This window comes from Gastrolobium bilobum, unplaced genomic scaffold (genome assembly GCF_033153095.1).
Source record: "Gastrolobium bilobum isolate Gb01-03AN ecotype WA unplaced genomic scaffold, APGP_CSIRO_Gbil_v1 utg6929, whole genome shotgun sequence".
Classification (NCBI taxonomy): Eukaryota; Viridiplantae; Streptophyta; class Magnoliopsida; order Fabales; family Fabaceae; genus Gastrolobium; species Gastrolobium bilobum.
Window position 1 is genome coordinate 82549 of NW_026896652.1, and position 72089 is coordinate 154637.

Genomic DNA, 72089 nt, shown 5'->3' on the forward strand with positions numbered 1-72089 from the left:
TTTTTACATGACCAAAAAGGGATATAAAAAATTAATTTAACCCAAAATAAGGTCTTAGATGATGACTTTTTTAATAGTTTATAGTATTCTCTAATATACCTCTCACATAAGAGCTCTTTAGGCTTGAAGCGTGAATATTCACAGGTCCATTTTTTTGATTTTACCTTGTGCTTATTTAATTTCACTTAAAAATGGGACAGTGAGAATCGAACTCATGGCTTTGTGGTCACAGTTCTGATACCATGTAAAGAACCAATTCAATCCAAAATTTTAAAGTAAGACACAATAAACCAGAAATAAATAAAAAATATAGAAGATAATTTTTACGTCACAAAATACTCTACCATTATTTTATTTTTTTTGTTGTAAACTAACTCTGTTGGTTTAGACTAACTTAAATTTAAAAGTTGACTAAAATTAATTAAGTTAATCGACTTAATTTATATATCAGGTCCAAATCAAACTAAACTAAATTAGTGAAATCCAATCATTTATCATTCGAATTTCAGAGCTTCGTGATTTGAAAGTATTTTATGAACCCAAGTGTGGTGGCTCAGTTGGTAGCATGGAGACTAAGTGGTAGGAGAAGACCTCGATTCGAATTCCACCAATACTATTTGGAGAGAGGCATAAGTACCGTAATTTTTGGACTCGCACCCGAACTCTGGATTAGTCCCATAGGCGATTCAAAGAGTCGAACCCGTAAGGATACCGAGGGATTCTGATTCGCCTCAAAGAGGTAATTAGGATCAGTTACAAAAAAAAAAAAAAGTATTTTATGTGATTAGGGACATTATGTAGAATTAATCCAAAAATTATATGAAATTTATAACATCAATAATTAAATATACATATTTGTGTTTGCCGTAAGTGGAAGAATAAGAAAATATCAAAGGCACTGGACACATAGATCATGTTAAACAAAGTCTTCTCCTATTACTTCTCAGATTCAGACAGGCAAATATCAATGGGGCAATCTCAGAATGACAAAGTCTCAAAAAAGTTGTTTTAAACCTAATAGGACTTCCTTAGTGGAAGGTGACCTAACAACAAATATAATTATTTACATAATAACCCTCTCATTATGAGTTATTAAGTAATGGCCTACACTTTTCCTATAGTCACATTTTATAGAAAAAATTAATGCTCACACCCTGAATAAATACTTTGATCACATCCAACAATGAAATAAATTGTGCTTTTCTCTTAGAAATTAAATGATCATATCATCAGCTTACTTTTATAAAAACAAAATTAACAATTAATGATAACCCACAAAAGAAAATTTCTAACACGTTCCTCTAAACTTTCAAGTTCAGTCTAACAAAATTTCATTGTTGAATTTGTCGAAGTAGATAAAAAAAACAAAAAAACTTGTCTATTCTCTCTCCTTCATTTCTCTCTCACAGTTGTAGCTTTTCTTCTTTATTTTGTTGTTGTTGCTCTCTCCTAACAAATCTCCCCCCCTCTATACCCATGAAAGAGAAATCATGACCTGACATGATGAACCCAAGGGTCTCAATCTCGAAATTGTCATGGAAACATGCCTCTGAACAATAGTAACGCGCACGAGATGAGGTCCTATATTTTTGCTTTCTAAGATCGTTTCAATGGCTTTTTAGGGATATTTTTATCTTGGTGGTAGATTTTGTAATTTATAACTACTTATTTTATTTTGTTAGTTGTTGATTTTCTAAACATTTTAATGTTTTTTCAAGAATTAGGGTGTTATGATCCCAAGGTATGGCGGGAGAAATTAGTTTAAAGAATAATTGCTTTGAACCAAAAAACAAGTAACAATTATAATACATGCTTATCCAATGCTTAGCATTGGCAACGTTAACAGGTATGGAATACAGTTAAATGAACATGATATAAATTTTCCGGGGAATTTTATCTTAGATATTCTCTGTTCTGATACACATCTGAATCCTAATGTTGAATATGCAATAATGGCAATGACCATACCCAATGGCTCCGAGTAAACCCACTATAAACGTAGGGCTCTAAGACTCTCGAGTATCCTCCAGTCCTATGAAATGAACACCATTTTTCACATTAAGTTCCACAAATCAGTAAGGAACAAACAAGAAAATTAGGTTCTCAAAAGGACGTCGAGGGTTAGGGGAGGCAGGGAGTGGACACTAATTTGACACATCAAATACAAGAATTTATACACTTACCACACATTGATCTCTAATGGGATAGGTATTATACAAGTATCAGCGGGTCCTAGGTTAACTTCAATAAATAATTATTACCAAACTACAATAATTGCCATCCTACATCATGCCTAATGCACAAAAACCATGCTGTCATAATACAAGAGAAGTAATGCTCTCCCATAATGCCTCTGCTCATTGTACAAAGTAGCAGAGATCCTCCCATCATTCCCGATCCATTGATTGAGCATGTGAGAAATGGTGTCCAGCTCCATCTGTATAAACAACAAAAACTTCAAGGTGAGTTGAGAACTGATAGCACTTTTATATTAGCAGTGTGGTAAATTGCATTTTCATGTTTTATTGACATTACTTCTTTTATTTCTTTTACATCGCCATCCTTTAGTAACACTATTTCTTTTGATGTGCCTATTTGGTTACTTAGGCTAATATGAATGACGATTTTTTTATTGAAACTTTGTTTATTGTTCATCTGTTTATGGTACAAAATTTTAAAACTATTAGGATTATTAATTGTGTTTTTGCACACTTTTTATGTATTTTCATTCTAGCTTCTGTTTTTAGTGGAGCAGCCACTCCGCAATTTGCTATACCTCTAGCATTTATGGGGTTGACCACTCCACAACACTAGCTGCATTTATGGGGTTTAGAAGACTATCTATGTAAAGACAAAGCCCAGAATACTGCAATAAGGTATGAAAACCAAGAATTACCACTTTCACCATCAGAAAGATCACCAATTCTTGCAATTGCATCAATAAGAGCCTGCTCATGATCCTGCATTGAATTACATATAGATCAGGTATATATACAAAATTTGCAAGAAAATCAAATAAGTTATTAGTTAGAAGTACATTTAATGGCAAAGGAAATATAACTGTCCCCTTACCTTCAATACTTTCTTGGCTTTCTCAACTTCAAGGGGATCAGGATGATTTGCACTGAATACCCTCTCCACCTGTCGGTTCCGCCAGAAAATTAAATATTTGGAAACAAAAAATCAATTAATCTCAATCAAACAATGTTCTGATTGAACTGTTTTCAGTTACCTCCTTGATTAGTGTGTCTGTGTGAAGTATTTGTATATCATCTGGAGCCTTCTTTCCTACGCCATTCTGTGATGACAAAAAATCTTTTCTGGATTGCCCCTGTTTAGCTCCTCTACCTCTTCCAGCCCCTGGAGCACTATCACGTCCTACAGACCTATTCATCCCATGAGCAGAGCCCCCAAAACCCCCACGATGATTGATTCCTGGATCCTCACCAACCCACTGAATATCTTCAGGAGATATCTGCAGTTAAAATACTGCATCTGAATTAGCAAAAACAATATATCATTAACAAGTACTTAACGTATCAACAGCAAGAGAATCATTTTTAAAACAATCCCAAAAATGAACTCAAGTGAGAAAGGGCTGAAAATATTCAGCGCTTGAGGTTACTGACTTATTCAACAGCAACCATATCCTTATCTAACTCACTAAATGAAAATTCCCTTTACGACATTCCCATTCATTATATTAATTGTTCAAAATTTAAAACGAAAATCATTTCAAAGATTGCAAATTCATTGCTTAATTTGTCTTCATCATAACTTAAGCACTGAATAGGTGCTGGCATTTTCTGTTCTACCAAAAATATCTGAACTAATTTGAAAATGGAAGCAAAAGTCTTAGCAACCAAAAACAAAACACCATAAAGAAGCAGAGTTGTCAATGGTGGCTGCTATAGCACTGGAGTGGGGTAGGTTAGAGCTCCTTGACACCCAGTTGGCTGTCACATGCCATTTCAGTGTGGCGGTCATCTCAGTAAAGGATAGCAGCCAATGCAGCTGCATTAGTGAATGAGTAGGTGAAAACCCTAATTTTGTTTTTGGGTGTAAGGAATTCCCTAAATTACCCCCACTAAAGCACACCAGCCAGCCCAAAATTAGGTATTCTAAGTCTCACAGGATTTTTACAAGTATTCTTCAATCCAGTACAGACAACCTCTAATTCTGCTCTGTTTGGGGATTTTGTTAAGTTTTCAACCCAGCGCAGCCAACCACCATTTTGCACTCCGTTTAGACTTTTAATCTCTCCTCTACACACAACCAGCCTCATCCATGACCAATCCACCATTTTTGCACTAGCCAGCCTATGTTTCACACACGGTAGTGAATGCCAGAATGCATTGTCGCGAGAGGTCAGCCTTAAAAACACTAGTAGTTGCGGCCGCAATAGCGAAGATTAAAAATACTTAGAAAAATGTTTAAATTTAAAAACAATAAAATTTTATACATAAACAAATAAATAAAAAAAAAACTTTAATACTCAATTTAAGAAGAATTCATCATTTAACTTTGCCTAAGTGTTATAAAAAACTTAAAAGTACCAATATCAAGGGCAAAAAGAATAGATAAAAGGAGATTTATGGGGAAAACAGGAAAATTTCATTGATAAGGAAAATAGAGTGCAAACAACAACTGTTGTTCACGATTTTGAGAGCCTGGTCTCTCCCCACAACTCAAATCTAATATCACAGTGCCTCCCTCTCTGCCCTTTGTTTCCTTTTATCCTAATGCTGACCTTAGAGGAGTATCCTCCCAAATCTTGAAATCCTAACTGCTGTGTCTAATAATATCCTCTAAAATCAAGTTACTCTATCTACTATATCTAACCATATCAATTAATATCAATCATATCAATTAGTAACAAGTAACCCTATCTGATACACCTAACAATATAAATAATATCCGGTAACTATAAGTAATATATCTAACAATATCAATTAAATATAATCACCATTGCTTTTTTTACAAAGTTATTTTTCTAGCTTCCGAGAAAAGCATTTAAACAACTTTTTTTCCAAGTTTTTCCTTTCTATTTTGAAAAAATTATCAAAACTATTATAAAAAATTTTAAACATTTTTATGGAAAAAAAAAACCCTGAATATCAATTTTTAATTTGTTATGATTGCAAACTTAGAGACAAAATGAGTATTCTGCTAACACATACATAGGTAAACACTTTTAGGGTTCAAGAGGAGACGTCTAGAAATAAAATCCAAAAGGGATTAATGCAATGGAACACTATCAACACCTTTTTTTGGAAGGGAGAGAGCGAAAAAGTCAAAGGATGTTTGTCAGTTCTCTTACTGCCTGATTTCAATTTCAAGGTTGTTAAAAACCAATTCCGAGAATTTTTTACAGCGATAATTCAGTAAGGATAAATTAGTGCGAAAAAAGTGTAGATTATAAGAAAAATATGCAAGAATTTCACTACAGGAAACAGGATAAAGCATCAGATATACCTCTGATAGATTAACCCATTCCCATGTTTCATTTGCACTCCCCATGTCATAGACCAGATTATGCCGTCCCTGAAAAGTTATGAACAAAAGTAAACATTTTAGCTTCATATTAATTTATAACAAATTCCCAGGTATTTCAGGGCTGTAATTACATCAGCTGGATTGTAGTCAGTGATAACAGCTTCATAGAAGTTATTGTCATCAGGCCATCTTGTTCGTACCCTCCTACCAATCAACGAATCAAATGATGCTCCCTCGGCGTGCTCACCCATGACAGCTCTATTAGGTACTTGATTCCTTCCACCTGGTCCTGATGAAGAATACTGCTTCATTGTAGACACACCAGGTAAAATTTGACCCTGCAAATAAAAGAACAAAAGAAACACAATAATGTTGCCAAACCCAAGCTAGTGAAGCTATACAAAGAAAAAGAGCACTAATATATTGCCTACTTACAGGTTTGTGCTTCTTTCCCTTCGATCCAGGAACAGATCCACGTTTTGCTGCTGAGGAAGACGGCTGGTGGGATGCGGTCACTGTTTGGGGATGAAATGAAGGAGTAGGCCCAGCAAAAGATCGTGATGGTACAGATGGTGTAATCTTCTGCTTTTTCCGAGATGCAGACACTGTTGGACTGGGAATTGAATCATGAAGAGCTTGACTGGTACTCAGCATGCCAGGCTGATGGCCGCCTGCCTGTCTCCACTCCCTAATGTCATTACCAACAAAGAATTGATTAACAAAACAGTGCAAATATTGCAATTTATGACAATCCCACTTCTTCTAAAGCACAGATAGACCAACAAGAAACCTTGTTTCACAATTTTATCACACCTTATCCTCCGTATCACATCATCTGCATTGACCCGACCTAGAAGTTCTCTGTGTTCCTCATTTGATAATCTCAGTTCTTTTCTCAGCTCTGTAATCAAACTTTCTTTCTCCTGAAAAAAATGCATGTCATATAGAAGTCATTTAAACCAGATCGAACAAATTCAAAAAATATTACACTTGAAGACTATGATGCACAGACACTTCAAAAAATCTGATGTATCATATCCGACACTTCCCAACACTCCAACATGTGTTGTAGAGACTCAAAAAATAGTTCAAAGATTGCGTTGAGTTGTATTTTTAGTTCAAACTATTAGATTCGTTGGATTACGATTACCATTTTATTGAGTTTAAAATAAATATTTGAGATATTTTATGTTACTTTGCAAAATTGATGGGTAAAATAAGTTTAGCTTCATTTTTTTGTTAAATTATTGAATATTAAATATAATATATTAAAAATATTATTTAATATCAAATGTGTCCTAGCATATCAAAATCTAACATTTTTTACATTTAAAGTATCGAGTGGTCGTGTCGTGTCTCATGTAGGTGGAACATAGCTTGAAGAAACAAAACAATAAAATGTACCCAAGTAATTGCATCAGCTTGAGCTTTAAAGGCTCGTAGAACTGAACTATATGCTTCCTGCTCAAGTTGGTGAATTTGTGTTTCCATATCAATTTCACCATACATCCTGGGGTATGGAATTGAACCCACAGCAGATCTTCCATTCCCAGCAAGACGTCCTCCCCTGGGAATTCTATTTTGATGTGTTGGAGGAAGATCATCATCAGTTCCTGTCAAACATTACAACGGAGTTGAAAAATTAACCATGTTTTTTCAATGCTGGTTAAAAAAATTAATCACATGCACAAGAAATGCATTGCAACTAATACACTTTTGTGCATAAAGAATTGAATTATGAACTATATAACATTACGACACAATCAACAAACAACTAAACAATCAACTAGATGCTACTGTTTTGGGGGGGTTTGGGGGAATTCATATACGAAATCACCGAATTCTCGCCATGGAATGGATGGAGTCGTCTCTTTATAAGATTAAGAAATTCAAAATAAAAATTTATAATTTCCCCATAAAATTAAAAACTAAAAGATTGAAGCAAAGAAAAGAAAACGAAAGAGAAACCCTAACCCTAACCCTAACGATAGGAAGAGGTAGTTGAAAGTGAATAAAGGAAGGAACTTTAGGGGAAAGTTCAGCTCACCGCTACTGTCGTAGGGCTCGTAGTCCATAGCCAGTTTGCAACCTCACAGATCCACACAAAGAGGTAGAATCAGGTGAGGGCGGGTGCAACCACGAACAATGGTCTTTTCTTAGCGTCGTTTATGAGAACCCAAGAAGATGAAGGAAAAAGAACAAGAAGATGAAGAAAAAGAACAAGAAGACGAGAATAAGGGTTTGGTTTGTGTTTCGTTGCGGTGTTTTGTCGGAGAGAATTTGAGTATGAGATCGCGGCGGGTCAACTCGGACTCCGACTCGGACACTCAGACAGCGTTAGAAAAGAATTTGAGAAATCTAAGTTCGAAGGGAATTCAAAATTTCAATTCATAATTCGTTTTCAGTTCCGCTGTCTCTCACTTATATTATTTAAAAAAAAAAATATTAAGGGTGGGCGAAAATTTATTACAATATTTTATTTTTTCCAAAAGAAAAGAAAAAAACTTATTTCGTTCTTCAAAAAGATTTATTAATTTAGCTTCTAAAACATTTGTTCTTTTTAATTACCTGAATGGTGGTCTGTGTATGCTTCTCCAGTTTCGTATGATGATGAAGGACGATTCCTTTTTGCCATGATAGGTACTTGCAAATCCTTGGATGCTCGAGTGAAGTAGTTAAGTCTGCATGAAGAAAGCAATTAGGACATAGTAATATATAAGGGTAAAGACCTTGTATTTATGTTATCAAAAAAAAAAAAAAAAAAAGACCTTATATTTATATTAGAATTAGGAGGCAATCCGCAATCATCTATTGCTATGATTGTGGGATTTGTGAAATCCATTTAGAAGATATTCAATTGATTTAAAAAAAAAAAAAAAACTGAGATAGTATCGATCTAAAACAATATTAATTTTATTGATTTAATTTTTAAAAATTTAGACTTTTAATACCGGTAAAAGATTTTGAATTGATTTAGTCGGATAACGGTAAATAATCATTCTCAAGAAGATTGAAATAGGATTTAGGGAATTGGTGAGCCTAATCTATATCTTACTCTATAGAAAGGAGAACTAAACTTTCAAAACTTTGCTAACGTGTTGCGTTCTCCTTCATTCTCAGCTTTCTGTTCACACTGAAGGATAGTTTGAAAACTTGTTTCTTTTGGAAATAATTTTTTTACCGTAAAACAAAAATTCAAAAAAAAATAAATAATCTTACAATTATTACTTATTGGTGGCAGACAATTGTATTAATGAGCTTCTCAATTCTCCATTCAACAGTTTGGATTAAATGAATTTTATCAATATCCGAATCTTATTCTCTCTTTTTTTATGTCAACAGTTTGTCGAATTAATTGATTGAATAGGGATGGGTGATTCCTAAATCAGTGGATCATTCTTACTTATTGTTGATTTTTTCTCTCTCTTAATTCATATATATTTTTCTTTATGGTTGTCTTTCGTTTAATTAGGGAATTTTTTTGAATATATATGATGCAAATGTATCCACTTGGCTTGGGTACATATTTTTATCGAATGGAGAATTTTTTTTCTATTTTTATCCTTGTTTTTTTTTATTTCCTTTCATATCTCAAAATTTTTCTTTTTTTGACGAGGATGTACATACATCCGCTGCACAGAAGATTTTCTCTTGGTTTGACATTCAGATCTTTTATTTAATTTAATTTTTGTGTCAATAAATAATTTGTCAAATTAATAGATTGAATTAGGATGAATGATTCCTAAATTAGTGGATCATTCTGCTTATTGAATATTGAATTTTTTTACTTTCAATCAATTGATATCTTTTTTACTTTCATGTATTTTATTTGATTTTATTTTGTGTAGCAAATTCAGATCTTTTATTTAATATAATTTTTCTGTCAATAAATAATTTGTCAAATTAATAGATTGAATTAGGATGAATGATTCCTAAATTAGTGGATCATTCTGCTTATTGAATATTGAATTTTTTTACTTTCAATCAATTGATATCTTTTTTACTTTCATGTATTTTATTTGATTTTATTTTGTGTAGCAAATTCAGATCTTTTATTTAATATAATTTTTCATTCAATAAATAATTTGTCAAATTAATAGATTGAATTAGGATGAATGAAAATAAAAAATCAAATATTCAATAAGCAGAATGATCCACTAATTTAGGAATCATTCATCCTAATTCAATCTATTAATTTGACAAATTATATATTGACGCAAAAATTAAATTAAATAAAAGATCTGAATGTTAAACCAAGAGAAAATCTTCTGTGCAGCGGATGTATGTACATCCTCGTCAAAAAAAGTAAAACTTTGAGATATGAAAGGAAATAAAAAAAACAAGGACAAAAATAGAAAAAAAATTCTCCATTCGATAAAAATATGTACCCAAGCCAAGTGGATACATTTGCATCATATATATTCAAAAAAATTCCCTAATTAAACGAAAGACAACCATAAAGAAAAATATATATGAATTAAGAGAGAGAAAAAATCAACAATAAGTAAGAATGATCCACTGATTTAGGAATCACCCATCCCTATTCAATCAATTAATTCGACAAACTGTTGACAGAAAAAAAAAAAAAAAAAGTGAATGAGATTTGGATATTGATAAAATTCATTTAATACAAACTGTTGACAAACTGTTGAAAGAAGAATTGAGAAGCTCATTAATACAATTGTCTGCCACCAATAAGTAATAATTGTAAGATTATTTATTTTCTTTTGAATTTTTGTTTTACGGTAAAAAAGTTATTTCCAAAAGAAGCAAGTTTTCAAACTATCCTCCAGTGTGAACAGAAAGCTGAGAATGAAGGAGAACGCAACACGTTAGCAAAGTTTTGAAAGTTTAGTTCTCCTTTCTATATAGTAAGATTAATAGATTGAATTAGGATGAATGATTCCTAAATTAGTGGATCATTCTGCTTATTGAATATTGAATTTTTTTACTTTCAAACAATTGATATCTTTTTTACTTTCATGTATTTTATTTAATTTTATTTTGTGTATCAAATTCAGATCTTTTATTAAATATAATTTTTCTGTCAATAAATAATTTGTCAAATTAATAGATTGAATTAGGATGAATGATTCCTAAATTAGTGGATCATTCTGCTTATTGAATATTGAATTTTTTTACTTTCAATCAATTGATATCTTTTTTATTTTCATGTATATTTATGAAAATAAAATACATGAAAATAAAAAATTCAATATTCAATAAGCAGAATGATCCACTAATTTAGGAATCATTCATCCTAATTCAATCTATTAATTTGACAAATTATTTATTGACACAAAAATTAAATTAAATAAAAGATCTGAATGTTAAACCAAGAGAAAATCTTTTGTGCAGCGGATGTATGTACATCCTCGTCAAAAAAGTAAAATTTTGAGATATGAAAGGAAATAAAAAAAAAACAAGGATAAAAATAGAAAAAAAAAATCTCCATTCGATAAAAATATGTACCCAAGCCAAGTGGATACATTTGCATCATATATATATTCAAAAAAATTCCCTAATTAAACGAAAGACAACCATAAAGAAAAATATATATGAATTAAGAGAGAGAAAAAATCAACAATAAGTAACCACCTGAAACGTGTCTTCCTTAGGCCTAATATATATGAATTAAACAGACGTGTTCAGACACGTACCTAGTACAGACGTGTTCAGATTTGTCAGAAACGCGCATGTGTCAGTTGCGCGACTAAACGCGTAACCACCTGAAACGTGTCTTCCTGCATTAGTCCGGTAAAACGTTTGGTCAACGAACTAAACATGTGGATTTTTTTGAAATTTGCATTTTTTTGGTCAAAAACCCTAATATATTAGGTCATATCTAACTTGATATCAAAATAAATCATTTCAACTTTCATGTTAATTTTTTTTTTTTGACATAGACCAGACCACAAATCCCTGACTTATTTACATTTCTAATTATGCCGCTAAACGTAGGATTCCACATGCACAAGTATTGCTTGGCCCTTGGCAAATTCAATATGATAGAAACTTAGTTATCACCATATAAATGACACATTATAGAGAGATATTGGCCTGAATTAAGACACACATTCAATACCCTCCACCTTAGCAGTCAAAGGGATAAGTGTCTGATTCACCTCCCTTATCTTGCTAACAAAATTGCAAATGGAATTGTAAAATGTATCCGATTAGCTTTTAAGTATATTTGCATGGAGGCCAAGCAACCCAAGGGGCCTTAAAGTTCTTAATGCCAAACAAAGTGATTGATTTCCTCCTCCATCATTCCACTTTTAAATAGCATAAAGCTCAAAGACTCTAAGGGGACGTTTGGTAGAGGAGAAAATTTTGTTAACTAGGTAAATACAATTACCAGAGAAATAATGGGTAAAGAAATTTACTGGTAAAGTTAAAAAGTTATTTGGCAGGACGAAATATTACCGGATAAATTAAGTAAGTTTTCAAAATCTATGTTTGGTAAAAAGTAAAATATTGATGGGATAATTTGTTAAATTACCAAAGTGTCATTTTGAACGAAATCATCACTGACATTGAACAGTAAACAAGGGTCATTTTGAACAATACTTTGGCGCTCTTTTTTTTCTTTCCAGTAAACCACCAATTACCTCCAAAAAAGTGGGTATTAAGAACAGTGTCAGCATCTCATTTTTACACATGATTCATGTTGCCTGGGTATGGCATTTTGCTAGCATATTTTTTGGGAGCCTTCTACCAAACGTTGACAAGCTCAATTCCCTATCTAATTTGCCTAGCCATTTATTACAAAGACAGCTACCGAACGCCCCCTAAGGGGGGGTTTGGTACAGGAGAAATGTTTTTTAATACGGGAAATAATTATTACTGGAATATAATGGGAAATATATTTTACTGGAATGTTACTAAAAAGCTGTTTGGTATGCCAAAATTTATCCGGGAATATTTGGTGAATTTTACTGATGCTATGTTTGGTTGATGATAAAATATTGATGAGAATATTATGTAAATGACAAAATTACCCTTATTTTTTTGAATATTGAAATGACAAAAATTTAGTCATTAGAAACTTCATCGTCTTCCTCTCATGACTTCGTTTCTTTCTTTCCCAAGTCTTCTGCTCACCTCTCTTTTTTCCAGTAGTAAGTGAAATTAGTAAGTGAAATGGTAAGAAAATCAACCATGTTCATGCAGAAAATAAGTAATTCATTGAATCTGTCATTATGAACTCCATTCATTCACTGTTCGTACAAAAAGTGAGGGTTACTTTGGTCCACAAAATTTCGTTCCTTTTTCACTTCCTCCGGCAAAAAAACATCCCACCTAATCTATGGACTTTCTAACATTTGATCTGTACACAACTTTACACATAACAAAAAATACCGAGAAAAATTTATACTCTGGAAATTTTTTTATTTTTGGTTACCAAACGTAATATTATAAGTTTCCCTACAATGTTTTCCCAAGTATTCTAATATAATCCGCGTACCAAACACGCTCTAGAAACTTCATCGTCTTCCTCTCATGACTTCGTTTCTTTCTTCCCCAAGTCTTCTGCTCACCTCTCTTTTTTCCATTAGTAAGTGAAATTAGAAAGTGAAATGCTATGAAAATCAGCCATGTTCATGCAGAAAATATGCAATTCATTGAATCTGTCATTATTGTGCAACCAATGCACTCTACGTAAAGGTTATAAAGGTTCAACGATTTGGATGATAACAAACAAGCATGAAAGGAAAGCTTCAAGTTGCAACAATAAAAAAGAAACAAACATCCAACATGAAGTCCTTCAAGAGAAGAATCTAAGTCCAAGAATTATCAAGTAATATATTTTAGGACTTAGAATCAATTGTAAGGGTAACTGACTTTCTTGCATGAATAAGCTCAAACGTATTTTTATTTAAATACATGCATTAAACTATCTCTTGATCATACAGAGGATTTATAACATTACACTTTCATGTAAACCTATTTGAATACATTTCAGAATATTTTTAAAAAGCATTTCCAACCATTTTAAAAGGTTGGGAATCGATTCCCTATAACAAGGAATCGATTCCTACCCATATGGAAGGTTGGGAATCAATTCCCACTCATAGGGAATCGATTCCTTCTGCACCAGAGGACGAAAATAACGGTCACAAACGGCTAGTTTTACGAAAATGAGTGTGCAAAGGGACATGGGAGACCACTATAAATAGTTCCCACTGTTCCCATTGATGGGACACACCTCTTGATCATAATCCTTGCTTTATTTCACATCATTTACTTACTTTCTATCATCTTGGTCGTAAATCATTCTTGAGCTTTATTCTTGTGAGAGTGTCAATACTCATAGTTCTTCATCTTGTATTATTTGTACTTTGAGAGTACTTAGTCATTGCTTAAACACCTTCATTTGATTTCTTGAATAGTTAGAGGAGTGAACTCTATACTAGAAAGGTCAGCAAATTTCTAAGGAAATTTGGAGTGAAAAAGTGTAAGGCATCAAGAGCCCGAAGTCTTGAAAGGTTTTAGTGGTTTGTCAAGCACCCTCAAGCTTGATAGTTTGTGAAAACAATTGATCGAGCGGCTTCAGTCTAGACGTAGGTCACAGTGGTGGTGACCGAACCAGGATACATCTAGTTTGCAATTTCTCTAACCTTTACCTCTTTACTTTATTATTGAAATTGCATCTTTAGATTGTCTTTATCCATTCGCTTGCTTACTTTGTTGATCTCTACACTTGATCTCACACTTAGATTTTTCCTCATTAAATCACTTTATTGAAGAAATAGTCTTTAAAATATCAAAGGAGGCACTTTGCGAAAAGATTTTGTAAAACTCAATTCACCCCCCCCTTGAGTATTGAAGACACTTGTCCAACAATTATGAACTCCATTCATTCATTGTTCGTACAAAAAGTGAGGGTTACTTTGGCCCCACAAAATTTCGTTCCTTTTTCACTTCCTCCAGCAAAAAAACATCCCACCTAATCTATGGACTTTCTAACATTTGATTCGTACACAACTTTACATATAACAAAAAATACCGAGAAAAATTTATACTCTGGAAAAAATTTTATTTTTTGTTACCAAACGTAATATTATAAGTTTCCCTACAATGTTTTCCCAAGTATTCTAATATAAACCGCTTACCAAACACGCTCTAGAAACTTCATCGTCTTCCTCTCATGACTTCGTTTCTTTCTTCCCCAAGTCTTCTGCTCACCTCTCTTTTTTCCATTAGTAAGTGAAATTAGTAAGTGAAATGCTAAGGAAATCAGCCCTGTTCATGCAGAAAATATGTAATTCATTGAATCTGTCATTATGAACTCCATTCATTCATTGTTCGTACAAAAAGTGAGGGTTAATTTGGTCCACAAAATCTCGTTCCTTTTTCACTTCCTTCGGCAAAAAAACATCCCACCTAATCTATAGACTTTCTAACATTTGATCCGTACACAAATTTACACATAACAAAAAATACCGAGAAAAATTTATACTTTGGAAATTTTTTTATTTTTTGTTACCAAACGTAATATTATAAGTTTCCCTACAATGTTTTCCCAAGTATTCTAATATAATCCGCGTACCAAACACGCTCTAAGGGTGGGGGATGAATTCTCCGTCTGAAGGGTCCTCTAGTGATGGTTCTCCTTATAGAGATTCTAATTAAAAGACAAAACCATTTGTTTTAAGCAGTCTTCACGGTAGATCCAATGACTTTCCTTGTTTCTTTGCATGCATATAAAGGTGACTTGGTAATAGTTTTGGTATTTTTATCTGCAAGTGTCAACCATTTACTCCTTGACAGGTATTGTGCTCGTCAGACTTGTCAGAAACACGCACCTGGTATAGACGTGTTCAGACACGTACCTGGTACAGATGTGTTCAGATTTGTCAGAAACGCGAATGTGTCAGTTGCGCGACTAAATGCGTAACCACCTGAAACGTGTCTTCATGCATTAGTCCGGTAAAACGTTTGGTCAACGAACTAAACATGTGGATTTTTTTTGAAATTTGCATTTTTTTTGGTCAAAAACCCTAATATATTAGGTCATATCTAATTTGATATCAAAATAAATCATTTCAATTTTCATTTTAAATTTTTTTTTTTGACATAGAGCAGACCATAAATCCCTGACTTATTTACATTTCTAATCAAGCCGCTAAACATAGGATTCCACATGCACAAGTATTGCTTGGCCCTTGGCAAATTAAATATGACAGAAACTTAGTTATCACCATATAAATGACACATTATAGAGGGATATTGGCCTGAATTAAGATACACATTCAATACCATCCACCTTAGGAGTCAAAGGGATGAGTGTCTGATTCACCTCCCTTATCTTGCTAACAAAATTGCAAATGGAAGAGTAAAATGTATCCGATTAGCTTTTAAGTATTTTTGCATGCAGGCCAAGCAACCCAAGGGGCCTTAAAGTTCTTAATGCCAAACAAAGTGATTGATTTCCTCCTCTATCATTCCACTTTTAAATAGCATAAAGCTCAAAGACTCTAAGGGGACGTTTGGTAGAGGAGAAAATTTTGTTAACTAGGTAAATACAACCAGAGAAATAATGGGTAAAGAAATTTACTGGTAAAGTTAAAAAGTTATTTGGTAGGACGAAATATTACCGGATAAATTAAGTAAGTTTTCAAAATCTATGTTTGGTAAAAAGTAAAATATTGATGGGATAATTTGTTGAATTACCAAAGTGTCATTTTGGACGAAATCATCACTGACATTGAACAGTAAACAAGGGTCATTTTGAACAATACTTTGGCGCTCGTTTTTTTCTTTCCGGTAAAACCACCTATTACCTCCAAAAAAGTGGATATTAAGAACAGTGTTAGCATCTCATTTTTACACATGATTCATGTTGCCTGGGTATGGCATTTTGCTAGCATATTTTTTGGGAGCCTTCTACCAAACGTTGACAAACTCAATTCCCTATCTAATTTGCCTAGCCATTTATTACAAAGACAGCTACCGAACGCCCCCTAAGGGGGGTTTAGTACAGGAGAAATGTTTTTTAATACGGGAAATAATTATTACTGGAATATAATGAGAAACATATTTTACTATAATGATACTAAAAAGTTGTTTGGTAGGCCAAAATTTATCAGGGAATTTTTGGTGAATTTTACTGATGTTATGTTTGGTTGATGATAAAATATTGATGAGAATATTATGTAAATGACAAAATTAACCTTATTTTTTTGAATATTGAAATGACAAAAATTTAGTCATTAGAATATTAATCGTCTTCCTCTCATGACTTCGTTTCTTTCTTCCCCAAGTCTTCTGCTCACCTATCTTTTTTCCAGTAGTAAGTGAAATGCTAAGAAAATCAACTCTGTTCATGCAGAAAATAAGTAATTCATTGAATTTGTCATTATGAACTCCATTCATTCACTGTTCGTACAAAAAGTGAGGGTTACTTTGGTCCACAAAATTTCGTTCCTTTTTCACTTGCTCCGGCAAAAAAACAACCCACCTAATATATGGACTTTCTAACATTTGATCCGTACACAACTTTACACATGACAAAAAATACCGAGAAAAATTTACACTCTGGAAATTTTTTTATTTTCTGTTACCAAACGTAATATTATAAGTTTCCCTACAATGTTTTCCCAAGTATTCTAATATAATCCGCGTACCAAACACGCTCTAAGGGTGGGGGATGAATTCTCCATCTGAAGGATCCTCTAGTGATGGTTCTCCTTATAGAGATTCTAATTAAAAGACAAAACCATCTGTTTTAAGTAGTCTTCACGGTAGATCCAATGACTTTCCTTGTTTCTTTGCTTGCATATAAAGGTGACTTGGTAATAGTTTTGGTATTTTTATCTGCAAGTGTCAACCATTTACTCCTTGACAGGTATACTGAAGTATTTGTTCATATTCATCCCAAATGGAGGTGTGGATATTGTTCCCTGTCATCAACTATATAAAAGAAAACAATTGAGGTTAAATGTATTTTCCTAGTAGCTTAGGGATGCAAATGGGTTGGGTTGAACTAGACTTTGATTTAAATAAGTTATATTTATGCAAAATATTTTGAGTTTGATATGTCTTATTAGCCTAGTGTAGGCTATATTATAAGTTTGACCTAACCTATATTTAAAAATTAACAGGTCCAACTTAGACTTTGTTTTAGTCTATTAAACATTCAATAAAATTAAATATATATATATATATATAATATTTTTATTATTTAAAATAATATAAATAATTATTTTATTTATTATAATTAAAATAATTATAGGATATAGACTGATCTATAGAGTTGTAGGTCAAGCTTTGTAAAAGTAGACCTACAACATGTTTTTCTAAAACTCAAGTCTATTTTTTTTTTTTATAAATTACATGTATCTTTCACGGGAAGCAATTATGTTTGGGGCGGATTCAGGATTAAGGCTTTAAATACAAGTTTATTTTATTTTACTAAATATATTATGTCAAACCCATTTATTTTCCTAGTATCAATCACCACTGAAAATGATTAAGTAGCCATTCCCATTAATTATGTATTGTTAATTGTCCTTCACATTAATTCTTGCAAATTTCAAAAAAAAAACTTTCACTTTCAAACCAATCTCTCGTAGAATTATTTTATACTTTCAGTTCAGAGTAATTGGGATCTTAGTAGATTGGGGATGATGGTGCTTTGATGAGGTTTAGTGAAGAAATTTAGTTAGGGACCAAAATCAATTTCTTAGAAGTTATAGAGTAGAGATGAGAAACATATAATATTGTTTATTATTTCTAATACCAGGTTGAGCCTGATTTACTAATTATATGCAAAATAATAATAATAATAATAATAATAATAATAATAATAATAATAGGGGAGAATTATGTTTACAAATTTTATATTTACAAACTCTTACAAAATATGTTATATACTCCCGAAAGTACATTTTCAGGTGAGTGTACCACTGGGAGTACATAATATATTTTATAAAAGTTTGTAAACAAAATTTTTGTAAATATAACATATCCCATAATATATCCCATAATAATAATAAGAAAACTTATTCTGTTAGCAAACAAACCACATGATAGCTATGTGAAATTAACCAGTCAAAATCATGACAAATGATACTTAAAATCGTGGCTAATTTCGACACGGTTGAGCCCGTGTGTGATTCTGTGTCTTGTTCCCCTAAGCCCCCTCTCCTTTTCAAGAAGGCAAAATGAAAAGTTTTTTTATCTGGGTAACAATCAGAGGAATTATGTTTCAATCTGCTTGACATGGAAGTTTACATTTTTCTCTTTTGAGTTTCTCTCTCTGTGCTTGAATTGAGATTTGAAGTGGAATGGAAATGATGCATATAGTAAAAGATTTGAGCATGAAGAATATAAATTGGGAGTAACTCTGTATTTGAAGTTTTAAAGCAAATTGGGGGAGTTACTGTATTTACTTCTAGCAGACTAAACTAACAACTATGAAATGCTGCTCAACCAAATTTATTAGTCATCAATCAATCGATGTGACTTGAGACCAAATAATGGTAAGTCAATTGGCGCATAAAAACTGAGCAGATAAAAGTAAAAACATGTGTTCAATCCTCCGAGAGCATGTGTTCAATCTTCTGAGAGCATGTGTTCAATCTTCCCTAATATCATCTTTAGAAGGAATTCAAAGTCTTAATCCAGGATTCGCACGGAACAAAATTACCTCTCGTAAAACATAATGTGATTTATCAAAAAGGAAAAAAATCAACGTGACTTGAGTGCGAATAGCCGAATAGTGTAAGTCTGCCGATGGATGCTTGAAGCCCAAGAAATCTGTGGGCTCTTCAAGCAGCTATTTGGTAGTAGACTTTGTTTTAAATAGCTAGGCAAATCAGATAATGATTTGAAGATGACACCTTTAGTAGAAGATTAAAAAAAATAGATAGAAAAATTAGTTGCGTACACAACATAATTTATGTGAAAAATTGCAATCAACATACTGTGCTAGATGACCATATTATACATGGTATTTCCTATTTGCCCAGTAAAGAAAAAAAATTATGTTGAAAACTTAATTAATTTTTTCGGCAATATTTCATCTTACCAAACAACTTTTTTTCAACTTTACCAGTAAATTTACTTTCGTACCATTTCCCCAATAATTGTATTTACTAGGTTAAATTTTTTCTCCTCTACCAAACGCCCCCAAAACACTCCCAAACCAGCTTGTCACTGATCTCCAAAAATTCAAATTTTGTGAGTAGCTAACTTAGCTTGTCTTATATATCCTAGTATATAAGCCAAAAGGCATAAAACATAATTGCTAGCCTTTGTTTAGTAAAAACCATATGCATATAACTCAACCCCCAAGAAATATAAATAAAACAATTTATTATATATCCTCGTCAATAATTAATGCTAAAAGAAAAGTATATGGTTGCTGGACTTTGCACTGCAAAACAAAAGCTACTCAAGCACTCCCTTCCTAAAAAACAAACTTGCTTAACATTATGTATAACCAATAATGATATCAAAACTCTCTTGAGCACTTTCTTGCTTGGGAAAAAGACCCTCAACAGCCATGTGTAGTATTCCCTCGGCAAAACTTTGTAATGGGATATGAAAACATCATAAAGCTGCACAAGCATCACGTTAGTTGAATGGCAGACACACAAGTGACGAGCCGGTACTTGTAATTGTGAACTTACCTATAAAGAGAAATCAGGAAAAGAAAAACAAAGTTAGCACTTGGGAAATCACATGAACCGCAGCAATTAGCCCCTCATTTAAAATAAGAATTTGAGACAAATAAGGCCATCATTTTGGAGTACTAATTGAAGCTCAGAGTTTGTTTTCATTCATGGTAAAACTAGATACATTTTATTATTCTACTGTAATTATCCCAATCTTAGTCAACTTCATAAGGTGAGCACTGAGAACATTACAGGTCAATTTACAACAAAAATATTTGAACAGTAATACCAGTTAGCATTGCTTAAGAGTATTTTTACCATGTCAATACATTAAGGAGGTGTTTTACCATGACAATTATACATCTTACCAATAGTAATACTAATACCACATACACATGAAATCATCTGAAGAACAAGTATTCATTCCCTCCCACCCCTTACCCCGCTTTCCCTTTTCAATTTATTTGGGGACGAAACAGGGCATTGCAATCCAAACAAGACAGGTTAAACTGTAATGGGCATTGCATATGCCTAAAACACATTTCAAAACAAAACAAAACATTTTGAAATAATTTGATATAAGTTGAAATGCTTCAAGACACTGAAAATGACTCTTAGCTTAGACTTTGGTACCTTCTACAATTAAAATATATCTAATATTTATATACTTTTATAAGTATTTTAAAAAAATTATTCAATAAACCCCACCATACTGGCATTGTATACTGTTTTTTTTCCTAATATTCTTCCTGCCATATCCCTGCATTGTATTGTCTTGGGTATGACACACCATCACCATCCTTTCTAGGTGATATCTGTTTCTGCAATATGATAGCACATAATCTAAGCACCTTTGGATTAGAGCTTTTCAACCTCCCAGTATTTCTTCCTCTATCTAGGCAGAAGAAATGGCTCTTACCTGATAAACTTGATCTACTTTCAAGTTTAACGGAATGCTACCTCTAATAAGGCATATAAGCAGCAACAAATGTTACCAATTTTTATAAATTTCTAAGCAAAATTTTAAAATATAAAAACTTACATAAGAGGAATGGAAGAAGGACCAGATACAGCAGCAGCTCTCTGTGCCCGATGTGTTTCACACTTATAAAGCCCTTTCATTTCTTTTTTAACACGACGTGCCTCACGCCGTTCCTCCTTCACCGCAGTCTATAAAACAGCAGAAGCATTGATGTCAGTGTTAGCAGATGTATAAAAGCTAAACAAAAACATGGGTATTATTCTTAGGGAAACAACAGCTGGTAACTTCTCATAAAGAAGTAGATTATGACTACATGCATAAATGAAGTATCATAGACCCCAGAAGTGGTATAGGCAGAGCAGGTAATATAGATACCTTCCTTTCTTTCTTCTCCTCCTTTGACTCTAGGCCATGTTGTTTTCTCTTATACTGTTCACTTTTTGCAGTGCTCGGGCCTTCAACCTTTTCAAAAGCAGGTTTTCTGCCACTAGGCAAGAAGTCTATCGGGAGTTTCTCTTTTCCTCTAAGGGATATTATTTGACTAGAGGAACTCAAGGCTGCTGACACAGCTTCAGCCAATTTCTTTTTCCTAGTTACTTCAGGTGCTTCAATCTTTCCAGGGTGGTTATCTAAATTTGTGTACGTTGAAACAATAGTCTCACAATCCCAAACTTCTGATTCATCGCTACTTTCCTGAACAAGTACAACATCCTTGTCTTTATCTTCAACTTCATACACCTCAGCATATTCCTTGCAACGACTAATCACATCAGCAGCAGAGTCATCTGCAGGAGCCTTGTAATTGCTCTGATCAGTTTCTTGGTCATCCATGTCATGGTTGTTAAGAAAGGGTTTGAGCTTCTCAGCAAGGGATTCATCTTCTCCAGCTTGATAATTTTCATAACAATCACCATCATCATCATCATTGTTAACATTAGTTCCAAATTCTTGGCGTAAAAGCTATAACAGAAAATATACTGAGAATTAGAATCTTAAAAAAGTGCAGAGGTAGTCCATAGAGATTACTATGTACTTGCAATGAAAATAAAGGATGGAATTTGGCAAAGACATCCTCGGATAACAGAAACAAAGAGATTCAACATGCTTTATTAAATAATATAATTCGTAAGGAGAAAGCATCAGAGAACCAGAAAATAGAATGTGAATAAAATAGATTATGAATAGCTGAACTCACTAAATCAAATTCCTCATCCAACAGACGAAGAGCTCCTGACTTCTCAACAGAACAGCCCTCTCCTGTTACACCATTTGCCCCATCAAAATATACACAATCATCTGTAACTCTGGAATGTGCAGAAACTTGCATTACTAGAGCATTGTTTTTGTTTCTCTTTATCAAAGATTCCTCAGCGAAGTCCGTAACACTGCATATATGTGCATTCTCTTCTTCACCAGCTTCTTCTTCATGGAGGTTAGCCTGGACAACAAAGTCTTCCTCCAAATCTTCAAGGTCGGAGCCAAACCGCGACAAATCACTATCATCAAGCAACGCAGCTACATCAGGATCAACTGCTTTCTGAACCCTTACGCTGGCAGTCTTAGATGCAACATTGTAGATAGAGTTTTCTACAGGCTCTTCATCAGCCTCCGAAATTCGCAATCTTGAAGCATCGTATGCCTAAACTCACCAGCAGTAAATGCAATTAATCAACTACTACTTCAACACACGACCAAGTTTTTATTTTTAATTTATTTTTTTTAAATGGAATCAAAATATTCCTTTCATGATCAATCCGGACCAAGAAGAAATTAATATAGAACTCACAGTAACTCACATCAACAACATTGGCCTCACAATTCAGACACCAAAACAGTTTCCAACCCACCTGACCTCAAGGTAACAAAAAACACTAAGGGCATGTTTGGATGAATGATTTGGAGGGTTTGGATAATTTTTTCATTAGCAAATAGAGAAAATATATATAATTTTTTTTATAAAAAAAGAAACAACAAGAGATGATTGGAAAAAAGGTCACATCTTATTCCTTAAGAATATTTTACTTAAAATGAAATAAATAAAATCCCTTCCTTCCATTCCCTTCCCTTCCCTTCCTCCACCCAAACATACCCTAAACAGATATAGTGGTGGTAAAAAAAAAAACATGCAAGCTCATTAAAAATTAAAAGAAGAAGAAGAAGAACCTTAACATCATGAGGAACGTGCTGAGCCTTGAACTTGGGATTGTGATAGAAAGCAGAACCACTACCAGCATTCTTAATTTCCCTCAAATGACTCAAGTAGTTATACCCATCATCAGGAAACCCTAGTTCCAGAATCTCCCTCCTAACCTCCTCCGACAACTGACCACCGCCGCCACCACCACCCCCCCTGCTAACCCGGTCATCGTCATCGCCATCGTCGTCGAAGTCATCAGGGGCATCTTCAAAGATCGAATTGGGATCGCCGTCGCCGGAGGGGACTTCGTCGGCGACGGAGAAAGGGTTGTTGTCAACGCGGACAAAGACGCGGTCGGAGTCGGAGAATAATGGGTCGGAGGAATCACGAGCGATTAATTGGAAAGTTGCGGACTTTTTCTTGTCGATGAACTTCTTCTTCGTCTTCCCCATTATCGCTTATGGCTATGCCTTTGATCCTTCTAAGGATATTTTTCGTGGCTGCTGGGAAAGTAAAAGGGAGCGCCTTATAATTATGGATATATAAAACCCTAGTGTTATTATGGCATAAGAATTTTAATTTAAATTATGTGTCAGATAAACACAACGGTTATTTATGTTATTTTTTAGAGTTCATTTAATCTTATGTTACATGAGAGATCTTCTCTCATGTTGTAAAGATACATATGGTGGGGTCCGTTATTTAAAGAAAAAGAAAAAAAATGAGTGTCATAGTTTTCGACGAGTGTGTAAGAGATAAAACTACTATTATGTTGCGTAAAAGTAGTTTTTCCCTATTTTTTATTCCATTTTACATTAATTTGATATACGAAATAAAACAATAGAATGACATGAAAATATATTTTATTTTTTATTGCTACTAAGAATTTTATTTCATTTTAACTCATTTTAATTCCATGAGATTATTATGGTATAACGTGACATAAGATTTGAGATTTTTTATTCTTAAGGGATTATTTTAGCATTAATATCCAGTATCCACCATCTAGATTAAGGAATAGGTTTTTTTTTTTTTTTTTAACTTTTGCTTACTATTCTCCGGTATCATTAGATTAGAATCTAAAAAGAAGAGAGAAAGATAAATGTTAATTAAGATTCCAATATAACGATATTAAAAAATGATAGACAAAGAATAAAAAAAAAAAAAAAAGTAAAATAACATATCACATGTATTAACGGTGAAACATTCTATTGGTTATTAAGTAGATAATCGAGGAGTACTCAAAATTTGGCGTTTCCTCTCTTACAAAATTAATTTTTTTTCTTTCCTTCATTCATGTTATTTTTCTTCTTTTTATTTTTATCCTTCTATTCAAGCCTAAAGAGGTTAAAAAGGAGCAACATAAACATTGGTGTGCAAGGCATAGAGCAAAAAGGAGAAATCCAATCATATAATAATAATTCAGTTAGTCTCAGAGAATTAAGTAGATAAAAGTAGGGGTGTCAAAACGGGTTGACACGACATGAATACATCAACACTAACACGAGACATGAATTTTTATTCGTGTCAAAATCTTCAACACTGACACGACGCAAATTTTTTGCGGGTTGACACGACATGACACGAATAACACGCAAAATAGGGGTCAAAACGGTAATTGACAAAAAAATTTAAAAAAAATGGATCGAAATTAAAAAAATTAAAAAATAATAATAAAAAATTAAAAATAAAATAATTTTAAAAAAATACGGGTCGACACGAACACGAATACATCAACACGAACACGATACGAATTTTTTACGTGTCATTTTTCCCAATACGAACACGACACGAATTTTTTTGCGGGTCGACCCGCGTGTCAAAACCTATATTGACACTCCTAGGTAAAAGTAAGAATATGTATTTGATCTTTTCTAAATATCATTTTAAAGTCATAATTTTAAAAACCGTTATGAATGGAATTAGTCACTTGAAAAAGAGAAGAGACACTGGATTGTATATACAGCCACAACATAATGTTGGGAAAACTCGGTTCCCTCATATCGGCTCAGGGGCCTTTGTGCGGAAGTCAATCAACAAAATCCTGATCTCGGATCTCGGCAATACCTCGGCCTGAACTTCACCAGGTCAGGCAGCGCAGCGGAACAATCAAAAACGAAAAACAGGAGAGAGAGAGAGAGAGAGAGAGAGAGAGAGAGAAGAAGAAGAAGAAGAAGAACACAACCAGATTTAACGTGGGAAAACCTTCTCCAATGAAGAAGTAAAAACCCACGGGACCTAGTCCAGATCAGAAATCCACTATGAAAATAATGGTTACAAATAATCAAATACACCAATGTGGTGGTTAACTCAACCTCTCCAACAATGGTGATAATCAAACTACCCTAGAGATGTTTCACTCAAACTCTCTCTAGAGATCTTTCAAATGCAAAGCATAAAGCCTTGCTCAAACAATCAAATAATTCTCTCAAATTTGTTCTCTCAAATCTGACCTCTCAAATCTAACCTAGCCTCCACCCACAACAATTAGTATATATAGAGGAGATGGAAATTAGGGTTAGGGTTTTTAGGAAACCCCTCAAATGGGCTTGGGCTTAGCATTGAAGGAGGAAGCCCAACAAATCTCCCCCTCCGACTTCAATGCATCGGCCTCAGCATCAATCCGGCTCCTTCACAGCAGTCTTCAATTTTTCTTGCTGGAACCGGCTTCGTCATCATGTCGGACCAATTTTGGTCAGTGTGCATCTTGACGAGTTCGAGCTCACCACCTTCCACCACATCCCGGATCCAGTGATACCTCACATCAATATGCTTAGTGCGGGAGTGATAGGTTGAATTCTTCGTAAGATGGATTGCGCTTTGATTGTCACAACTCAGCTCGTACTTGTCTTGATCATGGCCGAGTTCCATGAGGAACTTCTTCATCCACAGCATCTCTTTGCTTGCCTCAGTAGCGGCAATGTACTCAGCCTCAGTTGTAGATAGTGCAACACATTTCTGAAGTCTTGATTGCCAAGAGACAGCTCCTCCGGCAAATCTCATCAAATATCCTGTAGTCGACTTCCTCGAATCAACGTCTCCCCCTAAATCAGAATCCGAGTAGCCTTGCAACTCGGCTTTTCCTTCTCCAAATCGGAGACATAAGTCGGTCGTACCTCGAAGGTACTTGAAGATCCACTTCACTGCTTCCCAGTGCTCTTTGCCGGGGTTTGACAAATACCGGCTTACCATTCCAACAGCATACGCCAAGTCGGGTCTAGTGCAAACCATTGCATACATCAAGCTTCCGACGGCGGATTGATAAGGGACCTTCATCATTTCATCTTTGTCTTCATCAGATCTCGGACATTGCTTTATGTGTCCGGCTAGGGGGGTGCTCACTGTTTTGGCTTTGTCCATGCTGAATCTCTTCAATATCTTCTCAATGTACTTCTCTTGACTTAGCCACAGTAGCTTCTTCTGTCTATCTCGGATGATCTTGATTCCGAGAATCTGCTTTGCAGGGCCGAGGTCCTTCATTGCGAAGGACGAGCTCAACGCCTTTTTCAGGGCGACTATCCTCGATTTGTCTTTCCCTACAATAAGCATGTCGTCAACATATAACAACAAAATCAAAAAATCTCCTGCCTCATACCTCTTCACAAATACGCAGTGGTCGGCTTCAGTCTTCTCAAACTTATGATCAGTCATGAATGATTCAAACTTCTTGTACCACTGCCGAGGTGCTTGCTTCAAGCCATAGAGGCTCTTCTTCAACCGACATACCAAGTCTTCTTGGTCTGGAGCTTGGAATCCTTCTGGTTGCTCCATATATATTTCTTCTTCTAAGTCACCGTGAAGAAATGCCGTCTTCACGTCCATTTGTTCTACCTCGAGGTCCATTGAAGCTGCCATGGCTAACACGGTTCGGACCGAGGTCATTTTCACCACAGGAGAAAAAATCTCCTCAAAATCAACTCCTTTCTTCTGATTGCAGCCTTTCACTACAATCCGGGCTTTGTATCTCGGCTTTTGCCCGTTCTCTTCATTCTTAATCTTGTAAACCCATTTATTTTTCAAAACTCTTCTTCCTTTTGGCAACTCGGTCAGCTCATAAGTCTGATTCTCGTGCTAAGACTTCATCTCGTCCTGCATTGCCTTTTTCCATTCTTCTTTCTCTGAGCTCGTTACAGCCTCATCATAACTCTGAGGCTCACCGTCTTCAGCAACAACGGTGTATTCATCGGATGGGTATCTTGTAGAGGGTCTTCTTTCTCGAGTTGGATATCTCGGCTGTTCTTCAGCTTGAGAACCCGGTTCATCAATTTCATCCTGGATCTCATCTTCAACTCGGACCTCAGTGTCTTGGTCATCTTCAGCTTGTTGCTGATCATCAATTTCTTCGTTTTCTTGATTTTCTCCCCCTGCTTCAGCTCGGACATGAGGGATGGGTTCTTCACGTCTGACAGTAACCCGGACTTTGGGCTTCGAGATATCATGAATGTTCTCATGCTCATGAAAGATCACATCTCGGCTTCTCACGATCTTCTTATTGATTGGATCCCAAAGTCGGAACCCGAACTCACATCTCGGCGAACCAAGATAAATGCATTCTTTGGTCTTTGCATCAAGTTTTGCCCTTTCATCTTTAGGGATATGCACGAAAGCTCGGCATCCAAACACTTTCAATTGATTATAGGCCGCTTTCCGACCTGTCCAGACTTTTTCTGGAATTTCTCCTTCAAGTGGCCGTGATGGTGAGAGGTTGATTAAATCAACAGCTGTTTTGACGGCTTCTCCCCAGAATGATTTCGGAAATCCGGCATTGGATAACATGCTTCAGACCTTTTCTTCAATAGTTCTGTTCATCCGCTTAGCCAGTCCATTCAGCTGAGGTATCTTGGGGGGCGTCTTCTCTAGTCGAATCCCGGCCGCTCTGCAGTATGCATCAAATGGGCCGCAATACTCACCACCATTATCAGATCGGACCACCTTCAATTTCTTGCCAGTCTCCCTTTCAACCATCGCATGAAATTCTTTAAATGATTGGAGTACCTGGTCTTTAGTTTTCAACAAATATACCCACACTTTGCGGGAATGGTCATCTATAAATGAAACAAAGTACTGAGCTCCTACAAGGGATCTTTCCGACATGGAGCAGACATCAGTATGGACGAGGTCAAGAATATACCTGCGTCGTCTAGGTTGATCCGGTCTCACAAAAGAAACCCGGTGCGGCTTTCCAGCTAGGCAGTGCGTGCAACTCTCCAACGCTTGGCCTTTCAACCCGATCAGTAATCATTTCTTGTTCAGGATCTGTAGCCCTTTCTCGCTCATGTGGCCGAGGCGCTTGTGCCATAGCTCCAAGCTAGGTTCATCTCGAACAGAATTGGCTTCTCCGCCATTGATCTTTCCTTGCATCACGTACAAGGAGCCTTCCTTCTTACCTCGGGCCACGACCAAGTTTCCCTTGGCCAGCTTCCATCTCACACTACCGAAGTAGTTCACTAACCCGGCATCATCAAGTTTGCCTACCGAGATTAGGTTCAAATGCATGTCAGGAACATGCCTTACATCCTTCAACACAAGTCGGCATCCGACATCTGTGGTCAGAGTTACATCACCGACACCAACAATCTTGCTGGTCACCTGATTTCCCATCTTCGACTCCAAAGTCACCACCTCGATAAGAGGAGAAAAAACCTTTGTGTGGAGTAACGTGGAAGGAGGCACCAGAGTCAACAATCCAGGTGCAGTCATCATATGCAACATTCAAATAATTATCCTCACCAAGGAGGAATATATCGGCATCTGGGTTGGCAGCCACCGCAGTGGTGCTTTTGTCTTCCCTCTTCTTGGGAATAATCTGATCCGGCTTCACAGAGCCGTTCTTCTCATCATTCTGCAGGGTCCAGCAGTCTGGCTTCTTATGGCCTGTCTTTCCACAGTAAAAGCACTTCAACTCATATTTCGGCTTTGACCGACCTCTGGACTTGTCTCGTCTGTCACGACCTCTACCTCGACTTTTGCTTCTACCACGGGAGTCAGATTTCCCTTTGTTCTCAGCAACGTTGGCCTCAGACGTACTCGAAGTACCTCGTTCTCTTCTCCTGGATTCTTTGCCCAGGAGGCTGTCTGTCACGACATCCATCTTCAATTTTCCATCTGGAGTCGAGTTATTCAGGGTCACCACCAGAGTATCCCAGCTTTCTGGCAGCGAGCTCAACAGCAGCAATGCCTGCAGTTCTTCATCAATTTTCATATCAGCATTTGACAGCTGATTCACAATACCTTTGTATGTGTTCAGGTGTTCAATCATGCTCATACCGTCCTTGTATTCAAGCTTAACAAGTTGGCGAACCAGGTGTGCTTTGTTCCTGGGAGTCTTCTTCTGAATCATGGACTCTAATTTCGTCCACAACTCATACGCGTTCGTGAATTCGGACACGTGCTCAAAGAGGCTTTTATCAATATATTTCCTGATCGTGGCTACCGCCTTCCGACTCAGGATCTCCCACTCCTTATCTGTCTTGCCTTCCGGTCTTTCATCAAGGATAATGGGCTCATGCAAATCTTTGCAGTAGAGATGATCTTCCACCATCGGTCTCCAATATGTGAAATTATCTGCGGTCAACTTGAACATATCTCCATCATGAGTTATGCCACTGGTCTCCATCTCGTCTCCTTCAGAACCCGTCGAACTCGGGCTCTGATACCACTGTTGGGAAAACTCGGTTCCCTCAGATCGGCTCAGGGGCCTTTGTGCGGAAGTCAATCAACAAGATCCTGATCTCGGATCTCGGCAATACCTCGGCCTGAACTTCACCAGGTCAGGCAGCGCAGCGGAACAATCAAAAACGAAAAACAGGAGAGAGAGAAGAAGAAGAACACAACCAGATTTAATGTGGGAAAACCTTCTCCAATGAAGAAGTAAAAACCCACGGGACCTAGTCCAGATCAGAAATCCACTATGAAAATAATGGTTACAAATAATCAAATACACCAATGTGGTGGTTAACTCAACCTCTCCAACAATGGTGATAATCAAACTATCCTAGAGATGTTTCACTCAAACTCTCTCTCTAGAGATCTTTCAAATGCAAAGCATAAAGCCTTGCTCAAACAATCAAATAATTCTCTCAAATCTGACCTCTCAAATCTAACCTAGCCTCCACCCACAACAATGAGTATATATAGAGGAGGTGGAAATTAGGGTTAGGGTTTTTAGGAAACCCCTCAAATGAACTTGGACTTAGCATTGAAGGAGGAAGCCCAACACATAACCAATTTCCTAGAAGGCCAGAACTCAAAAAAATATTGTCAATACCAAAAAGCCGCACCTCTATAAAAGCACAACCAAATCAAAACATAAAAGATAGAAATTGGGCATATTAGCATCTAGGAAATTTAATATAACAAAATAGGGGCAGCATTCTGCCAAACAATACTCTAAGGCAATTATAACAGTAAACTTGCAAGAGTTAATCAAATAAGCCTTTGTAACTTAAAGCAGATATATACTCTTTGGCATAATTTTGTAAGTTGAAAGTTACTTTTAAATTAAAAATAAATAAAAAGTTTAAATAAAATTAAAAATTATTTGATAATTATATAAAATTGTTAGAATTTTGAAGGGAGAGAAATAAAATAATTTGTTCTTAGAATAAATTATTAGAATAAATAATAAAAATTTTACCAAAAAAAGAGAGTAAATAATAAAATTTATAAATAAAAGTTTAGAATATAGGTAAAATTAAAAAATAAATATGAAAATCTGAAAAAGGTGACATCCATCTTAAAAATTTCCTCCCGTTTTTTTTTATTATAAAAAAAAACTCTTTTTGCAATAAAAGCTTTTATAAAATTATATTTTATTCAGTTTCTACTTCTAAGAAAAAGAGAAACTAAAAATAAAACCTTCCAAAGTTGCATGTAATATACATGACTGGTCTAAACTACAAAATACAGAACACTCATCAGAATACAAATATAGTTTGAAAAGCAAAACATGTAGTAGTTTTTACAAGAGAACATGAAAACTAACCATATCCTACACAATTTAATGTCACACCAGACCACAGATCACTTCAAAAAAAAAAAAATGGTCATAAAGTGACTTCATCTTAGCTAGTTTAAGGTTATTGCATATAAAGATTTAATTAATTTGCTGTTAACTTTCATAACTGCAAATTATTTTTTGGAATGAATTTGACCATCCTTTTATGAGCCAAGGACAATATACTCAAGGGTAAGCATCACATGGCCTACGTATATAAAATAAGGATGTGTATAAAAATGTTTTGATAAAAAAAAATTGGGAAAAATAATTTTCCTGTAACACGAGATAAAATTATCTCTTACAATTCTAAAATAATGTTGTTTTAGGATTTAGAAAAAATGCAACCTATTTTAAAAAATTGATTTTTAACATAAAATTTACTAAAATATAATATTTTTTTAACTCCAAAACAATATTGCTTTGGGATTACAAAAGATAAATTTTTTTTTTTGGAGTTACCCGACCCTAATTACCTCTTTGAGGCGAGTTGGCTCCCTCCGGTATCCCCACAAGCTTCAACTCTTTGAGTAGGCTACGAGATTAATCCGGAGTGCTTTACTAAAATATAATATTTTTTTAACTCCAAAACAATATTGCTTTGGGAATACAAAAGATAATTTTTTTTTTTTTGGAGTTACCCGACCCTAATTATCTCTTTGAGGCGAGTTGGCTCCCTCCGGTATCCCTATAAGCTTCAACTCTTTGAGTAGGCTATGAGATTAATCCGGAGTGCTTTACTAAAATATAATATTTTTTTAACTCCAAAACAATATTGCTTTGGGATTACAAAAGATAATTTTTTTTTTTTGGAGTTACCCGACCCTAATTACCTCTTTGAGGCGAGTTAGCTCCCTCCGGTATCCCCACAAACTTCAACTCTTTGAGTAGGCTATGAGATTATTCCGGAGTGCGGGGTCAGTGATGGCTAAAGGTTCAGCCCCCTCCCCAAGAATTCATTCAGCGGGAGTCGAACACATGTCCAACTCCACTAACTCAGTGCCAAGGAACCAACTGAGCTACACCCATTGGGTACAAAAGATAACTTTATGTCCATTAATTCTTTTTTTTTTAATAGAAATTAATAAAACCAAATTTTTTTTCAATGAATAAATTAATTACCTGAGAACACAAATGGAAAGAAATAAAAAAATAATTTTTTGGTTGCTTTCATATTCCCTCACACATTATTTAATAAATATGAAAATCGTAAAAAGCGTGTTATCAGCATTGAACAGTGAACACATATTATTTATCAAATACACTTTTTTATTTAGATATAGAAATAAATTGGGTTATTGAACATTTTTCAGAAATAAAAACATTTATTTCTTTCTAGTAAGAGTATCATAGACCAAAGTTGTTGCTGTGTGTATCTAAATAAATAAATAAATTAAAATTAAAATATCAGTAAAACCTATTTTATGCAATTAAACATGAAAATGTTCAAAAGTTCGAACCTTTAGGTGGTGTTTGATTGAGAGTTTTTCAGCGGATATCTATCTTTCTCAAGTATGGCTTTTAGAAACACCATGTTTGTTTCAACGTTTTTCACCAAAAACTCATCTATCCAATTTGTCTGGATTTACGAGAAACATAGATATCCGCACTGTTTAGAAACCCAACTTGAAGGTGAGATTTTTCGAAAAATCGGTTATCTGGCTTTTAATGCACTGTTGATTTCATAAAGCTACCTAATTTTCTCAGTAAAGTTTTTTCCCACCAAACAACTTTTTTTACATTTTTTTACCTATCTCACTTTATCTATCTTTCCAATCATTTCTCTGTCTATCTCATTTATCTACTATTCCCAGTAAAGTGTCCACTATGATGGCGTGAATCGAGGTTTTCAGTTCCATAGGTGGTTTCCCGTGACGGAAAATGGGTTGGAGAGTTTTACCAGTTCCAGGAGGCCCACGAAGAAGTACACCTTTTGGACAATAAATTCCTTTGTCTTGAAACTCCTCATATTCCTTAAAATTCGGACAATCTCTTAGGGGGCGTTTGGTACAGGAGAAATTTTTTTGTGTCCGGGAATCATGAATACTGGAAATGTGTTAGGAATGTAAATTTTCTGGGAATGTGACCAAAAAGTTGTTTGGTAGGCAAAAATATTACCGAGAATATTGGTTAAAAATTACTGATTCTATGTTTGGTTAATTGTTAAATATTACTGTGAATCTAACATGATTTTACAAAATTACCCTTTATTTTCTTACACATCAAACCCAGAAATGGAAATCAAGATTTTTCAGTCCTAATCGAAATGGAAAGAGACGAGTACCTCTGATGAAAAGAACTGAAAAAAGAAGCGCCCCTTATTTCACGAATCGAGAATGTGATATTTAGATCTGGTGGAGATGATTTTGAGAAGAGACTGCAATGTATTTCTAAATGAAGCTTCAGTTGTGAGTAAAATGAGCAAGAGATCGTCGTTATGGAGGCGAACTTCTCAGCAAAATTTATTAAATTTCTATTATGTTTTCATTGTTATAATCATCCTCATGATAGCTAAAAATATCCGAAAGGAAAAGGAAAGACTTCAACTTTATCTCCTTGTTACGAAACAAAACTGAAAAGAGAAATAATAATAGGGACAGATGCCCGGAGAAAGAAAGCATCTAACAAAGGGTATTATTGTCCCAAAAATAATATCAACTTTTTTCAATATCAGGATTCTATGAATACCAACTTATTTGTGGTATTTTTTGGTTGGATTTTGCTACCACTTTTACATTACAAATGAAAATCTGGGAAACTAAGTTTCATTGGATAATTTTAATTTTTATGCTACCAAACGTTGCATTTTAAGAAAGCCAACCTCTTTTTCCTGGGCATTTAAAAATAATCCCTGTACCAAACAGGCCCTTATATCCCTCTTTAAATATTCCAGCCCAGCAAAATTATCAAATGTAACACAGTTCTTTCTTCTACATATATACATTTATCTTGAGGGGAAATCATAACAATTAGATTCCAGTGTAAAGAGATTGGTTGTTACAATCTTTTTCTTTTCTTTTTATTTGAAGAAGTTGAACTTAAAATTTTCCAACTATATTCAACATACAACCAGTTATCATGAACCAATCACCACAAAACTAGATTTCTTATAATGTAGAAAACCAGAATAGAATAATATTTATAGCTTTATAAACAAGAAAGTTCCATAAGAGAGATTGAAAGTGTGGATCACAAAATCAAAGCCAAAAAATAAAATAAAAATATTGAGAAGATAGAAACTATGAAATCCTAACCAAGAAGCAAATCTAGAATGGAATCAAGCATTTTGGAATCAATAGGCGTTGAGATAATCGGAGTAATTTCCCCAGTTTCAATTTGCATCCTCTCCACATCCTCTTCCTCCGTCGACGCCGCGATCTGCATAGCGGCGAATCTACATGTAAGTAACAAAAAATTGTATGACATGTAAAGAGCTTGGAATAGCGCTTAGTGAGTATGACACGTAGATCCCTAGCATCCCCTTCGAAGAGGCAGATCAAAACAACAGCTTTATTAGGTCTGAATATTTCTAGGTTTTGAGCAATTGGGGTTGCTGATTCAGGAAAACCCCCTTGGGAAACAACTTTGCCACCACTTTCTTCAATGCTCTGCCCTACAATATCTTAAGGGAAAGGTGGGGGTTTGTACATGCGAAGGTGTCGTGCCAAGGCTAGAAGCCTTTGAGATCCTCCATTGTTAGCCTTGGAAGAAGAATCCATGAATTTGGAGATAGATGCATTGGGTAATAAGGTTTTTATTATTGATAACGTTCTTAGAATTGAAACTATATATATTTGTTACTTAGTATTACCCTCCCCTACCTAGAGTGGTGTGATATTTTTCCACCGTGTGGGAATCTAAAAATATCACTCATCTAGTGGTATTTTAAGTTGAAATTTTTCTACATAAAAAAGGATCCCGGAAATCTGGCTTTCCCTGAAAATTTTTCGCAATTCGTATATCAAACATGGGTAAATAGGATTCCCAATATCAGTTTCCCAAGAATCTAAATAAATCCCCCTACCAAACGCCCCCCAAAACGCTTATTCTTGATTTTTTGACCATTGTACCCCCTGATTAAAATAAATATGACCACTATGTCCCCATTTTAAAAATATTTAAAAAATGTAACCTTGTATTAAAACATAACATCAATCTGCCTATGTTTGATCATTGACTGAACCTCTTACTCGAGTAAGTTTCGTGGGATAAGGTACATGTCATGGCTTTCTACTCGAGTATGTCACCATGGTACTGAGTAAGTTGCGAGGGGCTCTAGTTACTGGAGTACGAGGCTCTTGTACTCGAGTAACTCACGGACAAAAGCCCTATATGAGTGAGTTTTGGCCTCATTTTTCATTTACCTGTTTTCTATCCAAAATCTCACTCGTTTCTCATTTTTATTCCAACAAATCAAAGTGATTTTCATCCCACTATCTCTAAATCATTAGCCTTGTGAAATCATTGTCATTATACTTACGTATTCCAAGTGTTTTTTTTTTCAAAAATACGAACCCAAATCAAACCCTAATCCCAATTTTTGTGAAAGATGAGCTCAAGTTCAAACACTTATGTTGTAATTATCTACCACAATGAGAGGCAATTTGAAGATCCCTATAATGCCCACTTTGAAGGAAAAATGAAAACAATGCAAATCAAACGTGACACAACATACAATGAACTCAAGAGGATAATTCATAAAAAAATTGGGCTCCAAGGTAGCCAATGCATTCATCCCTTGATAGCTATGTACAAGACTAGAAATGTGTACTACATTGGTAACAATATCAATGACGATGAAGATGTGGATTGTGTCATAGATGCATTTGTTAACCGGAAAGAACAAAATTTTATTGAGATATTATTATGGTCTTTTTTTTAAATTATTATTGTCAATAAAGGGTTATTATTTGACCCAGTCTCTAAGAATATGGGAGAAATGGATCAGATACTGTGACTGTTAGTAATGGAGCAGTTACTGTAGGGGTTGCTGCCATTTGTAGGTGATTTCATTGTCTATTTGAAATGAATAAAAAGGATCATATTAGAAAATTTATACCAAAAAGAATTTGTGCAAGAGGTCAAGCTTTCTCGGTAAAGTCATAATTCTATTTGAGGTTAGATTTCCTCAATAAAGCCAAATTCCCATTTTTTTTATCTGTACGTAATAACTTGGTATTAGAGCCATGCATAAACACCACACGTGGAGGAGAGAGTAGAAAAGTTAGAATCTTTTATGAAACAATTCCAAGAGATGTTCACCCAAATCGCCCACCGATTGGACGTATTGGCAGCTGTGACTCCTATGGGGCAAAAGACTGATCATTAATTTGGGAGTAATATCAACAATTCTAATCATGACATGTTGGAGGTTCCAAAACAGATTACTTGTTTTATTAGTGGCTTAAATAAATCCATTCAGACTGATGAGTAGGCCAACAGGCCCAACACCCTTCCATCTCCTATTGGGTTGGAAAAACTATATAAGGCCCGCAATCAAAAAACCATCCTTCCTACTCAGAATGTGTGACAGACCATAATAGCCAACAACACCAAGGGTTCGTCTTTATCCACTCACACCAGCGGTGTTGCATTTTCTGGCATGACGCCACTCCACTGGCTCGACTCTCGTTTGTCGTTTGACCTTCAAAGAGATATTTGAGCGACGACAAAAGGGGTTGTGCTTCCACTGTAATAACGCATTTACTCTAGGCCAACACTACAAGTGATTGTTCACCATCTAAGCAGTGACAAAAGAGATGAACATCTAGGCGAACATGGATATTGAAGATGATTCAATTACTTGACGTTGATTGTACTCTTGAAGACAAGAATAATTTTATGGGGAAGGAATGTTCTAGTTTTTTTAGTTTTGTTATTTTTTTTATTTTATTTTAAATTGTTGTTGTCAATAAAAGGTTGTTATTTGACCCAGTCTTTAGGAATGTGGGATCAGATATTGTGATTGTTAATAGTGGAGCAGTTACTGTAGGGGTTGTTTCTATTTGTGAGTGTTTTCATTGTCTTTTTAAACTTTCATTGAAATGAATAAAAAAGATCAGATTAGAAAATTTATCCCAAAAGGCACTTGTGTAAGAGGTCAGACTTCCTTAATAAAGCCATAATTCTATTTGAGGTCAGGCTTCCTCAATAAAGCCAAATTTTCATTTATTTATTTATTTGTACATAGCAAATATTTACTGAAGCTTATTTTGGCCAATCTTCAGATTTACCCATGCATACAAGCAATTCACAATATTTTGGTCAAGAAGACAGAGTTGTTGGTTTATCTACACCTCTACAGATGTTAAGTCAGATAACATTAGGGGAACAAGAAGAGGATGAGGAGAAGGATACGAATAGTGATGAGGATTAAAATAACCCAAGTAATTAAATTACATTAGTTGGAAATTAATGCACGATTATAGGGTTAATTCAATGAAAATACTAATTTTGGGTTAAATCTCCATCCGGGCAAAATATTATCAAAATTGCCCTGTACTCAGAATTAATCTGATGTTAAACACTCTACCAAGACCCATTAGTCTAATAATTATCAACTAATGTTGACTGGATGATTAGACGCGTGAATGCTAGAATTGTAATAAATAAATATAGCTAAGGATAAAATGGTTATTTTACCATGGAAGATAGTTTTGTCAAAAAATGACCTTTTACATCATTAAATGGTATAATTGGGACTTATTCAAAGGTTGAAGAAGGCTAATATGATTAAGAATGTGATTCAAGTCATTTAGGGACCAAAATGCAATTATGGAAAGTTTAGGGATTAAAGTGCAAATATGCAAAAGTTATCCTAAACTTAAAATGATGTCAAAATATGAAAGTTAATGGATTCTTATGTGAATAAAGTGTATTTCTTAAATGCTAAATAATTTGTCTAGGTTAAGTTATAGTTTAATGAAGTTTGGAGGACTAAGTTGCAAATTTATAAAAGTTTTGGTCAAACTTTCACTTATATGAGAAGACTTGGACTTTTTCTTCACAAAGATTCTTCTTCTTCTCCTCCCTTAGTGCAACAAGGTCGTGAGCTCCATGAAAGGTGAGCTTGGAATTCTCTTTTCCATTCTTCCACCAAAACACCATGAATCCTTGATGAAACTTGCTTAATTTTTCATGTAAATTAAAAATCACTAACCAAATACCAAAGAAAAGCCTTGTGTGAAGAGATCTTCCTCTCCAAAGTTTGAGCCATTTTTAGGGTCTTTTGTGGGAGGTGATTTTGGTTGCTTTGAAGCTCGGAAAGTAACCCTACAAACATTATAAGGAACTTTGTGGTGAGTAAATTTCATTTTGATTGAGTTTTTGATGTACATCATGATTTATCTTCTTGGATGAATAATAGAATGAGTTAGAGATTGAATTGGTATGTGTTCTTGTGGAAGAAATGATAGAGAACTAAATTTGATGGTTGAAAGTGGAAAAAAATTTGATGGTACCGTATTGTTGAATAGTGTAGTTTACATGAATAGTACCATATGTTTGAATAGTAAAAATAATGTATTGATAATTGGATTGGTATCTTTGAAATAGGTGATAATTGAATGGAGGATTGTGGATTGGATCGCTTGATTTTGACGAAAGTTGGAGAATACTATAAGAGGTAAGCACTTGGTTTAGGAGTTTTCTCTTTCTTTATTATTCCACCACGGTCCAATGGGATTATGATTTTGATGTGTGTATGATTGGATGAATGTTAGATACTTGGTATAGTTGTATTCATGTAGGATATGTGTATTTGGTGATTTGATTTATGGATTTATGGTTCATGGCTAATGAACACATACAAGTTGTACCTTCCGTGAGGGACATAAGCCTCAAAAGTTTATGATCTTTAGGGACTTAAGCCTTTGGACTATCATGTATGGACCTTCCGTGATGATGCAAATTCTCAGAAGAATTTGTTAAGATTATCCGTGAGGGGAAGTGATATATATGATGTATGTTAGGACATATGTTATTATGATATATATGATGTCTCCTATACTTTGTATATGACCTTCATGTAGGAAATGAATTCATGGGTGGAAACTGCTTCATAAATCCTGAGTTTAATGAGATGTTGTAATCTCACCCCGTTTGGGGAACATGTTTTGGGTGCTCCAGCAGTAAGAGAGGGGCCTTCACAGGGCGAGAAACTCGTATAGGGTTTGAGGACCCATTTATGTTAGATATTTGATATGAGGATGACTGTATGTTTTATGGAGCATGTTAAATAATCATGCACTGTTATATAGTCTGATTTGTATTGTGAGACACATGTTGATATATTATGTATATGGTTTATAATTAAGGCCTATGTAGCCTTTATACATTTGTATACTTGTGATGTTGATATGTATATGAATGTATGCATTTATTGCATTACATGTTAAATAATGTGAATAATGGCACAGAGCCATTTTCATTATGAATCTACGTATGGATTATAAGTCCAATGTGTTAGACAGTTAGATATTTGATTGGACTGTATTTTTTTGGTTTCTAGGTACTATGTATGATAGTGGGAAATTATCTCTAGATATCCAGTTTACAATTAAAATGTTGTTTGTGAGATTTTATCCGGGATGGTATATATTATCATACTCGGATAGTCATTGACCATTAATTATGGCTATAAGATTATTAAGTTGGACTTCTGAGCAAGTATGGGACTGGACATTTTATGATAATATGAAAAATAAATTATACATGGCAATACATACATAAGGAAAAAGTTAAGTCACATAGTTATATAGGGTAACGGTGATACTTTGTTTAAAGTTTTTTGCTTAATTATTTAAGTATGTTGTGTTTTAAATACCATATTGCATGTTTACAAATCGGTCTGGAAATGAGTGTTATAAGGAGGGAGAATCTGAAAGTGTTATTTCATCAGGTGATTCATCAGATACTGACATGAATGGTGATTTTGATGATGACACGAACCAAGTAAACCCGAGTTTCCCGGCTTTGTCACCGCTTCATGTTGACCAAGTTAGTAGTGGTAAGTTAGTAAATTTTTATTTTTATTTAACATGTCATATTTACGTTGTTAATTCTTCTGACAAAAATATAATAGTTTAGGTGTAGTTCCATAGGTTGAGCCATTATGAAATGAAACCAAGCATTATTCATACATTAATTGGGCGCACCTTAATGAAGAGATGTTGTATGGTGACGATGAGTTGCAGAGTGGTTGGCAATTAGGGGATCTATTATATGTGCAACAAGAGTTTGATTCCAACTCTAAAAAGAAACATGCTATGAAATTATTTTGTATGCGGGCAGGCACAATGAGAATCCCCACAAGATATCGAGCAAAATGGCTAGGTACGACATCAGGCCTCTGAGTCTCGTCAACGATTGCATCCCGATCATAACAATCAATCGTGGCATGGCGGTCTTCATTATAAATAGTTGTGTCTGGTTGCGCATCAAAGTCAAACCAGAGGGGAAATTATGATAATATCAACCCCGCAAACGTGGGATGTCAGCTCGCCCTGTGAGTATTGTAAGTTATGGTAGAATACCTTCACCATAACCTCGGAATAAGGGCACTCCATCTCCACAAGCACCAAAAGATGTTCTTGCTCCAACAGTTTCATTATGTTGAAACCGTTAAACTGGAACCACTCTAAATCCAGCGACTTCGGCTCGCATATCCCTGAGCTCATGAAGTCCTTCACGAAGCGAGCGTGTGCCACCATGTCATAAAGTCCTTTGGGTTTACAACTCGAACTCATAACATATTTGACATATTAGTAAGCCAAACAACCTAGAAACCAAACAAACAAAGAAAAATTCGAAGAAAAAGGGGGAATTTTGTTAGGGTTCATAAAAAACCCTAAAAATTTCCTAAATGGGATTTCAATCAGTTAAAGAAGGAGGGGACGATGGTGGAGGAGGAAGGACTGATCGAGTTCAATTGCTCAATGAGGGTGATTGCACAAAAATTTTGCTCCTATTCAAAGGGGTACTTGAGTATGTGAGGTGGGAGAAATGTGTGAAATGAGGGTTTTATAAAAAATTCAATTCGTGCAAGTTACGCGAGTAGACCACCTTTGTACTCGAGTAACTAATGTTTATTAAAAACTTAGCTTGCACAAGTTACTTTAGTAGACCACCTTTGTACTCGAGTAACTATTATTTCATGAAAGGTACTCAAGTATGTGGAGCCTGATACTTTATAAAAATGAAAAGTACTCGAGTAACAAGCTACTTTACTCGAGTACATAACTCGGTCGACGATTAAATAGGGGCAGATGAGTCAAATGTTTTGGTAAGAGGGCAAAGTTGTAATATTTATTTTAATCAAGGGCAAAAGGGTCAATCACCTTTTATTCTCCATCTTTTTTGTTTGCACATCTCTATTCTCCATCTTAACTCATGTATATGACAATTATAATTTAATAAATTATATTTATTAATCATATATATATATATATAGGAGCAGGATCCTTTGACACCGGTGTCAAACTTTAAAATTTAACATCAAATCCTAACCATTGATTTTCGTCAATCAACGATTATTATTTATTGAGAATTAATAATTAATTTATATGTTTGATTCTTAATAAATGATAAATGTTGATTGACAAAATCAATGGTTAGGATTTGGTGTCAAATTTCAAAGTTTAGGGTTTAGGGTTATATATAGCATAGGATCTTTTGACACTGGTGTCAAACTTTAAAATTTGACACCAAATTCTAATTGTTTATTTTTGTCAATCAACAGTTATCATTTATTAAGAATCAAACTTATAAATTAATTATTAATTCCTAATACATAATAATCGTTGATTGGCGAAAATCAATGGATAATATTTGGTGTCAAATTGCAAAGTTTGACACTTGTGTCAAAGTATCCTGCTCATATATATATATATATGGAAAACACTTCTCCTATTGTTGGAGAAGTGTTTTCTCATGTCAGCGACCTTAGATTTCCGTGCCTTACTTTTTTTTTTTTTTATAAATCGTGGGCCCCACCATTTCATCTCTCTGCAGGAAATTGAAAACTTCTCCCGCAGCAGGAGAAGTTAGAAACCCATATATATATATATAAAGGTTTATCCTTTTAAAGGACACAACTTTATGTCATTTTAGTTTTTAACACTATGTACTATGTGTAGTACATAGTTTTGTCCTATATATATATGTGTGTGTGTGTGTGTATCATTTTAAATGACACAAATTGTATCATGTCATAGACACAAAGAGGTAGGACCCACACCTTTATTTTTTCAATGGGATATTTCATAGACACAAAGAGGTGTGGGTCCCACTGAAAAAAAAAGATGTGAGGCTTACCTCTTTGTTTAGATGTGATTTTTCTCCTCCGAAAGCTACTTTTTTTTTAAAAAAAATAAGTACTTCTAGAATTTTTTGATGTTTGGACTTGAGCTTTTAAAAAAAGCAAAAGTCAAGAAAAAGCCAAAATATTGCTATTTTCAAAAGCTAAAATTTTCTTGCTTTTGAAAAAGGAGCTTTTGAAAACTGAGAAGCCAAAAACAACTCAAATACTCTTCTAGATCAATTTTGCCCAATGTTCGACATCTTTCACTTTTTGTTTTCAAAACTCTCTGTCGTTTCCATCTTCTTCTCAAGTTCAGAGCACTTCTCACTCTATTAAAGGTACTCTCCCTGAGATCCTTGAGATTCGATTACATTGCCTTGGTCATCTTAGGATTTTCATCGTCTTCTATCTTTCTTCACCATTTTGCTTCAACCCTCTTGAAGGTATTCTTTTTTTCAATATTTTTTGCAATGGTTATTTTTTGTTTTCAATTTCTAATGTTCAAGACAAATTTCTGATTACATATTGTTAAAAAGCTTATTTGAGTTTTGTTTTGTTTTCGTTTCTTTTTGTGTTTTCATGATTATTGATATGATTTTTATTTTTTCATTAAAAAATAATATTTCTTTTTGTGTTTTCATGATTATTGTTATGATTTTTATTCTTTTATTAAAAAAATAAACACTGCTATCGTCTTAGAAAATCCAAAAAACATGGATACTAGACATGTTGTGTAACACCCTGTAATACTCCGGTTGTTAATATACATGATATTTAGCGTACAAAGCGGAAGACTTTATTTTATTAAATATAAAATCGTCTCTTAAAATATGAGTTAACTTTTTCCAACATGTTTTCTAAAAACATTTTCAAAATCGTTCACATGAGATATTGCGTAAGTGTAAATCTAAAACATACAACTACTAACTAATCCCATTAGCCATTATTAGTTGCCATTGACTAACCGGATATGACAACAAGTGTCATTCCTGCCAGAGTCTCACGGACATCATAACTGCTGTTTAACGGATAGCTGGAAGATAAGAATCTCACTCTATAATATAATCCTGATAGACACAGTTTATAAAATCAGACTCTCACAAGTCCCACACGGACTGTGATCTCCTCAATGGGTGAATACATATATAAAGGCTCTATGCCTAAAACTAAACATCAATTACATCATGTTCATATACTAAACACATGCATTTAAACAAATCCATAACTATTACATAATTCTCCATAAGCTCATCAATCACAAGTCATGAGCATTATTGCATAATTAACATATTCTCAAAATACATAACTACAGCATGATCAAAGCTAAACATGCTATCAAATACATATCCACTGGCACTCCACTAGCCACGTGCCTGGTCCTTACCCATTGAGGGCTCACCACTATGGTAGGTACCTGAAATTATGTCCCCAAGAAGGGACGAGATAACAACAATCTCAATAAGCTCAAGGTTTATAGAGAATCCTCTATTCCCTTGAACTCATTTCCTGCATGACAAGTCAGATATAAAGCATATATAATCATACATCATAAACATAACAACATATCTGATCCTGGTTAGCTATTCTAGAACTCGTCCTTGAATAGCCAACACCTGACATGTCTAACATGCTAGTGTGCAATAACCCCCAGAGTCCAGTCATAGGCAGTCTACACACAATATCTCAAGAGCATGAAATAACTCAAGGGAATTACCTAAGAGCCTACATACATATTCACTGGCCAGGCACCTTCTAAGATATATCATCAGTGCATCATAACATAATAAATCATATAATCTCTATATGAATGTGGATGAATGCACATATACAACATATCTCATACTTTCATACAATTGCAACCATAATGCCCACCATCATGATGGAGCCACAAGAGAAGAGGATCATCCTAAACAAAGAACTTACCTCAGAGAGCTATACTCAAGCCCACTTGCCTAGGCAAGTACGTATGCTTCAACAAATGTCCTCACAAGCAAGAATCTCTAGGCACACCTAGAGAAGGAATCATACATATACATTAATGACATATTAATTAGTCAAGTAAATATACAAGACTTAACAATTTAATGATTCCATTTCCTTTTTACATACTCATATGTCAATAATATAGCCAACACAAGTCTAGACCATTAATTACATAATTATATGTTTTAGTTCATAAGGAATTGTTATCTTACAACAAAATCAACTATGTGTTTAAGCACTTCAATCATCTTAGAGTTACACTCTAAGGCAACTAAGATAACTTGTATTATTTTCAACTCATCCTAGCCATATATATCCTTCATGGCTGTGACATACATATGGTACATAAGGTGTTCATTTGTTCCCTAAGTCCACAATAACTCATTAGACACTTAGTCCATTAATAAACTCTCTTAGATTAAGGACTTTTTCACTTAACTTGCAACTAATCAAGATATTTATCATCAATATATGTCATTCATAACTTTGAACATTAATTATTGTAATTTACTAAGGGGTTCTCATAAACCCACTTAGCCTAAATATCAATTTTATGATTTTCCTATAACTGTACACGCTTATGTTTTCTAGTCACTGTGCGCCACCCACTTATTATAACATTCTCATCTTTTAATATGTTAATCTATACTAAATTAAATTTCCAACAAGGTATCACATGCCTCATTTAGAGTTCTCTAGCTCTGGCTATCACCGTTTGAAGTTGGACAAGCAAAACTGTCTGCCAACTCCAAACAGAGCCCCAAACATCTCTCACCATTTCTACGATTATGGAAAATATACTAAACCAATTGATCTTAATTTTTTATACAGAAAACTAGACACCTTCCTATTTAATTGGATATATCATGAGCCTAATTTGAGTATAACTGAGGGAGAAAAAATTCGTGGAAGATGCAGACACGTACAACGCTGCACATGGCCTCCATGGGCAATCTCTACTCAATTGGACTTACAGAACGCTACATATCTTCAAATAGTACCAAATTTTGACACAACATATCTCACATCTCAAGCTTCAAAATTATGTATGGAAAATCCCTATTGGACCTATATGGAGGGAGATATGCTCTCCCAAAGTTAGCCTAAAAACTGGTCATTTAATCAAAGCGTGTTAATTAGAAAATTCTAATTAGGTTTAGTTGGAAACCCTAAACGAACATAAATTCAGAGTTTTTAATTTATTTATATTCCTTATGTAATTTCACATCCTCACTTATGCATTAGTTTATTTGCTTAACTAATTACATGAGTAGTGGTCCTAAACCCTAATTAGGTCAAATTTTAGGGTTTAAGAGTTAATTAATCAATTATGCTTAATCCACCTCACTAAATCCCTTCATCAGTATACTAATTAAGGCTTAGAACATATTTTAAAATTCCAAACCCTAGGTTACATCATATGGCTGAATTGCATAGTGCACAAAGTTAAGGTTTTTACTTGTCTTTTTACACTCTTTCTTGGTTTAATCAAGTACCTCAAGCCATTAGTCCACAAAGGTGTCATCTTTATTAATTTTAACCATCAAATCCTAATTTAAATGAATAGGGAAGAATCATCAAGGTTGGTTTTAGGGTTCTTAGTTCATCCATTTCAAGAAACAACTCACACACAAGCTAAATATGATACTTTTTCTTACTAGTCTTCATCTTTCTTGAGTTTAAGACTTCCACCAACACATTTAAACACCAAGACTCCATTTAAAAAAAAATACAACATCATTAACACTATATAATCATCATGGCCGAAATGGAAAGTGGGAGGAAGAAGGGTTTGGAGTCATCTTTTCCATGGATTCAAGCCTTACTTCTCCAAGATGGCTCCTTTAACTCAAGCTCAAACCTTTTCCCACCAAGAATGCTTTTTTTTTTCACCAAAAACACACCTTCATAAGATATTCAAGGATTTAGAACCAAGAACATAACTTTAGAAGAGTGAGGGTAGGGTTTTTCAAGAAGAAAATGCAAGGAACTTACACTAGAAACTCAAAGAATGACCAGATGAGTTTTTTGCCATTAAAGGAAGGTATTGCAGCTGCTGTTTGGTGAGAGTGCAGCCACGAAAATGAGGTTCCAAGGTTCAAAAATACAAGCTTTCACAAGTTCAAGAGCTAAAGAACAAGATTGGTGAAGAGTGTTTTGGATTTTGAGGTGGAATCTTAGAGAGAAGGTGGAGAAAATTTGAAAACTCAAACTTAGAGAGAGAGGGGGCTGCTTGGGTGCTGATCAGAAATGAGGGGAAGGGTCTCTTATGTTTGTAGGGTTTATGCCATTACATTAAGTGGCTTTCTGTCATTTAGTGACACCCGGTGTAATTTTTCTTTGAACTGTTATCAAATTTTTACCCGGAAACCCCAAGATCCCAACTTTAAGTAATTAATATTACGTTTGTTTAATTAATATATTTCTAACTCAAAAATCTAATTAGTAACTCACAGATACGCTTACTGCTGTTTAACTACACTGTAGTCTTTACAGGTATCCTTAACTGTACCCGGACTTCATAACTTTCTTAATTTTTATGTCATTGGTCTAATTATGACTTGTTTGGCATATATTGGACTTATATTCTCTTTTCTCATCTTTTTTTCGTTTCTGTACTATATCGGTTGTTGTCACAATAATACAAATTATCCGGTAACAGTGATTTTATCAAAATACCCTAATATGGGTATCATAATTCACAAAATCAAATCCTCTTATCATTTATGATAATAATATCCTTAGAATAATCCTCTATCTCAGATTTCTTGATTATGGTTAGTCAGATACCTGTTACTACCTCAGCAGTACAAACTATTATGTCAAAACTCATTTTTTCATAATACCCACAATATGTTTGTCAATCTTTACAGAATTGAATTATAAACTCATCTATGATACTGATATTCTTAGAATAACTCTCTAATTTAGATTCACCTGGTTAGGGTTATTTTATTGTCTATTGCTACATCAGTAATCAAAATTAACAGGCATAAATTCACCTGTTTAAAATACCAACAATATGGATATCAAAATTCTTAGAATTTCATCCTTATTCCATTTATGACTCAAAGGTTTTCATAATAATCCTCTAATTTTGAAATTAGAAAAATAGGGTTATCATACGCTGGTAGAGTTGTTTCACATGTTTGTTTCATAGTTGAAATTTGTGGTAGTGGTCCTTTTTCTTTTCCTCTTGAGATATTTAAAGATCAAACTGTGGAAGGAACAAGGGTATTCAATTTGATTTGTTGACAACCATGTTGCTTATCTTTCTTTTTGGTTGTTTGATAAAATGACCCAAAGGGATATGTAATGTGGCAGCATTTAATATTGTCAAATTATGTTAAACTATTTGTTGCAGTCGTTATATTTGTTATTTTTTATATTGATCTAAGTTCTTTTGGTTTACATACCAATCTAGCTTTATATATTTATTATTTGGGTGAAATTTCGGATTGTAATCTTTACTAGTTTCTATTGATAGTGATGAGTCTCTGAAAGGAGATGTTAAATGTTATTGGGTGACTAGTTTTTAATTGATTTATTAATCTTTGAACCCTTTAATATTTATTATCTAGCACATTTTAACAAGAATGACTAATCGCCTCCTTTTATTATTTTAGTTCTATTGAAAGCCCAAAATGCAAAGGTTAGAGCCCAAAATAAAAAGACAAGCAACATTCAGCCCATCCTATTAACCTTCTGAAGGGAAAACGTGTAAGAAACAAAAAAAAAGATAAAAAAGAAGGGACATCTATCGTGCGTGGCTCATTTTCAATCCACAGCCTCCTAAGTCATCAAACCCTATAACCCCTTCTCACTTCAACTCACCGTTTGAACCAGTCACACCAAATCACAGCCAAATCCACACATTGCTTCTAACCATCAGTACACCTGATCTTGATTCCATTAAATCCCTCTACCATTAAGCCATCTTTCACCCACTCATTTTTCCTAACCCATAACTTAACCCAAACCATTCACAAATCAGCAAAGCGAGAAAAGAAAATCATATATGCTATGTTGAGGTGAGGTTGTTACAAAAAGTGGTGTGCTAGCATTTTTTGGGCTGCAAACCGTGGGGGTGATTTCGTAAGAACGATCACACGATTAGTGAAAAGGGAACACACGTGGACGATGCTGATAGAGTAGCTCAGGCCCATGCATATGTAGGAGAGTTGTTATAAATAGGAGCTTGGGCAAAAAAATACAGAAACTCTCAGACCTTCTTATGTATTTTTCTTCTTCTTCATTTCTGTTGTTATTTTGTTTTTGCGTTTCTGGTATTGTAAGAACTTAGTTTATTTTGTTTAGTTTTGAGCACAGTGTCGAGGCTATCTTAGTGGATAGTACTTGCAGTGTGGTTTTAGCTTTCTGTTTATTTTCATCTCTTTTTGTATTTCCTTTCATTCCTGTAGTTGAGCTCAGTCCTTAGGATTTGAGCTAAATTTTCTAAGGGTTGGGTGACTTAGACCCCAACCACAGTGACTGGTGTTGATTGCTTTTCTGGAATGAATGTTTAATTTCTTTAGTTCAACTCTGATTTAACTGTTCAAATTTTATTTCATTTCGGCCTTATGAAATAGGCTTGTTTAGGGGGAATTTATTGGAAATAAATTTCTCTGGAAAATGAGTTGAGTTCATGGACTCAAATAAGAGATTATTTGAGGGAGTAATTCAGAGATGATTTTACTCCTCCATGTGGTCAAAAGGACTTAAGCTTCAAGCTCTTAGTCTCACCTGCTTAGGGATAAGTTGTGTGAGAACAAAAGGGAAAAAGATTTTTAAGGTATTAAAAATCCACAATAGTCTGCCAATTGAAAAACAATTGTGATAGAATTTTGTTAAGCAATTAGACACTAGGAGGTGTGGGGAAGGAATCAGAACTCAACCTAGTTTTTATAATTAGACTTCTTAAAACTTTGTCAATTCTGATTGTTTTAATTCAGTTACATTTTTTAGTAATCCTTGCAAAAACATAACCAATTTGAAAAGTCCAAAAATAATTTTCTCAATTTATTTTATTTCTTTCATTTTGTGGATTAAGAAATTGTTTTCAAATTTAAATTAGAAATCCCCAATTGAACTTTTAATCTTTTGTTTGCTTATTTTATTTTCTGTTTATCAAACATAATTATAGTTTTTTTTTAGTTAGGAATTCAGTTTTAAGCAATTACAAATTTTAGTCAAGTCAAAAACACCAAAGATTCTTGTGGGAACGATAACTGGGGTTTCAAAAACACCCTAAATTACTTGTGGCTGCGTATACTTGCGCATAACTTGCATACTCTTTAGCAAGGCCAACAAGTAGCAACTAGGTTCTTATAAAATTTCTTTTTATCATCAACAAGTTTATTATGCTTCCTTGTGAGGTATTGAAGTTTGCAAGAATGGGTACGAGGTATATTTAATTCTGAAAGCCATTGTTGAAGAAAAAAGTTTTCACTTTTCTTTGTACATGTCTCCCCTTTTTTTTCTCTTGGCTGTGTGAAATACTCATTACCATGTTGCAGTTTACATGGGGATTCATCTAGGAGCTCTAAAATTTTGTTTCTTGAGTAGTGACTTAGCAGAACATTTTAGGAAAATAAATTTTTAACTGATGCCAGAATGAAATATTGAAATGTGGACCGTATTGCAGTAGTCTTGTATTCTCATTATTGATCATCATTGACTTCCAGTGGGCATTGGTTGACTGCTTAATCTTTAAGCCAACTGTATTTTGTCTCATGAAAAAACACAAACAAGCCCAATATGTTCAGTGTTTAAATCGATCTTTGTGAATCACATTCTTTGTTGTTTGACCATATGCTTAATCAATCTTTTTTATTTTTTCACTTGCTTGAAAAGTTTTCTCTGTCTCCCATATAAGGTTTTATATAAGATTACTTGCTGAAAATTTCTCAAACTATTGGTCTGGATTTTTTTATGGTAGATTCACATTATGCAGAGTAGCATTCACTAACATGCATTTTATTTTGTTTTGTTTGCTATCAAAACTATCTTCAGGTCACTTTGAAATATATATTAATATCAGTAACACCTTTAATATTTTTATTCTTAGAATAACATCAAAGTTAGCTCAACCAGAGAATGTTAGTGACAATCATGGGAAGGCTAGGTAGACTTAGAGGTGGTAAAGTGGGCAGCCCACCCCGTCCCGCTCCACCATCAACCCGCCAAAAAATGAGTTAGCCCGTGCCGTCCCGCTTTTAAAAGTGGGTGAAAAACTCGGCCCGCCAGTCCGAACCTATTTTACACTAACTCGCCTATGTCCGCCATCAACCCGCCAAAAAATGGGCCCGCCCCGCTTTTGAAATGGGTTGAAAAACTTAGCTCGCCTCGCCCAGTTTAGCTGGTGGGGTGAGTTGGTCCGCCGAGTTGAGCCCGTTTTGCCGACTCTAGGTGGACTCATATCAACACTGAAACTTTCTTAAAAATGTGTGTTGAAGAGATTAAAGATAGTAATAGGCCTCACACTCATTTTAATAAAGATGGGTGGAACAACTTAATAAACAAGTTTGATAAGAGGACTGGAAAGAACTATGACAAGAAATAATTAAAAAATAAATGAGATTCAATAAAACAAGAATTCAGCCTGTGGGCAAAGTTGGTTGAAAAAAGAGACAGGTCTCAGACGGGGGATCCAGTGAAGAACACTGTAGTGGCACCTGAAGAGTGGTGGGAAGCTAAGGGCAAAGTTGGTTGAAGAAGTGACAGGTCTTAGATGGGATCCAGTGAAGAACAATATACTGGCATCTGTAGAGTAATAGGGAGATAAGGACAAGGTATATATATTTCAAGTTGAATAAAATACGAAGTCTTAGATCTTCATTGCGGTATGATTTGCTTATTAATTTAATGTTCATTTTTAATGTAGGAAAAATCAAAATATTTGAATTGGAAGGAACAAGGACTAAAGTTCTTAACTTAAAAATTGCTTTTTTATTTTAACATTCAAATGACTATTTTACTTAAAAGCATCTTTTAAATATTGCATCTAAACACAAAATAACTTTGATTTTTTTTTTTTTTAAATTCTTTAAAAAAAAAATCAACTCATAAAAAATCCTGTCCATAGTATTTTAACCGTCAAACGACTAGATTGTAACGAACTCCTTGATCTCCCCCCTTCATGATTTCAACCACACCGCACCCTCATATCCACCTACAAATGAATGTCCTCACATGTTTGCATCCATCAAGAACACCGGAGGCAACACCAGCAACGGCTTCAAGTAATATTATTTGAACATAATCCTTCAAAGTAATGGATTAATAGATAGTTTAAGTGGAGCCCACCATTAAAAAGCAAAAAAGAAAAAGAAAAAAAAGGATGCGATTTTCGAATGAGAAAAAATGAGATAACTATCTCATGTAAATTGAGAATAGTATTTCCCATTAATATGCTCATTATTAGACAAGTTCGCACCCCGACTCTGATATATTTAATGTTCTGTAATCATATATAATATCTCATTTAAATCTTAAAATAAAAAAGTGTCCACAAGAAATAGGAACATAGGACTATATTATGCCCCCCTATAAACAATGTTTTTCCTGCTAAAAAATATTTATAATAGCAAGGAATTATTTATCAGAAATATAGTTCATAATGCTTGTACATCCATCCGAACAAACTCATTGTAATTTAGTGGGCTTTGTTGGATCTCTACCATTGGCAGTGGTTGTGGTTGATGGGGTGCTAGTAATGGTGGGCGTGACCATCCTATAATTGGGTTTGACCCTAGCACGAGGAAGATATACAATATGCTCATCATCATCACTGTTATCATACCTTGCACGCTTGAACACTGATCGCAAGTATACTGCTAGAACCATTGCTATTACCTTATAAAAGAGAGAAGAAAATTTGAATAATAATCAACAAACAATTTTTATTTTATTTTTGTGAAATATTTCAATACCAATTAAATTTTTTTGCATTTTTTCTTTGATAGATTTTGAATCTCTCGTTACCTGTAATATAAAGACCCCTAGAGCAACCCATCTGATGATTTTCCAATTCACATGTAGAAAATGATATACTCTCTGTAAAGTACCACTTCTATCTTTTGGTATAACCTGTGCAGATTTTGTAGTGGTTTAAAAAACTAATTGTTATTTGGGAAATGATTTTTATGATAATAGAGAGAATAAAAGTAGGGGAATGATCTGTTTACAAACTTTTTTTACAAATTACACTAAGTATGACCGGTCATACACTTTTGATTGAACTATGACCAGTCATACTTAGTCTAATTTGTAAGAATTTATAAACAAAAAATTTATAAATATAACTTTCTTCCTGAAAGTATGCTAACCTTTTTCCAGTTGTGTTCAAAGAATATGAAAGCAGAAGTCCCCAACTCGACTATGACAAGTACAACCAAGAACACACAATACTAAAAATATCTTAAGGAGAGACTAATGAAAAGAACAAATAATAAGATTGGATGCACATTAAAAAGGTTGTATAAATATAACTTTCTTCGTGAAAGTATGCTAACCTTTTTCCAGTTGTGTTCAAAGAATATGAAAGCAGAAGTCCCCAACTCGACTATGACAAGTACAACCAAGAACACACAATACTAAAAATATCTTAAGGAGAGACTAATGAAAAGAACAAATAATAAGATTGGATGCACATTAAAAAGGTTGTAGATTTTTTTTATATACTTTAATTTTATCATAATCAAAATTGTTAATCAATGGTTATATATAAATTTTGTCACGATATATACTTTAAAGAATCTTAATCCTGAATTTGAGGATACTGAAAGTAAACCACAAGGGCTCCTTGATGCTGTTCCGACATATCCAATACAAGAGATAATGAAGAGAAATGCACCAATTCCTATTAAAAGATAGATAAACCTGCAGAAAAATAAAAATAAAATTTCAATGTAAACAAGTATACAAAAACTGTAATAAGAATTAACAACTGTTTATTTCTATTCCCCCCTCCCCCCTCTATTTGTTACTTATGCGATCATATGTAGATTTTTTTTTATTTTGTTTTTGGTGAAAATCATATTTAGATTTTGATTATGTGAAAAATGATGATAATATTCTATGGGGTATGTATGTTTTTCCTCTGGTAGGAAGAAAAACATACCTCTTGCATAAAAAATTGTGCCATGTGTTTTTTTTCTTATCTTAATGGCCCCATATGTCTTTGTTTTTGCAAAAGAGGAAAAAGTTATTTGTTCTTTATATAACAGGAGAAACTAATACTCTATATTCTAAGTATCTTGTGATTTTTAAATTTTTAGATTTAATTCAATACTTTCTTATATTAATTAAACAATTTTGTCACTTAACATGTCCCTAAATTATCCAAATGCTTTAAAACATGTTACTAAATTAAATTATTTACTGAAATTAATCCAAATGATTAAAAAAAGGGGAAACATTTGTGCCTTTGTTGTAGAAATTTTTTTTATGTTACTCTCACATAAAAATGAGTGAGTTCCGCTAATCTTTTTTTTTTCTCTTTATAATGAGACTAACTCACTTTTATGTATTTGTGACATAAAAAAATTTTCTGCAGCAAAAATATAAACATTATATTCTTAAAAAAATACGATGTGAATATTGTGCAACACATATTTTTGAGGTTTGATGATGATGTGGAGAGATTATATTCTGCTTAGCTAAGTGCTTGTGCTTGACAAAATCCAAAAATCTGAATAAGTAACATGTGTAACTACATGCTGTCCATGTACAATTTAGATTTGAACATTAGTACAGTATGCAAATCTAACAATGGTGAAGAGGAGGAGTGAGTGGGGTGCTATACCCGTTATAAGCCCTATAAATTGTTTTTTAATATATCAGATATTTAATCTAAAAAATGTGTAAATATTGAATCAATTATCCAAAATAAAAATTTTTACTCTGCCCAAAAATTTAATTTTTGAAAAAGGAGGTGTTCGCGGTCTGGATTAGATCGGTTTTGGAAGTAAAAATATCTGATCCAATCCCTTCAGTTTAATCATAATCATCTATTCGGTTTGAATTTTTTTTCAAATCCGATCCGATCAGATCCAATCCAATCCAATTTTATTCGGTTTGGAATGAATCGGTTTTCGATTTTTTGAAAATGCTAAGATTTGTATGTTGATTATTTGACAAATAACATATCTTTTATATGTATCGATTTTGTAAAGTTTGTATGATGATTATTGTGTAATCTAAAAGAATTGTACAACAAAAAGTTAAATTATCATCTTTTACTTTTAACAAAAAATTTATAATACGGTTGCTTGAGATATGAAGTAACTCAAATCTTCATCCTATAGCGGAGCTGTTGTACAATAATAACATATGTAATAAAAATATATTATGTATTTTACCAAAAAAAGAGAGAGCATAACATAGACCAAGCACAACCCACTTTTTCCAACATGACGGGTCTTGGATTTAAAATTTTGCTATATGATTTTTGAGCTATGATTGGAGAAAGACCCAAATAGGTAGATAGTAAGGTTGGGGAATAATTGGATCAGTTTGGATTAGATCGATTTTCACCAAACAATCCAAAAACCGATCCAATCCAATTAAATATTGCGTTTTTTTTTTCGATTTTTGATTAATTCAGTTTTCGATTTTTGGGTTCGGTATATTGATGAACATCCCTAGTTTGAAGCAAGAATAGCACTGGCTTTTAAATTTGAATATAAGGCGAAAACACTTACCAAGGCTTAGGAAGTGAATCAGAAGAATGTTTAAGCGAATCAATAGCAAGCAGTAGGCGATGAGCAATCATTTGTTTGGTGTTGCTCTCACGAATCTCCTTTGAAAGGCTTTGCTTCCACTTGAAGAAGCAAATTAACCCATAACCCAGGGTGCTTAAACCCCATAGGGTAAAGACTAGGTTCGTCACCTGCAAAATAAACTCCACCATTGGTCTCTTAGCCATTTTTTTATTTGGCTACCACCACAGGAAATAGGAGACCCCAAATTCCCGGTATACTGTGTCTGGGTGTTTTTGTTTTTGTTACTTGGATTATAACACCAAGATAAAGAGCAACGAGGAACTCTTGCTTCAAACGATTATAATAAGAGATATGATATTCTTATTATCAAATATTTCTATTATCAATTATTCCTACTACTAATTCATTATCATTATAATATAATTATGTATTTTAGGGAGTACATTAAAAGCTGTTTTTTTTTTCCAAATTTTTTTCTAAGATTGTCTGCTAAAAAGTGGGATCCAAGGTAATAGAGTGATAGTAAATTGGTAGTAGAAACTTTTGGTAAGAAAAATATTCTACCTTTATTCTTATTAATTATGTAGAATACCCTATAAGGTAATGTATTAATTGCAGTGTCTAATAATGGATTTGGCTTATTACTATTATGTATATATGTTAACTTTTTTTCCTAAAGTATTTTGCCCAATTGTAGAGATGTTAATTTTGCCAAAGATATTATGCATTAAATCCTTATCATTGAGAGTTTATAGAAATTCGTCAATTGGGCCTACATGGATAAACAATTTATGAAGTGTTTGAATCCTTCTAACTTACAGTCAATGTGCATCAAGAGTGACCAGCTCTAAACGATGTATAATACAACTAATATGATTACGGCTTTTAGACTTGCACTAAAAATCGAAAAAAAATAAAAAAATCGTAAAACATAAAATCTTAACGTAAAAATATAAAAGTAATTGGAATTTTGATGAAATTATTTTAATTAAAAAAAAATCATAAAAACAGATTTAAATAGAGATTTTAATTACCAAGTACCATGATTGGTTAGTTTTTAATCCGTCAAAATTCGTATGAATAATTTTGTACTCAATATCAATATTGCTGAAATTATAATATTTAGTGAGGTCCGAATTCGTCAACAATGGTCACACATATTGTTTTTCTCATGAAATAATTTGTTTTGAATATTTTCTATTTTTTTTTATTACAAAGGATATCGAAGCACTTGTGTCATAAGGGAGATGGTAAGTTAGAGTAAAAAATATATTTCAATGTTTATTTGAAAATATTTATTATAAGTCTATTTTTGGTTTTGGAAATATGTTTCCTTTTATTGAGGATATGGTCAATTATGGTTAATGGATAAGAGATTGGGATTTTTTTAAGATTAGGCCTAAATGTCATTAATTTATAATGATCCTAACTTTTTTTTGGTATCAACTAATAATCCTAATTGATTATTTCAGTAAAGTATTTTTATGAATTTATTTTTGGGTTATACATGAAATAGCCTGCATTTCAGAAAATAAAATGGACGTGGTAATTTCTGTTTAAAAAAATCTAAAGAATTAACTTTTATGAATTATCTCTGTATTTATATTTTATAAAAATTAAAAATTTAAATAGTTTATATTTTGCTTTTTCAAAACAACTTTTATAAATGAAGTAAATCTACACGAAAGATACTGTGAAAAAAGAAAGTATGTAACCTTAATTGCTATTCTCTAGTTTGGCCAAGTACTGAATCACGATAACATATGTTCATAAAATTTTCAACAGCGCATTTTTATAGATTAAATTTAAATTTGTTGATGTGTGTAATTAACTATGGGTTAAGAAAATAAAGGTATAGCATTTTAGTATTTTTTAAAATTTCAAAAATATTAATATTTTTAGAAATCAAAATAAACAATAAATATTATTATTTTCTTAATACCCTCCTTAGATGGCTGCTAATCTCTTAAACATGGTATAACTAAAAGTATGAAAATCGAAAAAAGAAATTGAAACCTTGAAAGGAAATTATTATATATATGTAATAATTGAGAGAGAAAGTTAATTAATGAGCTATAAACACCTTATTTTATTCCCTCTGCCAAATACGAAGGCATAAAAATAAAAATATTTTATTTTCCATATTGCCATATTTCTTTGTTTCACCTTCCCAATCATACATTAATCTAGCATATTCCTAACCTATTGTTTTTATTCTTCCTGTTCAAGATCTAAGAAGATTTGAATTTGAGTTTGTCAAAATGCTCATAAGTAGGGGTGTGAATAGGCTGAGCTAGGCTAGACTTTGGCTTAAATAGACTAAGTCTCTGTTTAAAATATTGGACTTGGCCTGACCTGTTAGTCTGTGTATGCCCCAAATTACAAGTTTGACCTGGCCTATATTAAAAAATAAAAGTCTTGGCCTAGGCCTGTTAGCCTGTTTAAACCTATTAAATATTCAACAATTAAAAGAATAACTAAAATAATATTACTTTATTTCAAAATTACTAAAATAATAATTATTTATTTTTTAAAATAAAAAATATCATATAGGCCGGCCTGTAGGCTTATAGGCCCGACATAAGGGTGTCAATATAGGTTATAACACGTGGGTCGACCCGTGACACGACACGAAAATTCGTGTTCGGGTTGACCCATAAAAAAATTCGTGTCGTGTTCGTGTTAGGAAAAATGACACGTAAAAAATTCGTGTCGTATTCGTGTCGACCCATATTTTTTTTTTATTTTTTTATTAATATTTTTTAAATTCTTTTTAATTTTGAACCATTTTTTTAATATTTTTTGTCAACTACTATTTTGACCCCTATTTTGCGTGCTATTCGTGTCGTGTCGTGTCAACCCGCAAAAAATTTGTGTCGTGTCAGTGTTGATGTATTCGTGTTGTGTCAAATTCGTGTCGTGTCAACTCGTTTTGACGGTCTACTCGACATGTACAAAAAAATTTATGGCCTGTTTTCTAATTAAATTTTTTTAAAAGTCTAGGCCGTTCTATTTTACTATGTGTAATAAGTCAAATCTGACCTAATATAAGCTAGGCCGTAGGTCGGTCTAACCCATTTACACCCCTACTGACAAGGGTAGGAGGGTATGTATACAAAGTTAATTCGACGGTGAAGCCAATCTTTAGTAGAGCAAAATGAAAGCATGGTTAAGAGAGAGAACATTAGAAAATAAAGAATACAATGTATTTTCCTGAGTACATAAAATAGTTGATAAGCTACAATTTTTAGCTGTATCAAAGAAAGCAAAGAAAAAGAACAAGAACAAGAAAATGTGACAGTTGTGATCTCTGAGGAGATCTTTGGACGATATGTCTAAATAGTTCTCAACCACCTTGTACCAAAATTCTCAAAGGAAAATATTACTCTTATTTTATATGAGATAGTTATCTCATTTTCTCTCACTTTAAAAATCGTACCCCCTTTTTCTTTCTTTCTTTTCTTTTTTGCTTTTTAATGGTGGGCCCCACTTGAATTCTCTCTATAATATGAGAGAACTACTCTCATGTAACATAAGATTAATATTTCCCATTCTCAAAAGATAATTACCAATGATTTAACATTTTTGCGTGTCTTTCAAAAAGGAAATATCTCAGGCTTGGTAAAGGGTAGAAAATATGTTCTTATCATTGTTATAAAATTATTGGGAAAAATATCATTATTAAAAGGGAGAGTTTATATTTATCTCTTTTTCTTACTACCTCTTAGGGTCTGTTTGGTGTGACGTATAAGGCATGATAGTATAAGCTTATACTATACGTTACGGCATTTTCAGTTATTTGGTGTGACCATCGTATAGTATAAGCTTATACAGCATAATCCCTTAATACATCAAAATGATGTATAACTTAATCCGGCCTAAAAGTGAGGGATAAGGCCTGATAAGAGATTGATGTATTAACATCGTTGACCAATGTAATTCTCAAAAATTAATATTATTTTAATATTAATCTATTAAAATAAAAATTAATTTTTCAATACATTAATTTTTAAATATTGAATATTTTTATTTTTATAAAAATTAATTTATATTTTGGACACACTAATCAATAAATTTTTATAAAAATTAATATCATATGACATTTTTTGAAGAATTATATAAATTCTTTATTAAAGGATATTTTTATTAAAAATATTTTTTTATCATATATAGTATTATACAGTGCGTTACCAAATACTAGATGATATTATCTTATACAATATATTATTTTATACAATACCGTACCAAACGCTGGATAGTATTAAAATTCAATCAGGCCTTATACTATCATGCCTTATCTTATACTATGCACCAAACATGCCCACCAAATCTTAACCGATGATTTCCGTCAATCTAATGGTTATAATTTATTGAAAATTATTAATTAATTAATAAGTATGACCCAATAAATTACAACTATTAGATTGACAGAAATCAACGATTAAGATTTAGTAGTAACAAGTAGTAAGAAAAAGAGGTATTAACTATAACCTTCTCCGCTAAGATATTATCAAACTGTAAAAGGGCAATGTAGAGCATTCCAAGTCATTATTAATTTCATAGGTGCAAACAAGTTAAGGTTTTCATTTAAAAAAATTAATTTCATAGGTGCAAACAAGTTAAGGTTTTCATTTAAAAAATTTATATATATTTTTCTTATAAATAACTTAGTTTCACGAAATCTTCCATATTAAACTAAATTAATCTGGCATTTTTATTTTAGTTTATGTTTTTTTATCCTTTCATATTGTTGGTCATTGTATAATTGATGTTTCGAAACATTAGCCCTTTCAAAGCATGTCCACCTACAAATAGGAGTGAGGAAAAAGAACATGAGAAAAGGCAAAGTGAAATAGATCAGAGGTAGCTAGTTCCAATTTTTTTTTTTTTTTCTTCTAGTAATTGAACCTTGCAAGATATAGAATATGGATTTTCACTAGTGAAGCATTATATTTTTTACGTTTAAAAAATGTTTCATTCAATAATGTGCTATGACCTATATATATAAGGGTGGATCATTTCACAATCAATTTATGTTAAAAGAGTCAGAAAGAGAGACCATGAGAGCTGAAGGCTTTTCATTTATAGTGTTTTTCTTCATTTTGCTGGTTGAGTTAGTGGATTCTCTTAACCGTAGCAATTTTCCTGTGGATTTCTTATTTGGGACAGCATCATCTTCTTACCAGGTTTATGTTTTGTCTAGCTATCTTGTAACAGAACATTTTATGGTGGAAAACCAAAAAAGTTAAATATTTGATTTATTTCTTATGTGATTGGATGGTGTGTCAAGTATGAAGGTGCAGCAAACGAAGGGGGCAAGGGACTAAGTATATGGGACACTTTCACTCAGAGACATCCAGGTAAAGAGGTTCCCCTATCACTTTCTAAATTTGGATTAATGCTACCTGTCACACTTGGCTCATTTTCACCTTAACAATGGTGGCCATCATCCATTATATTTCTTTTCTTTTTGCTTCTTCTTGTTCTGAGTTTCTCAAAGTTAGTAGTCCTCTTATGACTTGTGTAAACTACCACTGCTCCCTATTTCTCTTTTCTCATTGCTGAGAGCAAGGAATTTATTCCATTAGGATGTAAAATTACAAGTTTTCTTATTTAAATTGAACTTGGGCTTTGATCATCTTAGACAAATGATTTAGTTTTTGGGAAGATTGTTGTTAGAGAGATATAAAATAAAACTATTGAGAGTCATTACTTATTAGCTTAAGTTTTTAGGTAAAATGGTTGTTTTACATGGTATCATGGTCTCCGTGGCTAAATGGTCATTAGTTCGATTTTTACGGCTCCCTACTTTTTAGTAGAATTAAGACAGCACAAACGCTTTAAGTCTAAAGGCTCTTGAGTGAGAGAGAGGATGTGTTAGAAAGATATAATAAAAAAACCATTGAAAGCCATCGTTTACCAGCTTAAGCTTTTATGTGAAATGATTGTTTTACAATTGTCTTACATTGTTTTCTGGAGCTCATGTTACCTACTGAATATTCGAATTGAAGAAAGAAGGTGCTGCTAACCAATAAACAAACTTCATGGTGCTGCATTGTTAAATGAAGCAACGAAACAAGCAATATAATAGTTAAGAAATTAACGAAACTTTGCACAGGTCCATACTTAGGTTCTAAATTTTTAGTGCTTTTATTCTTTACCTGATTAAGTTCTTAGCATTTTAACTTGGTTTTGGCATCACCTTATCAACTATGATACCAAATAAAATTTCAAGTGGCTATTAGTTTGAAAATTTGAAAAGCACTTATGTCTGAATTTTTCATCAGATAAGATAAAGGACCACAGTAGTGGAGTCCTTGCTGTTGATTATTACCATCGCTATAAGGCACTTCTCATTCTTTTAAACAAGTATATGAAATATTTATTTATTTATTTTTTTTCTGAATGATGTTTAATGTTCACTATTTCTCTGAAATGTTTGAGGAAACAATTTGGCAGGAAGATGTGAGTATAATGAAGGACATAGGATTTGATGCATACAGATTCTCCATCTCATGGTCCAGGGTTCTACCTGGTGAGGAGGAATATTCAACACCATTTACTCTTCTGATCCTCAATTTAATTGCTTTCTAGTTATGATAACATATAACTTACATATTAATGAGTATATTTTGTATGAACGTGGACCATAAATTGACATAAAAATGATTTAACATTGGTCATATACTTGGTCTAGGTGGAAACTTGAGGGGAGGGGTAAACAGAGAAGGCATCACATATTACAACAATCTTATCAATGAAATCCTAACAAATGGTATGTTTCAATCTTTCTGTTGCATATATATGCAACCCAAGTCCAATATTTTCTCACTGTTGACAAAGGACTTGTCTATCCTATAACCACAGGTTTGCAGCCCTTTGTAACTCTATTTCATTGGGATCTCCCTCAAGCCCTTGAAGATGAATATGGTGGTTTTCTGAGCCAAAGTATTGTGTGAGTAGTTTTCTTATCAAACCTTATAAATAATATACACATAGGCTCCCCTTAATTCCCATGCAAATGATGTAAAATCTGTCATCAGGAAGGACTTTGCAGACTATGCTGAGCTGTGCTACAGAGAATTTGGTGATAGAGTTAAGCACTGGATTACTTTAAATGAGCCACTCACCTTCACTACTCAGGGTTATGCAAATGGATTATTTGCACCAGGAAGATGCTCCAAGTGGTTGCCTTTGAACTGCAGTGCAGGGGATTCAAGTACTGAGCCCTACATGGTCACTCACCACCAGATTCTTGCTCATGCAGCTGCTGTCAAAGTCTATAGGAACAAGTACCAGGTTACTACATAAACTATAATTAGAGTATGGAGAATATATTGAGTCTTTTGATTTTATTCAAACAACCAGTGCACAATATATAGCCAAACAGAAAGCTGAAAAAGGAAAAATTAACTACAACCCCCATAATTTTCAAGATGGTATATGTAAAGAACCAATTCAACCCAAAAACTTAAGCTAGTGGGTGAGGTTAAATTAATGGTTTTATATATCTCAACACGTCCCCTCACAAGAGAGCCCATTGGGCTCGAAGTGTGGACAATGCACAGGCCCATCTACCTGTGCGAACAAATAAATTCCACTTGAAAGAAAGTGGGGGGCGGCGAGGATTGAACCCGGGACACGAGACTCTGATACCATGTAAAGAACTAATTCAACCCAAAAACTTAAGTTGGTGGGTGAAGTTAAATTAATGGTTTTATATATCTCAAGAGTATATTTCAACCATTCATTAATAGATCAACGGTTAGTAATTAAAATAGCTATTTTCTCTTTTTTGTTTTACGAGCTTTGCTATCAAAATTGTGTCTGTTGATATGTCAATAAATGATTGAGATTGTTCACATGACATGATCATGAGATTGCTTTCCAACATAAACCATATTTGTAATGCACTACAGATTAGAACAAACTGAAGGGAGAGTCATCAAATTAGTTGTTGGTAAATTGGTAGAGATAAATTTAACTAAGAGTGGCTTTATTTCATTTAGAATTATCAAAAGGCACAAATTGGGATAACATTGAACTCTCCATGGGTAGTGCCACTTTCCCAGTCAAAGGCAGATATAGAAGCAGCATCTAGGGCCCTTGCTTTCCTATATGACTGGTAATTTTTCCTACTTATTCTTCTTTTGGCTTCACATTAATTGCGGTGGTTATGGTTTATGTGGACTTAATATAATACATCATAATATTTTTCTTGTAACATGCCTAATGGATAAACGGACCTAACTCAAATTATTTCCTGACTTCCGAGGTTTATGGAGCCACTGAATTCTGGATCATACCCTGCTGAAATGGTTGATAATGCTGGTGGAAGATTGCCAAAGTTTTCAAGGGAGCAGTCCTTGATGGTTAAAGGATCTTTTGATTTCATAGGACTTAACTATTACACCGCAAATTATGCATCCAATGTCCCTTGTACAAGTGAAAACCAAACTATTTTTTCAGATGCTTGTGCTATTCTCACAAGTAAGACACAATAAGTGAAATATATTTTTTGGTTTCAGTTTGATCTTTCTTATATTTAGAATGCATTTGCTTACTTGAGATCTTAATTGTTGCATCAGCAACGAGAGATGGAGTTCAGATTGGTCCAAAGGTAAATGCATATTTTGGGATAACTGCTAAACACATTCAGTTAATAATAGAATTTTAATTTCATTGTTTAGCTAGAAAACTGAAGGGCCGGCTTGGCTCAGTGGTAAGCTTGCTTGCTGTGGTGTCCAAGGTCCTGGGTTCGACTCGGCCTCCTTGCAAAGCAAGGGTAAGGCTTGATTTGTATTTGCCCTTCCCCAAACACTCACGCAGTGGGTTTGAACTGGGTCGGCCCTTTGTTTAGCTAGAAAACTAAGCAAAAATAGGTTTGGCTTCATTGTCAATATTTACCTTCCACAAAAATAAGTGAATTTTTCAGAAAGCAATTCATTTGAGAAAGAGTGAAATTTTCAGGCTGCCTCAGACTGGTTATACATCTACCCTAGAGGAATTCAAGATCTTTTACTCTACACGAAGGAAAAGTTTAACAATCCAGTCATTTACATAACAGAAAATGGTAAGTTTCTACCAATAAGAGTTTGTCTATAATTCAGCCAAGCTACCATCTCTTTTACCAAACAATGTTTATGTTTTCATCTTCACATATCAAATGTCTCCAACAAACACAGGGGTTGATGAACTTAATGACAGTACAAAATCACTTGAGGACAACATGAGAATAGACTATATCAGTAACCATCTTTCCTATGTTCTTAGTGCCATACAGTGAGTTTCTTATGCAGTGTTCCACATTTAGTTAGTCTATGCCTTTGTTTTAGGAATTTGTGATTTAAACTAAAACAAATTGAATTTGCAGGAATGGTGTCAATGTCAAAGGCTACTTTGCATGGTCATTGTTGGACAACTTTGAATGGACAGATGGGTATACTGTTCGATTTGGAATTGTTTATGTTGATTATGAGAATGGATTGAGAAGATATCCTAAGAAATCAGCTGAGTGGTTCAAAAAGTTTCTCCAGATTTGATGGAATTTATCTTATGCTACTCTTGAACATTTTAGTAGCAAAGATACTTGGTAAAAGTAACCAAATGTTGAATCCTACTATTTCTTAAATTAGCTATTGTACTAGATCTTTCACCTCATTAGTGTTCCCAACATGAAGGATTTATCTGTTCTCGCATTAGCATCGATATCAGTACTGCAGTTTGCTGCAACGCCAAACAAATGAATAACATTTCCTTATATGGCTCTATCATTTGTCAGCCTACTATTGCCATCAATAATGTTAAACTCGGATGGGTTGATGACTTGGTAATTGGTTCAACTTGTTAGGTAACAGATGATCGTACAGATAAAATAGAATCGAGACAAACAGTAATTTCAAGACACTTTAATCACACCAATTGGCCATGTAAATGTAAGTGGGAGTCTCTTCGTGCAATTGTAATGGTAACTAACTAAATAATCACTTGTTGAACCACTTACTTTTCTAAACACCAACGGTATAATTAACTTTCATTTTGTTAAGAGAATAATATAAACTTTTGAGTTAAATTGGTTCTTTATATGGTACCAGAGCTTGGTGTCATGGTTCGATCCTCACAGCACCTCATTTAATTAATAATTAATTAAGTCTTATAGAATTTTTTAGCACATGTAAATGGGCCTATGCATTATTCACTCTTCAAGCCCAATAGGCTCTTGTGCGAAGAGTGTGTTGAGAGAATAATATAAATCATTAAAAAGACTCTCAGCCAAAAGTCTAAGCTTTTGATTTGAATTGGTTCTTTACAATCTTAATTCCACCGATCAAGAAATCAACGAATACCCATTTGAAGTGACACACAAGATTTACATGGAAAATCCAATTGAAAAAAATACAAGTAATGTAAGAACCCGCACCGTTAATTTAGGAAATTAATTAAATAAATATGAAAATTAGGAAATAATTCCATAATTGACCCTTATAATTATGAGAAGGCTTAAATAATTATAGTAAGTGATTAAGAATGCTGAAAGTCATTTTTCTGATGAAAAGAGCAGATATCGGTTCTGCTCCACAGTATAAATGCGTACCGATGAAGTATCCTGGAAAATTATGAAAAGTGTGTATATGTCACTAGAATAATATATAGGACTAGTAAAACAAGTTTCAAGTCGAAATAATGATAACTGGTGCCAGAACTGACACTGACTATGTAAAAGCGCGTACTGGAAAGGTGCTGCGAAAAATAAAATAAAAATATGAAAAATCTTAGAAAAATGAGTAGGTTCAGAATCCTAAATTTGGGATTAAAATGTTAAGCGTAACAATTAGAGCTAATACATTGTGTTTTAACTTAAACCGCCTATATATACTTGATGACACAGATTCCTAGGGCATTTTTCATACTCCCTATGTGCCTCCTTTGCTGAAACTCCATCAGCCACCTTGTCACCTTCTTCCTCCACCTCTTCTGAGCCAAAGTGAGCACCTTTGGTCTTTGCTTCTTCACCAAATACCTTGTGTGTGAGAGCTTGCATGGTGAGTGAGGAAACACTTCATTTCTGAGTTGGTGGGTCTGTGTAAGTGCGTGTTGGGGCTGACCTCTTTGGCTTTGTGGTGTGAGAGACATTCTTGTGGTGGTTTGAACTTCAAGAAGCCACCTTTGGTGAGAAAGAACCTTGCTTGCTTGTCATTTTTGTGTCCTTGTGGAAATAAAACCTTAAGGGCTGATTGACACTCTATGAGCCATTGTTGCTCTGTTCTAAGCCTTGGGTAAGTTCACCTACCTTGATCATGAGTTTTCTTGGTTTAAAGGTTGAGTCTTGGCATGTTAATGAGTTAAACAAGTAACCAACCTGTATATGAACTTAAAAGAGAATAAAAATGCATGCTTGGACGTAGTAATTGGTTAAAAACCCAACCTTGGAAGTGATATCTCGCGAAATGCAGAAACTGCATTCTGTCGCGAAATATCCGGATATTGATATCCGGATATGGGGTCTTGTGATATCCGAATATGGATATCCGGATATGACCCCGACATATATCCGGATATTTTGGGTTTTCGAGAACAGTAACGGTACTGTTCATACAGAACTGAGTTATAGGTTTGTGGACCCTAGATTGATAAAGTTGAACTTCTGTATTACTTAATATAAGTCAGAACCTAAGGGGTTAAGGGCTTATGACTTTGTGAGAAGTCTAAAGACTTGAAACGTAAAGGAAAGGCGTTGTCTTTATGTCTTATGCTTGTTGTGTTTGAATATTGATTTGATTACTGGTCCAAAACAGATTGTGATTCTGCTGTGTGTGGACTTTAAGCTTATGTGGACTCTTGGCTTGGATAGTTAGCTTGCAAGGTAAGCTTTCGTGTCCTCGGTTTAGCCATTGTTGGTTCCACCATGTCCCATGGGGGGATGGTTATATGCATGATGTTATTTTCATGTATTGTTTTGTTGAAATGCTATTGAGTTGTATATGCGAGTGCCTTTATGATATGCATGTGGTTTTCGCCTAGACGAGATGTGATCCTGTGGGAAGGTACGGCATGGGCGCGTACTGTGTGGATAATAGACGTATTCCTGCACTTCTCTGGCCAGTAGAATAGTTATGACACACATGACATGAATATCTATTGCACTGCATTGGGTTTTGGAACTGATACTGTTAAACTGCTTTTGAACTTATATTGCACATGTAAGTGAGCTTGGGGTGGAAGATCATTGAGGACCCCTTGTCTTACTGATATTTCTATTTAGAGATCTCACCCCACGTTTGGGGCACATATTTCAAGTTCAGGTAATGCAGGGGTTGATACCTCTAGCAGCAGGAGGCTGGAGCTTAGCTGATTTATATGTTGGTATCATTATTGGGCCTATTTTAACTTGTAAGGCATATATTGGACTTTCTTATTCTTATTTCATCAATTATTTGTTTCTGAACGCTACCGGTTGCTTAACAGCAGTAGCAAATACCGGGTAGAAAACACTATTCACGTGATTTTCAAGGAAAGTGCCAGACTATACAATTTTTTATTCTGAACTCATATTTGGCGTCAGAATTGTCAAATTATGTCTCTAAAATAATTTTACTCATTTTAGCTCTATCGGTTAATTCACAAGAATGCAGATCACCTGACAGAACGCATTGTTCATAACCTAGTCATGATTACAGTCAAAATACTCGAAATCACACTCTGAATCTAATTATGACATTTAAATCCTTAAATTAAATCTCTAATTAAGATTTACCAGTTAGGGTCATTATAGCGGCGATACAGGCAGTTCCATTTCATATGGTTCCCCTTCAACCTACAGCGGCACCTGTTGTGCCACTGCCACTGGGCGTGTTTATACACTGGATCGCCAGCAGTCGGACCACGCTCCGAGCCTTGTCAGAGGTACTGTCTCCATTGGTGGATCTTCTGTTGATGTCTTGTTTGACTCTGGGGCTACGCATTCCTTCATCGCTACCCCGATTGCTGTGGAGCTTGAGTTGCCCATGTCTGTGCTTTCTCCACTGTTGCGGGTGACCACCGCCACCGAAGAAAAGTGTGATTCTACCACTTTTCATCGAGATGTCGTGTTTCAGTGGGATGGATGAGATTACTCGATAGATCTAATTGGATTGTCGATGGCCAATCTGATGATTATTCTGGGCATGGATTGGTTGTCCAGAAATTGTGTGAAGATTGACTGTTGCGCCAAGCGAGTTGTGATGTCTCCGGATGATTCCACAACCAGTTACTCGCCTTTTATTTCATTGCTATAGGCTAGGAGAGCCTTGCGAGCAGGGACATTCGGTTATGTCATGTTGGGAGGTTTGGTGTGTGGGTCTTATGAGGATATCGCTGGCATTCCTGTGGTGAAGGGATTCCTCGAAGTATTTCCTGAGGAGATTCCTGATTTTCTGCCACAGTGAGAGATAGAATTCTCCATAGAATTGTTGCCTGGTGTGGGGCCTATTTCATTAGCTTCATATCGGATGTCGCCACCGAAGTTGGCTGAGCTAAAGAAGCTCATTGGAGATCTTTTGGCGAAAGACTTCATTCGAATGAGCGTGTCTCCATGGGGAGCACCGGTCATTTTTGTTGTAAGGTAAGATGCCTTATGCCATTACATTATTGTGATGGTTCCTTGTTTGAGAATGGAAAATTCTCTTCAAGAAAAAAAAAATTAAGTGCGTAACACTTGGACTTAATGGCAAAGCCATGCGCGATCTTGTATACGCGAGTCTAGTGCATGTACAAGGAGTTTTTGGGTTGAGTGGTCTCCATGACTCGAGGTTCGTATGTTAATTATTGATCTGCTTCATATGTAGATTGCGTGTGAACACCACGAATAGTACTAAGCATGAAGTAAATGCCATGAACTGTGTTAATACATCGATGTTGTACCATCCTTTATTGACTTTCGATTTTGCAAATGCCATGGAGATTGAGGTATGATGTTGCATAGAGTATTTATTTATTATGTTATTTGATTTGAAAAATTTTGCAGGTGTACGTGAACCAAGGTACGTTACTATGTGGATTGGTATATCTATTAACATGTATTGACTGAAATGAATATAATTTTGTACTGCGAAAGTAATATGATGTTATTTGAAAGTATGAATTATAGAAATTGTAAGTCAAGTCGAGGTAGAGTCATGGAATAGGACTTAAACTCACCCAAGTTATTGTGAGGAATAGAGTTTGTGGGGTAAGGTCACCTCTATTGATAGAGTGACTGGTGATCCCAGAGAATCGAATGACGATTCTGTTTATATTGGGAAGTCTCGAGAACTGTTAGTGACCTCTTTATTGGGGGTGCACTTCTCGAGATGAAAACCGTGCAAGTTGGAATTGAGCTCATGGAAAAGATCAAAGAGGTGCAAGTGCAGAGAGAGTGCCTAGATTACGTAAGGAACCAGGACGACGTGTTTTGGAATGAGGATGGTCTGTTGACTTTCCAGAAGAGGATTGTGGTTCCTCGAGGTCCTTTGACTGAGGAGGTGATGACAGAGGCTCATAAGGGCCAGTTTACTATCCACCCTGGTGCTACAAAGATGACCAGGACTTGAAGAGGAATTATTGGTGGCCGGGCATGAAGAAGGACATAGCTATCTATGTGTCCAAGTGCTTAGTTTGCCAGAAGGTGAAGATAGAACACTAGAAGCCGTCTGGTAAACTTCAACCTCTTGAGATTCTAGAATGGAAATGGGAGAGCATTTCCATAGACTTCGTTGTGGGTTGCCGAAGACTCAGGCTGGTTGTGACTCTATTTGGGTCATTGTGGACAGATTGAAGGTGAGCTTCACTACTGAGCAGTTGGCCCGACTTTATGTTCGGGAGATCACGGGGCTTCACGGGGTGCCCGAGAGTATCATCAGTGATAAGGACCCGAAGTTCACATCTCGGTTCTGGGAGGCACTGCAGGAAGCTTTTGGTACGCAGTTGAGATTGAGTACCGCTTATCACCCTCAGACTAACGGATAGACCGAGCGGACCATCCAGACATTGGAGGACATATTGAGGGCTTGCACTTTGGAATAGGGTTCAGCAAGGGATAGGTACCTGCCATTGGTAGAATTTTCTTACAACAACAGTTTCCATGCTAGCTTGGGCATGACACCCTACGAGGCGTTGTATGGTAGGAGGTGTTGGACTCCTACCTGCTGGTCTGAGGTTGGAGATAAGGAGTTGTTTGGCTTAGACTTTGTCCAAGATACTACCCAGCAGATCCAGTTGATCAGAGAGAAGCTGAAGCAGGCGCAAAATCGCCAAAAGAGTTATTACGATGTCAAGCATCGCCCACTGGAGTTCAGTGAGGGTGAGCACGTGTTTGTGAGACTTTCACTCGTCACCGGTGTTGGTCGGGACCTCGGAGTGAGGAAGCTGAGCCCGCGATTCATTGGGCCATACCAGATCCTTGGTAGAGTAGGACCTGTTACCTACCGGCTTGCCTTGCCTCCGAACTTGGCCAACATCCACGACGTGTTTCATGTGTTTCAGCTTCGGAAGTACATAGCAGATCCTTCGCACGTGGTGCAACCTGATGATGTGGAAGTTCGGGAGAACTTGAAAACTCCCGTCGGACCACTCAAGATTCTCGATCGTGGCGAGAAGCAGCTGAGGAGCAAGATCATTTCGATGGTCAAAGTACAGTGGACTGGAAGAACTCTTGAGGAGTGTACCTGGGAGCGAGGGGACGAGCTTCTCTGGCAATACCCCGACTTTCGAGACAAGTATGTTTCTGATTTTGAGGACAAAATCCTTAAAAATGTGGGGTGAATGTAAGAACCTGCACCGTTAATTTAAGAAATTAATTAAATAAATATGAGAATTAGGAAATAATTCCATAATCGACCCTAATAATTATAGTAAGTGATTAAGAAAGCTGAAAGTCGCTTTTCTGATGAAAAGTGCAGATACCGGTTCTGCTCCACGGTATAAATGCGTACCGATGAAGTATCCCGAAAAATTAAGAAAAGTGTGTATATGTCACTAGAATAATATATAGGACTAGTAAAACAAGTTTCAAGTCGAAATAATGAGAACTGGTGCCAGAACTGACACTGGCTATGTAAAAGCGCGTACTGGAAAGGTGCTGCGAAAAATAAAATAAAAATATGACAAATCTTAGAAAATGAGTAGGTTCAGAATCCTAAGTTTGGGATTAAAAAGCTAAGCGTAGCAATTAATGCTAATACAATGTGTTTTAACTTAAACCGTCTATATATACTTGATGGCACAGATTCCTAGGGCATTTTTCATACTCCTTACGTGCCTACTTTGCTGAAACTCCATCAGCCACCTTGTCACCTTCTTCCTCCACCTCTTGTGAGCCAAAATGAGCACCTTTGGTCTTTGCTTCTTCACCAAATACCTTGTGTGTGAGAGAGAGCTTGTATGGTGAGTGAGGAAACACTCTATTTCTGAGTTGGTGGGTCTGTGTGAGTGCGTGTTGGGGCTGACCTCTTGGGCTTTGTGGTGTGAAAGCCATTCTTGTGGTAGTTTAAGCTTCAAGAAGACACCTTTGGTGAGAAAGAACCTTGCTTGCTTGTCATTTTCGGGTCCTTGTGGAAACAGAACCTTGAGGGCTGATTGATGAGCTCTATGAGCCATTGTTGCTCTGTTCTAAGCCTTGGGTAAGTTTACCTACCTTGATCATGAGTTTTCTTGGTTTAAAGGTTGAGTCTTGGCATGTTAATGAGTTAAACAAGTAACCAACCTGTATATGAACTTAAAAGAGAATAAAAATGCATGTTTGGACGTAGTAATTGGTTAAAAACCCAACATTGGAAGTGATATCTCGCGAAATACAGAAACTGCATTCTGTCGCGAAATATCCGGATATCCGGA

General features: G+C 34.5%; 4 protein-coding genes across 5 annotated transcripts; 1 reads left to right on the forward strand and 3 right to left on the reverse strand.

Annotated features, from left to right (window-relative positions):
• Positions 1 to 1887: 1887 nt before the first annotated feature.
• On the reverse strand, positions 1888 to 8147 carry LOC133301278 (protein EMSY-LIKE 3-like). Of its 2 annotated transcripts, none has more exons than XM_061500896.1 (10): positions 8065 to 8147; positions 6901 to 7109; positions 6310 to 6419; positions 5932 to 6184; positions 5628 to 5834; positions 5476 to 5544; positions 3233 to 3475; positions 3073 to 3141; positions 2897 to 2960; positions 1888 to 2437 (listed from the first exon to the last, which is right to left on the reverse strand). In XM_061500896.1, exons 1-10 carry the CDS (start codon positions 8129 to 8131, stop codon positions 2388 to 2390), a joined length of 1341 nt encoding a protein of 446 aa, XP_061356880.1. In that variant the 5' UTR covers positions 8132 to 8147; the 3' UTR covers positions 1888 to 2387. The 2 variants fall into 2 exon arrangements, with proteins under 2 accessions (XP_061356880.1, XP_061356881.1); XM_061500897.1 differs by lacking the exon at positions 8065 to 8147 and adding an exon at positions 7544 to 7877.
• Positions 8148 to 19796: 11649 nt separating this feature from the next.
• On the reverse strand, positions 19797 to 23734 carry LOC133301284 (uncharacterized). The gene is made up of 5 exons (XM_061500903.1): positions 23266 to 23734; positions 22298 to 22741; positions 21478 to 22062; positions 21163 to 21290; positions 19797 to 20135 (listed from the first exon to the last, which is right to left on the reverse strand). The coding sequence occupies exons 1-5, from the start codon at positions 23689 to 23691 to the stop codon at positions 20132 to 20134; spliced, it is 1587 nt and encodes a 528-aa protein (XP_061356887.1). The 5' UTR covers positions 23692 to 23734; the 3' UTR covers positions 19797 to 20131.
• Positions 23735 to 52161: 28427 nt separating this feature from the next.
• LOC133301281 (tobamovirus multiplication protein 2A-like) lies at positions 52162 to 55444 on the reverse strand. Its single transcript, XM_061500900.1, has 6 exons — positions 55221 to 55444; positions 53298 to 53397; positions 53113 to 53121; positions 52845 to 52925; positions 52501 to 52605; positions 52162 to 52371 (listed from the first exon to the last, which is right to left on the reverse strand). Exons 1-6 carry the CDS (start codon positions 55442 to 55444, stop codon positions 52162 to 52164), a joined length of 729 nt encoding a protein of 242 aa, XP_061356884.1.
• A 6256-nt stretch (positions 55445 to 61700) lies between these two features.
• LOC133301283 (beta-glucosidase 12-like) lies at positions 61701 to 64783 on the forward strand. The gene is made up of 10 exons (XM_061500902.1): positions 61701 to 61776; positions 61939 to 62016; positions 62109 to 62196; positions 62285 to 62540; positions 63251 to 63366; positions 63517 to 63731; positions 63830 to 63861; positions 64212 to 64314; positions 64427 to 64523; positions 64615 to 64783. The coding sequence occupies exons 1-10, from the start codon at positions 61716 to 61718 to the stop codon at positions 64781 to 64783; spliced, it is 1215 nt and encodes a 404-aa protein (XP_061356886.1). The 5' UTR covers positions 61701 to 61715.
• Positions 64784 to 72089: the final 7306 nt, after the last annotated feature.

Excerpts from the sequence above, each read along its gene's own strand:
- LOC133301278 (XM_061500896.1), bottom strand. The coding sequence starts at position 8,131 with ATGGCAAAAAGGAATCGTCCTTCATCATCATACGAAACTGGAGAAGCA. Across the intron at positions 2,961-3,072 it reads AAGCCAAGAAAGTATTGAAG|GATCATGAGCAGGCTCTTAT; the intron begins GTAAGGGGACAG and ends AATTCAATGCAG. Across the intron at positions 2,438-2,896 it reads TCTTTCTGATGGTGAAAGTG|ATGGAGCTGGACACCATTTC; the intron begins GTAATTCTTGGT and ends TTGTTTATACAG.
- LOC133301284 (XM_061500903.1), bottom strand. The coding sequence starts at position 23,691 with ATGGGGAAGACGAAGAAGAAGTTCATCGACAAGAAAAAGTCCGCAACT. Across the intron at positions 22,063-22,297 it reads TGGATGAGGAATTTGATTTA|CTTTTACGCCAAGAATTTGG; the intron begins GTGAGTTCAGCT and ends TTTCTGTTATAG. Across the intron at positions 21,291-21,477 it reads AGGAGAAGAAAGAAAGGAAG|ACTGCGGTGAAGGAGGAACG; the intron begins GTATCTATATTA and ends GCTGTTTTATAG.
- LOC133301281 (XM_061500900.1), bottom strand. The coding sequence starts at position 55,444 with ATGGCTAAGAGACCAATGGTGGAGTTTATTTTGCAGGTGACGAACCTA. Across the intron at positions 52,606-52,844 it reads TTGAACACAACTGGAAAAAG|GTTATACCAAAAGATAGAAG; the intron begins GTTAGCATACTT and ends AAATCTGCACAG. Across the intron at positions 52,372-52,500 it reads TAGGGGTCTTTATATTACAG|GTAATAGCAATGGTTCTAGC; the intron begins GTAACGAGAGAT and ends CTCTTTTATAAG.
- LOC133301283 (XM_061500902.1), top strand. The coding sequence starts at position 61,716 with ATGAAGGACATAGGATTTGATGCATACAGATTCTCCATCTCATGGTCC. Across the intron at positions 61,777-61,938 it reads ATGGTCCAGGGTTCTACCTG|GTGGAAACTTGAGGGGAGGG; the intron begins GTGAGGAGGAAT and ends TACTTGGTCTAG. Across the intron at positions 63,862-64,211 it reads GAGTTCAGATTGGTCCAAAG|GCTGCCTCAGACTGGTTATA; the intron begins GTAAATGCATAT and ends TGAAATTTTCAG.